Below are 55,748 nucleotides of genomic sequence, written 5' to 3'. Positions count from 1 at the left end.
TCCCCGCATTTCCTCAACACTAGATATTATCAATCTTTTTCATTTTTAACTGTTTCGACATCTTACCTATGTCTTAACCTAAGCTTTTAACCCTTTTAGTCTTTTCTACACAACAGCCAGAGTGACTTTTTAATTTTTAACTTACTGTTATATAGGTAACTCTTAAGTGTGATACATAATTCAAAAGATTAAAAAAAGGTATACAGGGGGCTTCCCTCGTGGCGCAGTGGTTGAGAGTCTGCCTGCCAATGCAGGGGACACAGGTTCGTGCCCCAGTCCGGGAAGATCCCACATGCCGTGGAGCGGCTAGGCCCGTGAGCCATGGCTGCTGAGCCTGCGCGTCCGGAGCCTGTGCTTCGCAACGGGAGAGGCCACAAGAGTGAGAGGCCCGTGTACCACCAAAAAAAAAAAAAAAAAAAGGTATACAGTAGAAAATTGTTCCTCCCACTGTCTCCTAGCCATCTAGTGCCCATCTCAGGAGACACTAGTGTTATCAGTGTCTTGTATTTTTTTCAGAGATACCTATATATGAACATTTATTCTCCCTCCCTTTTCCACATGATAGTGTATTGTATACACTTTTTAAAAATTAATTAATTTATTTTTGGCTGCATTGGGTCTTCGTTGCTGTGCATGGACTTTCTCTAGTTGTGGCGAGCAGGGACTACTCTTCATTGAAGTGCATGGGCTTTTTCATTGCAGTAGCTTCTCTTGTTGAGGAGCACGGGCTCTAGGTGTGCAGGCTTCAGTAGTTGTGGAACGTGGGCTCTAGAGAGCAGGCTCAGTAGTTGTGGCACATGGACTTAGTTGCACCGCGGCATGTGGGGTCTTCCCGGACCAGGGCTCGAACCCGTGTTCCCTGCATTGGCAGGCGGATTCTTACCCACTGCGCCACCAGGGAAGCCCTGTATATATGCTTCTGCACCTTTCTTTATTCACTTAATAAATCTTAGTATACAGTTGCATTAATTTTTAATAAACACTTACTAACATGTAGCCTGAAAATGCCTCAATAACTTCCCACTGGACTTAGCATAAAATCTCAAGTCCTTGACATGCTTTAGAGCCCTGGGTGCTTTCCTACCCATCTAGCCCTTCTCCCCCTCCCCCCTGTTAACAAGCTCCAGTCACCCTGGCTGAGCTTTCCCACCTCAGGGCCTTTGCATATGCCTTCTTAGTCTAGAAAGCTCCTACCACTCTCTACTTGGCTATTTGTATCAACTTGTCATTTTTTTCAGATAAGTCTTCCCTGACTGCCTCATTCCCACATCTAATTTAAGGATTGCCCAGTTATACTTGCATTATCCCTTATTTTTTTCTTTATGGTCCTTGAAACGATAGACATAGATAGTTATGTGATTATTTGATTAATGGCATTCTACCAGATTATAAATTCCACGAGGGTAGTGATTTTGTCTCGTTTGCGACTCTCACAGTACCTATGTATCAGATGCTTAATGAATAGTTGTTGAGTGAATGAGTAAGTTTTTATGAGGTAAATTTGCAAACTTTACAAAGGACCTAATGGCAAATAATGATGATAAAGTAGGAACAGAAGGGAAAGAGATGCATTGTGTACAAAATTGGAGCTTGGGTCTGGTTAGATCTGTTAGAATGAGGGAAATGCACTGCTACAGGAAGCAGTGTGGGTCATTTATTATTATTATTCAAGGCACAGTTGCTGTCCCTTCCACCTTGTCACTCCCAAAGTCAAGTGGGCCGTTGAGAGCTTCCTCTGGCAGTCTAGGTGGCTACTGCTGGTGATGGGAGCCTCAGTTCTCAGCTGTTTTGGGGAAAAGGCAAGTCAGCTTCCTTTCAGGAGCTGCTGTTGATGTTCCTGAACGTGCTTGTGGCAGTGATTGGAAAGGAAATCTTCAAGAGGGAAGCCGGTCTAGGTGCCAGATCTGCCCTTCTGCCCTTCTCCTGTCATGCACGCCCGCCTCATCCGCTTCTCTACCACTGGCAGCTGTTCCCATGTTTACAGTTGAATGCACCCTTACTTATCTTCTGCTCCTGGATGGGCTAGAATAAGGACAGGGTGTTCAAAAGAAAGAATAAGAATAAGATCTAAGTAAAAATAACTTGGAGTTTAAAACGTTTTAAGTTCTGGGAACAATGATCTAGTTGGCTATATACATTTTAAAATTTTGAAAAGTTTTAGACAGTTATTTCCATTTTTCTAACTTACCTTAAACTGAATACTGTGGACGTAAAAAGTATATAGCTTTTTTTTTTTTTTTACTCCATAAAAAAGAAAAACAAAATAAACAAATGTCGATGAGGATGTGGGGAAATTAAAACACTTGTGCACTGTTGGTAGGATTGTAAAATGGTGCAACCGCTATGAAAAACAATCTGGAGAGTCCTCAAAAAATTAAAAAGAGAATTCCCACATGACCCAGCAATCCCACTTTCAGGTATATATCCAAAAGAGTTGAAAGCAGATTCTCAAAGAGATATTTGTACACCCATGTTTATAGCAGTGTTGTTCACAATAGCCAAGAGATAGAAGCAACTCAGATGTCCATCGACGGATGAATGGATTATACAAAACGTATATATATATAATGGAATTTTTTCAGCCTTTTACAAGGAAGGAAATTCTGATGCACGCTGTAACCTGGATGAAGCTTGAAGAAGTTGTGCTAAGTGAAATAAGCCTGTCACAAAAAGAAAATCACCGTGTAATTCCACTTATATGAGGTATCTAAAGTAGTCAAATTCATAGAGAAAGAAGGTAAAGGAGAGGTTACCAGGAGCTGAAGGGAAGAGAGAAAGGGGAATTGTTTTATGGGTATAGTTTGAGATTTGCAGGATGAAAACGTTCTGGAGATCTATTTCACAACAATGTGATTGTACTGAACTGTACACTTAAAAATGGCTAAGATGGAAATTTTTATGTTGTGTATTTTCGACACAATAAAGTATATAAGTTTTGAATTTTATAGCTCACATTAAAAAATAATAAACAGAGGGCTTCCCTGGTGGCGCAGTGGTTGAAAGTCCGCTTGCCGATGCAGGGGACGCGCGGGTTCGTGCCCCGGTCCGGGAAGATCCCACATGCCGCAGAGCGGCTAGGCCTGTGAGCCATGGCCGCTGAGCCTGCGCGTCCGGAGCCTGTGCTCCACAACGGGAGAGACCACAACAGTGAGGGGCCCGCAACCCCAAAAAATAAAAATAAAAATAAATAATATAATAATAATAAACAGAGTCGTTACTGCTTGGGCCTAGGCACTATTTTCCTTTCAGATTTGTAACTGCTCTCAGAATCCTCATTTTCTCTCTGACAGAATTAGAATGTGTAAATTTACTCAGCTTTCTTCTTGTTAGATGACTGTTCTTAGATACTTTTCCTTTTGAGAAACAGTACTCTTCCACATCTTTGCTTTGTCAAGTTTTCATTTTATGTGACAGAACTTAGTTATTTAAGACATTAGGTGAGTTAAGATCTCAGCTAGTCATCAGCTTATTAGTGAGTTTCCTCTTACATTGCCTTAAGGTGATTTTAATCTACTGTCATTTTTTTAACCTAATGACATAAAAATATTAGACATGAAGAAATAAGGTAGGCCATCAACCTCAGCAACACTAGGAGAACAATGCCTGCAAAATGTAGCAGTAGCAGATAACAGTCTTCCTTAACCGCCGCGTATCCATTTATCCTATAAAGTCAGGAATATGGTATGTTCGCCCTTGGTGAATTTACTGCTGTTTATGCTAAGGGTGAAAAAACTTCCTGGTGACCCTGACTGAAAAAAGTTGAGGGTAGTAGTGGCTGAGAACAGACGTGGCCTCATCTGGAAAGATTGTTCAAGGTTGTAAATAGTGCCTGGTTACAAATTTTACCTGTATCTGTAAATCCCTTCAAAATATGGACTGGGTCAAAAATGGCACTTTATAGCCTATGATGTAAATGTGTGGGATTAGCAGTTATTAAAGAAGGTATTTTGGTATTTATGACTGGAAGCATGTAAAACTAGGTACTGTTAGTGGATTCTCCTGTCTTTATCAACAGAGATCATCTAACAATCCTGATAAACAGAAATTTGTGGTATTTGCCTCCCTATAAAGGTAACTCCTTTTTATGGGCTGAAAACTTTGGATCTGATGATTGCCAGATCTCTGTGTGGAACTAATGCCTACTCTGGAGAGGTGTAGCTGTGCAGACTATTTCTAAAGTGCATTTATCCAGTTGCTGGGCCAACAAAATGCACTGCTTTTCAGCTTGCTTAAAAACTCATTTAAATATGTATATATGCATACATGTGCATGCATATAGGTGAATATGTACATACATGTTCATTTGTGTATACACACATGTATTTTTCCACCCCAAGTATCTTCAAGATCTGACTTATGGTTTTGTATATTATTTCAGCTTTTTTTTTTCTTTTTGGTTTAAGGTGCAAAAACTCACATGTAATGTTCCTTTAAAATCTGATAAAAAAAAAATCTGATAAAAATATCAAACTTGTGAGCCAAAGTACATTTCCTGAGAATTTGGTCAGTGAACGTCTAAGAAGTAGTGATTCACAGAAGTTTCTATCTGGCTAAAATGTAGGCAAGAACGACATGATCTGCAGTCTCTGTATTTTGTCAGATGATTTTCTTATATGTTTACCACCATTTTTAACATTTTCTTCAACTACATGTGAAACAGCTATAAAATAGCTTTTAGGTGAAATTTGATGGCTGATTAAATGGTACTTGGAAATGGTAAATGGGAACATCTTGATAAATGATCTGTCTTTTGAAGATTGCTTTCTACCTTGGTTAGGTTTTATGATTTTTAAAAGCATTTAAAAGAGTTCTGGAGATTAGTTTATAAGTGTAGATGAATAACCAGATACTTTTAATTAAAATCGTTAAAACTTTCGTATTTTTCAATATCAATTAGGCTTGGGTTAAAAAATAATTTTTAAATTGTTCTTCATTGAATTCTGTCTTATGGAACTGACTAGTTCAAAAAATGTCCATTGTTTTTTACTAAGTACTAAGGAACATTTGTGGGTGTGTTATATGATGGCCGTAAACTTTAGTATTGTAACCTTTTGCTTTTATAAAATGAATTTCTTTTAATCATGCCAGATTTTATATGTCCAAAATGTGAAGTATATATTTGTCTTAAAAAGTAGTCACCTGGGCTTCCCTGGTGGCGCACTGGTTGAGAGTCTGCCTGCCGATGCAGCGGACGCGGGTTCGTGCCCCGGTCCGGGAAGATCCCACATGCCGTGGAGCGGCTGGGCCCGTGAGCCATGGCCGCTGAGCCTGCGCCTCTGGAGCCTGTGCTCCGCAACGGGAGAGGCCACAGCAGTGAGAGGCCCGCGTAGCGCAAAAAAAAAAAAAGTCACCTGTAATCCTCTTGGCAAATGCTGATTCTTTTGAAGTCGTTTTTGAGATTGGTTTATAAGCCACACCCGAAAATTGGCCCAGCTATTTTACAGCTGTGTATTCGCAGTCCCCCACCAGCATTTCACCACTGTATCACCCATGTCATTCTGCTGATTTCCATCAAATGGCTTTTAGCAGTTTCCCAAAACTGGTGACGGCTGCAAGATATTGCTCACCATTAGACGTACCCAGGGAGAAGTTTTTTTGTAAGGTCTGAGCAGTCGCAGCACCCCGTTGTCTCAGGAGTGCTGAGGAGTGTCTGCATGATCACACAGAATGGACCACATTTAGTGCGAGATGTGTGTTGCAATATGATTGTTCAAAAAAAAAATTATTATGTCATGGTCATTCCTTATTTGTGCATGAGTTTGTGTGCAAAAATGCACTTCTTCCTTTTTTTTTTTTTTTTTTTTGGCTTTTCAGAGAGCAGTTTTCATCTGGATTTTAAGGAAGGTCTGGTTAAGAAACTTGAAAATGCCAAACCCTTTTCTCCTTTAACATTTAAAAATAAGATGAGGAACATGGACAGAACACTCTATGACTTAACTCACAGGAAGATCCTTTTAGACCCACCTCCTAGAGAAATGGAAATAAAAACAAAAATAAACAATTGGGACCTAATGAAACTTCAAAGCTTTTGCACAGCAAAGGAAACCATAAACAAGAAGAAAAGACAACCCTCAGAATGGGAGAAAATATTTGCAAACGAAGCAACTGACAAAGGATTAATCTCCAAAATATACAAGCAGCACATGCAGCTCAATATCAAAAAAGCAAACAACCCAATCCAAAAATGGGCAGAAGACCTAAATAGACATTTCTCCAAAGGAGATATACAGATTGCCAATAAACACATGAAAGGATGCTCAACATCACTAATCATTAGAGAAATGCAAATGGAAACTACAATGAGGTATCATCACACCAGTCAGAATGGCCATCATCAAAAAGTCTACAATAAATGCTGGAGAGGGTGTGGAGAAAAGGGAACCGTCTTGCACTGTTGGTGGGAATGTAAATTGATACAGCCACTATGGAGAACAGTATGGAGGTTCCTTAAAAAACTACAAATAGAACTACCATATGACCCAGCAATCCCACTACTGGGCATATACCCTGAGAAAACCAGAATTCAAAAAGAGTCATGTACCACAATGTTCATTGCAGCTCTGATTACAATAACCAGGACATGGAAGCAACCTAAGTGTCCATCAACAGGTGAATGGATAAAGAAGATGTGGTACATTAATACAGTGAAATATTACTCAGCCATAAAAAGAAACGAAATTGAGTTATTTGTAGTGAGGTGGATGGACCTAGAGTCTGTCATACAGAGTGAAGTAAGTCAGAAGGAAAAAAACAAATACCATATGCTAACACATATATGGAATCTAAAAAACAAAAAGGTTCTGAAGAACCTAGGGGAAGGACAGGAGTAAAGACGCAGACATAGAGGATGGACTTGAGGACACGGGGAGAGGGAAGGGTAAGCTGGGGCGAAGTGACATAAATACACTACCAAATGTAAAATAGCTAGTGGGAAGCAGGTGCATAGCACAGGGAGATCAGCTCGGTGCTTTGAGACCACCTGGGGGGGGGGATAGGGAGGGTGGGAGGGAGTCGCAAGAGGAAGGGGATATGGGGATATATGTATTCGTATAGCTAATTCACTTTGTTATACAGCAGAAATTAACAATGTAAAGCAATTATACTCCAATAAAGATGTTTAAAAAATAAAAATATGAGGGAACAGTGTTACAAAGTAGACACCAGGAACAGCGATTTTTAAAAATCATTTTTTCATGGATGTGAGGCATGTGTATAAAGAGTACCAGGAGCCCAAAGACCTGAATTCCAGTCCTGTTTTTCAGTTGTACCTGTGACATTGAACCGTTCTCCAGACCTCTCTGAGACTCAGTTTTCTACATCTATATTCCCGTATCATGAGGTTTAGGGAAGATCAAATGAAAATGTGTGTGAATGTGCTTGTTTAATCCATGGAGACTCACAATTTTACTTGCAGCTGGATTAAGACCCCCTCAAGGGGTTGTTAAATGAGAACAGTATTTAAAACCGTACTTAGAACCGTGCCACACACATACAAACTGCTCAGTGAAATCTAGCTGTTACTGGTGATATCACCAAGTCTTCTTACCTCTTTTGTTATGTACTAGACACATGATGATTATTAGATTTTTTTTTTTTTTTTTTGGCAGAACGCGGGCCTCTCACTGTTGTGGCCTCTCCCGTTGCGGAGCACAAGCTCTGGACGCACAGGCTCAGCGGCCATGGCTCACGGGCCCAGCCGCTCTGCAGCATGTGGGATCCTCCCGGACCGGGGCACGAACCCATGTCCCCTGCATCGGCAGGCGGACTCTCAACCACTGCGCCACCAGGGAAGCCCTACTAGAAGTTTTTTAATTAATTTTTATTTTAAAATGATATATAATAGCTTAAAAAGTCAAACAGTACAAAAAGTCAAGTAAAAGCGCACTCCTCTTCACCATCCTCTCCCAGGCTTACTCCTCAGAGGCCATCGTTTAAAAATTTTAACTGTTTCTTCTGATATTTACCTCCACATAACAGGAACAATATACAATACTGCTGCTGCTGACTTCCCATTATGGTAGATGAGTATTTCGCTATCTTACTTTTCGTTCTCCTCAATCCCCCTCCCCCAAATGTATCCGTTTTCAGTTAAAAGCATTTATGACTCTGTCATTACTAATTACAAGTCGTATATTTTGGTTGTTTTCTTTCTTGTACTCTTTGGGGTTTTTCCTGGAGTTAATAATTGACTGATTTTTCTTTGCTTAGTTTTCTATAAACTTGTCACTAATTTTAACCAAATAGAGCCACAGATGTATCAAATGCTTTTCAATACAATGTCAAAACATTCAGACTCATCAGATGAGGCTCCTGGAGGCTTCACTGTCATGCTTCCCTCTGGACTGGCTGTCCTGACTTTACCACATGCCCACCGGCATCCCAACAGGGACTTTGCCTCTCTTTGATGTTGGGTTCCCTGTTCCTAGGAGCCTGAGTTTTACCCTCTTTTTGCCTTTTCTTATATTGCACCATATCCTCCAGTAGTTTTCCAAGAAGTCCAGTGACAGTTTGACTTCTGAACCTTTGTATGTGAGCTGGTTTTGATCTTTGCAATTAAAAAAATTTTTAACAGTTTTGCTGAGATGTAATTTATATACCATAGAGCAAGGGTCCCCAACCCCGGGCCGCGGACCGCTACTGGTCCGCAGCCTGTTAGGAACCGAACCGTACAGCAGGAGGTGAGTGGGGGGCGAGCGAGTGAAGCTTCATCTGCCGCTCCCCGTCGCTCGCATTACCGCCTGAACCACATCCCCCCCTTCCCCGCGGAGGAAAAATTGTCTTTCACGAAATCGGCCCCTGGTGCCAAAAATGTTGGGGACCGCTGACATAGTGTTCACCTATTTAAAGCATACAATTACATGATTTTAAGTATATTTACAGAACTGTGCAACTGTCACCATAACCTAATTTTAGGACTTTTTCATCATCCCCAAAAGAAAGCTTGTACCTATTAACAGTCACCCCCCATTCCTTCTTTGCCTCCAGGCTTAGGTAACCACTAACCTACTTTCTGTCTCTACAGATTTGCTTATTTCGAACTTTATCTAAACTGGATCATACAGCATGTGGTATTCTGTGATTGTTCTTTCACCTAGTGAAATATTTTTCAGGTTCATGCATGTAGCATACATCAGGGTTCACTCCTTTGTATGGATACACCACATCTGTTTATCCCTTCATCAGTTGATGGACATTTGGGTTTCCACTTTTTGGCTGTTATCAATAATGCTGCTTTGAACATTCATACACACAAGTTTTAGTGCAGACATTTGTTTTCATTTCTCTTGGGTAGATACACAGAAGTGGAATTTCAGAGTTATACGGTAATTTCATGTTTAACTTTTTGAGGAACTGCCCAACTACTTCCAAAGGGGCTACACCATTTTACATTCTCAACTCACAGGTGATTTTACAAACAGCTTTATTGACGTATACTTGATATACGATGAAGTGCACATACATAAAGTATGCGATTTAAGTTCTGACAAACGTATACACCTGTGAAGCCATCACCACAATCAAGATAGTGGACATATCCATCACCTCTAAACTTCCCTTGTGCCCCTTTGAAATCCATCCTTCCCACCTGACCCCCCCGACCCCATTCCACTCGCTATTATCCCTGAGCAACCACTGATCTACTTCCTGTCACTATAGTCTAGTTTGCATTTTTTAGAAGTTTACATAAATGGAATCATACAGTATGTACCCCTTTTGGCTTTTTTACTGAGCATAATAGTTTTGAGATTCATCCATGCTGTTGAATGTATCAATAATTCATTATTTTTTAATATTCTGTTGTATGTATATACCACAGAATGTCCATCTCTTCAGCTGTTGATGGACATTTGGGTTGTTTCCGGTTTGAGGATATTACAAATAAAGCTGCTGTGAACATTCATGTACAATCTATGTATAGACATATGCTTTTATTTTTCTTGGGTAAATACATAGAAGTGGAATGTCTGAATTATACACTCGGTATATGTTTGACTTTTAAAGAAACTTCCAAACTGCTTTCTGAAGTGGTTATACCACTTTATATTCCCACCAGCAGTATGCTTTTTTGTAAGTTTTTTGGAAATTGTCTGTTTTGAAATTTCATGCTGGTGTACTTTGTTGTAGGTGTGTCATTGTGCCCACTTTGTGGGCTCTTTCAGTTTGGAGATGAGTTTTCTCTAGTCTGGACAATCTTCTTGAATTGTATCTTTAATTTCCTCTCCACTATTTTCCTTGTAATGTGTTTCTAGAACTCCTATTACTTGGACTGATTCTCTACTAGTTTTCTTTCTCTCCTATTATACATTTTTCTTCATTTGTTCTACTTTTTAGGAGATTTCCTTGACTTTTTCTTCCAACCCCCTTTAAAAAATATTTTGTTTTTATATTTATATTCCAAGCTCTGTTTCTTGTTTTATGGATGCAATAACTTCACTCTCTCTCAGGTAAATACAGTTTTTAAAAAAGATTTATTCTACTCTCTCTCTTGTCTTTCCCTTGAGTTCTTATCTTGTTTGTTCTGGTCTCTCATGTCAGAGGCATTAAACGTCTGTGATCCTCGCATACCCCTCATATTGGAGAGGGAGGCATCAAAAGCTCTCAGAAGCTGTATGTGTGTGAAAGAGGCTTGTGGACGGTGTATTTCTTTATGATTAGTTAGATGTGATAACTTTGGGGAATCCCTAAACATTCATATCTATTATGATTTGTTTTATTTATCAGCAACTTGCTGCTGGCTTTCTGGATGCAGGGAGGGGAAGGGGCCTCCCAGTTCAGGATGCAGACCTTCACTTAACTCTCATACAGCCCAGAGTCTCATTTGCACCTCAGCCTGGCCAGTGGTCCGTAAGTCCACCGCCTCTGTGCCTCCACATTTCCCACAACAATTTCTGGTTTCCTGGGCTAGGGTGGGAGGGAGGCTGAGTGAGGCCTCCTTATACAGAGATTGATCCAAAACCCGTTTTCAGCCCTTGCCTGCCCTGTGGTCCGGAACTCATGTGCGTCTCTGCAGTGTACACTGGCCCCTCACCAGTGCCCAGCTGCTCGCCTCTGGTGGTGGCTCCTTTATCGTGTTAAAGCAGTTTCTGCTGCTCCATCTGCTTTCAGATTGGTTGACATTTTATAATATTGTAAATCAACTATACTTCAATTTAAAAAAGAAGAAATATCTCTCCCATTATTGCCTCCTTGCCAGTACCCTCGTCCAGGCAGGTTTGTACCTTATTATAAAAATATACTGTATTGGGCTTCCCTGGTGGCGCAGTGGTTGAGAGTCCGCCTGCCGATGCAGGGGACACAGGTTCGTGCCCCGGTCTGGGCAGATCACACATTCCGCAGAGCGGCTGGGCCCATGAGCCATGGCCGCTGAGCCTGCGCGTCCGGAGCCTGTGCTCTGCAACGGGAGAGGCCACAACAGTGAAAGGCCTGTGTACCGAAAAAAAAAAATTATATATATATATATATATATATATATATTACTGTATTTGTAAGGTCTTTTCTGTCATCTTAGTGGAGTTTTGGGAGACAGGGGATAAGTATTTCTTCTCGTCCTGATTCATCAGCACATTTTTGTTGAGTGCTCACTATGTGACAAATGTGACAAGCACTCTTCTAGGTGCTGGGACAGCAGGGCTTACATTCTAGGGAGAGTGGAGAGTAGAGCGAGTCTAGGTACTGTACAGAGAAACAGACAATACACATACATAAGAAGTAAGTTCCAGCACGTTAGAAGGTGGTGTGAGCTATAGAGAAACATGGCAGGAGTGGAGGAAAACAGGGCGTGGAAATACAGACGTGGGATTGCCATTTTAAACACTGATGGGGTGACATTTGGTTAAATACCTGAAGAAACTGAGAGCGCGCACCATGCATACCCTAGACAGAGGGAAGAGCCAATGCAAAGGTCATGAGGTGGGATTGTTGCGGGGGTGGGATTGAGGGATAGGGGGAGGTTTCGCTGGAACAGATGAGTGAGGCAGGAGAACAGGAAAGGAGGTCAGAGGGGAATAGAGGTCCCAGTCATGTGGGGTCTTGTCAGTCTTTATAAGGTCTTGGGCTTTCTCTTGGGGCCACATGGGGAGCCACTGCAGCTTTGAACAGAGGGTTGACATGGTGAGACGTCCCTTGTTTCTAAAGGCTCACTCTGGTTGGTCCGTTTAGAATAGACTATGGCAATTGGAAGCAGAGTGACCTGTTAGGAGGATGCTGTAGTAAACCAGGGCACTGGATGGTGACTTGGACGGGGCTGATGTGGAGATGGAGATGGTGCAAGCATGGGCTTCTGGATTTATTTTGAAGGTGGAACCTGCAGAGTTACTTGATAGACTAGATGTGAGGTGTGAGAAGAAGGATGATCAGAAGGGACTCCGAGATAATTGCTCTGAGCAACTGCAAGGGTGGAGCTGTCTTCAGGGGAGAGGAGAAGGCTGCGGGTAGTGTGGGTGTGGGCAGGAAGAGGCGGATCCGTTTTGGACACACTCAGTTTGAGACGTCTTAGTTAGCATCCAAGAGGAGATGTCAAACAGGCAAGTCCAGGCTGGAGATGGAAAGGTGGGAGTTCTGTGGTCTGAAAATGGTATTCCAGGGAATTCCCTGGCGGTCCAGTGGTTAGGACTCAGCACTTTCACTGCTGAGGACCTGGGTTCGATCCCTGGTCGGGGAACTTAGATCCCACAAGACAAGTGGTGCGGCCAAAAAAAAAAGTTAAAAATGGTATTTCACACGTACTTGGGTGAAAATGATGTGTCGATACAGATTCACCGCTTGTTGCAAATGTACCACCCTGGTGGGGTAGGCTGTACTGGGGGCGGGGAGTGAGGGGTGCATGGGAACTCTGTGTACTTTCTGTTTAATTCTGCTGTGGAACCAGAATTGTTCTAAAAAACAAAGTCTTTTTATTTTTTATATTTTTAGCAGCGTTGCGCGACTTGAGGGATCTTAGTTCCTCGATCAGGGATCGAACCTGAGTCCCCTGCAGTGGAAGCGCAGAGTCTTAACCACTGGACAGCCAGGGAAGTCCCCAAAGTCTATTTTTTTTTTAATGGTATTAGAAGCCATGAGACTTGATGAGATGGTCAAGGGAGTAAGTGTGCAAGACGAGAGATCCTAAAATTAAGCATGCAGTGTTCACCTTTAAGTGGAAGGAGAGGTGGCAGTGGGGACTGCAAACGTGGTGGAAAGAACACCAGGAGAGAGTGGTTCTTGGAAGTCAAAGGAAGAAAGTGGTTCAAGGGAGGAAGGCATCAACAGGGTCCGATGCTGACAGTGGCTCAAGTAAGACGGAGATGGAACTGACTTAAATTTCCCAAGGGGGATGCCACTGTGATTTTGCAAGAGCAGTTGAGTGGGGTGGTGGAGAAGCAAGCAGACCGAGAGGGCTTAGGAGAGTGGAGGAGAGGGATGGGAGACGATGAGTACAGACAACTCATTTGAGGCACTTTGCTGAGAAGTGCTGCAGTGAAATAGAGCAATAGAGAACTGCTTTGTTTTGTTTTTGTGTTTTTTTGTGTTTTTTTTTTGCTTTGAGATTGGAGAAATACAAGTATGATTGCATACTGAAATAATTAACCTGCCTTTGTTTAGCAGGAATCCCGGCTTGAATCCTAAACGTACATAAAGGTCTTCCTTTTTCAGGTGTATCTTCATGGATGCAGCATGGTACAAGATAGAGTGTGCTGTGCCAGGAAGACCACTTTCCTATGACTCAGGAAACCTAGCATCACTCCTAGCCAAAGCCATCTGGGCCTCAGTTTCCTGATCTGCAGCGGAATATGCTGATCTCCAAGGATCCATCCAGCTGTGATATTGCCATGAATATGTGACTTGAAAAGCAAGGGAGATCAAAGATGGGAAAGGCAGTCAATGTCTGCTTGCTTCTTCCACGGGAAATTAAAGAAAGCACAACTAACGTTGTAAAGATGTGGGCTTAAATATTTGTAGATTAAACCTAGTAGAGATTTTGATGTTTCCAACTACTGATCCCCTCCCCCCCCACCCCACTGAAAAGCATATTCACTGCAGAAATTTTGTAAAACACGAAAATACAATAATGGAAATTAAAATCACCCATTATCCCATCATCTAGAGATAAATGCTAGTAACATTTGGGAATCGTTTCCATAAAGCTTTCTATCCATAAATATACTATATTTCCTCTCCTCTCCTACTGAAAACTCTCTATATTTGTATCCTGCTTTTTTTCAATGACAGCTTCACAAGCACGTTCCCTACATCAGCAGTCCCCAACCCTTTTGGCACAAGGGACCGGTTTTGTGGAAGACAGTTTTTCCATGGATGGGGGAGGGAGGGCGGGGGCAGGAGGCTTTGGTTCAGGCGGTAATGCTAGTGATGGGGAGCAGCAGATGAAGCTTCACTTGCTCACCCGCCACTCACCTCCTGCTGTGTGGCCTGGCTCCTAACAGGCCTCGGACTGGTACCCATCCACCGCCCGGGGGTTGGGGACCCCTGCCCTACATCACCAAATACTCTTCATTCAGTTCTTACAACTGTTCAATATTCCATCATGGGAATATACTGTAACTTAGTCATTGTATTAATGGACATTTATAGCTACCATAAATAGCACTGATAAAAGAAGTGTTATGATGTTCAACTTTGCACACAAATCTTTGTATTTCTTTTCTTTCTTTGGCATAAATTACCAGTTGTAGAATTATTCACTGGTCCAAAGGGTATAAACATTCTGAAGGCTCTTATGCATGTTGCCAAACATCATCTTAACACATCTGCCTCTCTTGCCTTCCAGAGAGGTTGTTAACAATTTACTTTCCCGCCTTCACTGTGTGTGTCAATTGCATCATGCTGTTACTAACCCTGCCAACTTCCTATAATTCCTTTCTAAAATGCCACTTTTCACCACATATAAGCTAAAGTTTATTAAAACAGCATTGTAGGGGGAGTGAGTAAGTCAGATTCCAGTACATTTTTGTGTGCCTACATGTGCTGGGCACTATACCAGGTGTTTTCTTGTTTATTGCTAGTGAACACCACACCCTTAGAATGTGGGTGGCATCCTTTCCTTGTCCAATCCTAGGAGGCTGTGTTTAAAGACACACAGCTGGGGAATCCCTGGGAGTCCAGTGGTTAGGACTCTGTGCTTTCACTGCTGAGGGCGCAGGTTCGATCCCTGGTCAGGGAACTAAGACCCCACAAGCTGCGGGGTGGGGGTGGGGTGGGGGGATGGGGTGTGGGAAGACACACAGCTGGTCTGCTATATGGCCAGGATTGGTAACCAGGTCTCTTGGCTTCAAGCTGCGCACTTATGTATTTACTTAGTTTACTATATCTCATCCGCTTCAAATGGCTGAGCATATTCTTTATAAGAGACTAAAATATATTTTATTGTAAAAGACTATAATGTATTCACAGCTTACCAGTTTTTTTTTTTTTAAGTTTTTGAGAATTAAAAATGTCAAACTCGGGCTTCCCTGGTGGCGCAGTGGTTGAGAGTCCGCCTGCCGATGCAGGGGACACGGGTTCGTGCGCCGGTCCGGGAGGATCCCACATGCCGCGGAGCAGCTGGGCCCGTGAGCCATGGCCGCCGAGCCTGCGCGTCCGGAGCCTGTGCTCCACAACGGGAGAGGCCGCAACAATGAGAGGCCCGCATACCGCAAAAAAAAAAAAAAAAAAGTCAAACTCTAGAGTCAATGATCACTCTGAAATTCTGCTTTACCAGAAGACATGTGAAAGTTATTCAACCAAAGGTGAGACCAGCAGGGGTAGGAAGGGGCCAAACCACTTGTCCTCTTCTTACTCAGACTGGCTACCAGTGTTTGTAAAGGCTTGAGATGAGCTACAGAAAGTGAGCAATGCTATTTTTTCTTTTTTATATTCATTTATTTGGCTGGGCTGGGTCTTAGCTGTGGCACGCGGGATCCTCGTTTCGGCATGCGGGATCTAGTTCCCTGACCAGGGATCAAACCGGGGACCCCTGCATTGGGAGCAAGGAGTCTTAACCACTGGACCACAAGGGAAGGGGAAGCCCCTGAGCAATGCGGTTTGGATGGAGAGTACCTTCAGCCATTGCAAACCACAGGCAGAACTTGAATCACGTGGGAGGGGTGTGTGTGTGTGTTTTCTTTTGGCAAGCCTTAGGAACTGTGAGGCTCTATACTCCTATACATGGTCTTCTGCACAGCACATGTTGAAAACTGGCTTTTGGATCTTCAGACACTTGAAACAGGTATTTATAGCAATTTCATAAAGACAGTCTTTTCATGCCCCGAAACAGATTTTAAACTGTGAACATTAAATCATGGGTCTTTATTTTTGTACTCACTATCTGATGTGCTAACAGGACAGTAAAAGTGGTTTGAAGCTGTTCTATTTTCCTTTCGTTTCAGAAAGCTGACCCAGCTAAGTCTGGCCGCAGTCTTAGCTCAGGACAGATGCATAAGGACGTCCTAGGCCACAGCAGGTTTCTTTCCCGACACAGCAGGGGTGGACCTGGAAAGTGGCCTAACATTTAGCTGTGCCTAACTTTCACCCATTGTGCCAGTCTCCCTACTTCCTGCGTTAGAATTACTTGTAATTTGGTCTCTGGAGACGCTTTCTGGGGAGGTGCTGCACAAATTCCCTGGTTATTGTTACCTCATTTGTACGCAGGACTCTGTAGAGTTTGAAAGTCCTACTCTTAAAATGGCTGAACATGCTGCCTGGAGTTTAAGCATCACGGTTCAATCCCGTTATAACGGAGAGGAAGCTGGCAGGAGGCCGGCGACAGGAGACGCTTTAAAAACCGAGCTTTTCAGCTCGATTCTAACTCTGCTACTGGTCACAATAGCCTGCTTCCTCGAGTTGCAGCTGAAAACCCGCAGCAGAGGGGCAGGGTGCTTAGAAACACTCTGAGTAAAATACTTTGAGAGGGGAAGGAAAGGTAGGGAGAGAAATGAGAAACAACCACAGAAGGCCAGAGATGGGGGTGGAATTGGGGCTGAAGGGGTGGGTAGAGGGAGGGAGGAAAAATGAGCGGAATGGGAAGCTCAGAATAGAAGACACAAAAGAAAATGCCAACTAGTGAAAATACTGAGAAAGGATGGGTGGAGGGGGGACCGACGACTGGGGAACAGTTTAGAAAAATAGCAATTAGTACAGCTAAAAATAAAGACTAATTTAGAGACAAAGCCAGATACACAGGAGAAAAGTAGGACTCGCCAGAAAGACAATTACTTGTAAACCAAATCCTCAAGAAAATGGGGCTAACGATACCCCCTCTTGGGCTGTTTTGCAGAAGAAATGAGATAATAGATTCGAGTGGAGCTGGCGGCCCTAAGCAGGTGACTGGCGGCGGGAGAGGAGAAATCAGAAGTAGAGCGCAGTGCGGCCCGAGTGATTCCGATCGTTGAGCGCAAAGGCCCCGCCGAAAGGTGTGCCACGTGTCCCGAAAGTTAGTGTCTCCGGCCAGCCGGTGTGCGGGGCAGAGGCACAGCTCCGCACTGGAACCTGAGGGGTTCCTACGGAACTCCCCCGAGGTCCGCCCTTGGAGCCTCAAGACCGAGGGCAGAAGGCGCCCAAATTTCGGCGCCCGCGCAGCGCGGCCCGGGAGAGGGCGCCCACCTGCTCCGGCTCGGCTCGCTCAGCCCGCGGACACCGCGGCCCGGGTCCTGGCGATGCCCCGCTGGCTTTCGCGGCCGTGGGAAGGCCCAGCGCCCACGGAGTCGCGGGACGGGCAAGCCCGGGCGCGCAGGGATCCAGGAACCCGAGGGCAAGGAGGTGAAGGCCGTGGGCCGCACCTGAGTTTTTCAGAACCACGAGGCCTCAGCTTTCCGGTCTCTGAACCAGGAGGTGACCCTCGCCGGCCGCCAGGCAAAAGCGCGCTGAGCCACGAAGCGCAGTGCGCTGAAGGCGCCGCGTCAGTTTCCCAGGGCTGCAGGGAGAGGGCGGGAGGCAGGGATGGACGCTGGAGCTGGGGGCAGGGTAGGGCGGGGCTCGGGCAGCTTCTCTGGAGAACCCCGCCGGGCGGCGAAGGGTCCCCGGGACCCGCGAACCACCTGGGCAGGGTTCCTAAGTCCCTGGCGGCGCGGACTACTTCCGAGAGAGTGCGCTCCGTCCTGGGATCTGGGCCGGGTCCCGGCGTTTGGGTGTCACCCGGGTGCGCCCTGCCCGCCCAGGCACCCCGGGGCGGGACCGCAGGGCCCCCTCCTGGGCGGTCCGGTAGGGCGCACGGAGCGCGCCACGCGGCGTCTGGCCGGGAGGAGGGCGGCAGGGTGGGGGCCGCACGCTCCGGGGCGGTGCTGAGCGGGCTCCTCCTCCTCGCCTTCCTCCGGCTCAGCCGCCGCGCTGCCCAGCGGATCCTCCTTCCTCCCTGGGTTGCCCGCGGCTATGTTTAACCGCGCCGTGAGTCGGCTGAGCAGGAAGCGGCCGCCGTCAGGTAAGCTCCCTGGACCCCGCGTGCTGGGGATTGGGGCGCCCGTAGGGGCTGCGATGAACCGCCCGGGCAGGCGCTGCCCTCCCAGGGCATCCTTACTAGGCTCGGGCGCGGCTCTGCGATGCCGCACGGAGGGGAGCCCCGGCCGAACGCGCCACTTCTCCCTGCTCCGTCCAGCGCCCCTGCGGTCCCAGCCGCGGCGGGAGCGCAGAACCCCGAGAGGCGCGCTGGGGAGGAAGTTTGTCTGAAAGGAGGAACAACAGCAGTTTTCTTTTTAGTGATGGTCTGGGAGAAAAAGGAGATCCAAAACACCTCCAAACTTTGGAGGTAGTATGGGCTCTAGATTCCGAAAGCAGAACGTCGCGCGAGTTCCCTCCCTTCGGGAGTCCTCTGCCTCCGCTGCGGGCGTTGGTGCGAATGATGCCCACGCGGCGCCAGGAAAGGCACGCCTGGACCCCAGGCATCCGACAGCGCTGTCAAGGCCTGTTCTGCGCCGAGGAGCCGAACTATGGGGCAGAGAAGGAGGGTGAATAAATACCAGGTGAAGGGCGCATCTGCAGTTAGCGCCAGGGAAGAGCCGACAAAGGATACAGTTTGGCTGTCACTCTGGACCAGCCACAATTTGGAACGATTTGATAGGACAAAGAACCCGTGGTGAAGATGAAACCATGCCCTTGATTCCAACCATCTTACCCTTTTTGCTCCTAATAGCTAAGCCCCTTTTGAGCGCTAATTGTGGGCCTGGGTCTGTGTTCACTCTGTTTTGTGAATTCTCTTTTCACCTTTAGGGCAACCCATTGAGATAGGCATTGATCTCCCCACTTTACGGAGAAGGGAACTGAAGCCAGGAGCTATTAGGTAACGTGCTCCAAGTCACACTTAGGTGATGGAGAATCTTTCAAACCCAGCTCGGCCTGACTCTGGAGTTCAGAGGCTTTTCTGCCGCCTCCCACCCCGAGACGCTTCTGCTAGTACCAAGAGGCTGTACGTGTTGGCCCGTATCTTTTTTTCACCTGATGTATTTTATGAGGGACACTGTGGTGAAGAGGATGGACTGAAAGTAGGTTGGCTGGGTCCAAATCCCACCTCCACCACTACTAGCTGTGGAGCCTCTCCGTGTAGATAAGGATCCGCAAAATGAGAATAAGATACCCTTCTTTAAACGCTAAATCGAAGCTGGTTTCTCATCCATCGGATTTTGCAAATTATTGCATTTACCATTTAGGACAACTCTAATAAAGTAGGACTTCATAGAGTTATAAATTGCTTATATCAGAGTTAGTGTCAGTGGTCATGTAAGCCTGTCTGTGCTACCTGTGGGTCAAAGGATTCCCCCGTGGGCGTTCATTTTAGCCATTCCTTATTGTCAGATATTCACAGGCCTACGGAGTGGTGGTCAGAGCCTGGACTCTGAAGTTAAACTCCTGGTTCCCACCGTGACTCTATCATTCAGCTACCTTGGGCAAGTTACTTTACCTCCGAGCCAATTGCTAAATTATGGGGAAATTTGGAAGCTGGTTGCTAAACCGTAGGTAGCTTGAAATTGGCTACCGGTGGCCATTTACACCTTGGAAATCAGCAGATGCTAAAAATCAAGCTTTTTTGTTTCTGTTTTTCCCTGGGAGAGCTGGTTTACCAGCACACCTCTGCGTCCGTTTTCGCCTCAGTAAAGTGGGTTCAATAGAGCTGTGGAATCAAATACATGAAAGCATATATATGAAGTCCCTAGTACAGTGCATGGCGTTACTGAGTAATAATGGTTAGCTCTTATCTTTTCCGCCTTTTCCTATTATAAATAGAGCTGCTTTGAACATCCCTGCACAGTTCGCTTTTGGGTTGAAGTCTTCCAAACAGAACACATGAATTTTGGGACATACATGGTTTTGGGGTGCTGTTGCATGTGGGCAGGTTGTACCCCAGAAAGACTGGTGGCAGTTTTAGGGACACCAGTGGAGTGTACCTCTTTCAGGGTAACACATTTTAAGTCTGATGAAATGTGGTTAGGTCACTGATAGAAAGATCAGTAGCTAAAAATCATGGATTGGTATTAAATGCCAGACTTCCAAGAGCCCGATTTCTTTATGACTTTTAGGTTTAATGTCTACCCCCTGATGGGAAAGGACAAATGAGCCCCTGCCAGTTTGGTCATCACCACCCAGCAGTGAGAAAGGGGGAATGTGGGCCCCGAGGCAAAGGCACTGGGAAGCCAGCCAAGTGATCCATGGGACCCTGGACTGATTTTTGTGTGTGTTTTTTTGGTGATTTTGAATTATTTTTCTTAAAGTGGCTCTCCAGATTGTGTAAGTTTCTGGCCCCACAAAACCCGGATCCATCCCTGCTGGACCCTGATTTGAGCCTGGCTGCAGTCCTGCCTCCCAGCTCCTTTTACTCCAAACCTTTCTTGCTTTTCTGCAAAATCTTATTGGAGACAATGTCTTTAAACTGAAGTTTGGTGCTCCCAACGCTTAATTCCAAGTTTCAAAGTGCGATTCAAAGGGCAAATATTCTCCTTCCTGGGCTTTCTCAAAGTGTGTTCACGAACCACAAGGGGGTGGGAGTGGAGGTGGGCTCGACAAAATGCAGCTTTCCAGGCCCCCCCAGACCCCGCCCCGTCCCGGATTCAGTCCTGCGGACCCGAGGTGGGAGGGAGAGTTGGCTGCATTTTTGACAGTTGATTCTTACGCCACTTAAGTGTGAGGACCCCGCCAAGGATTCTGTGCACCCACCCTGCCCCCCACAGCGACTTGCACTGTTGATGGTACATGGGATGCTCTTCGCTTGAAAAGCAAAGCCAGAGCCACGGCCTTCCACCGCCCCCTGCGAGCAGAACACGGGCTGAACCGCCAGGGGAATTCCCCGCTCCCCCGCCCAGAGCCTGTTATACATTATCCCATTAAACCTCTGGGACCAGTTTCAGATTTATGGCAGGGCTTAAGTTTTTATTTAAAGATGACAGTTGACATACAATTTAATGGCCGGCTTGGCTGCTGGGGGAAATTTTCCCTGCCGAACATCACTGAGCCGGGCCTTCAGATTCAGGGAGAACGAAGCGGGCACAGAGAGGCGGGGCTGAGCGAGGGGCGTGGTTTATACACGTGTGGCGACCTGAACACCACCGCGGGCAGCTCGCGGACTGGTGGGTGCCGGGCGCTCGGGGTGCTTTACTTGCCTTCACAGACTGTATGATGTATGAACTGATGTCTCCTTTACTCACTGTTAGAAACTGTGGAAACCAGGCAGGTGCCTGGCTGGGCCATTTCCTAGGGCTTTCTGGGTGAACTGAGTCATTTCCCTCCCTGGGGTTGAGTAATCCCCTCGGCCCCCTGCCGCTGGGCTCTGGGAACTTGCTGTTTAAATTGTACTAAATTTACGCTCACCAGTTTCTTCTGCTTCCCCCAGATAGCTCTCCACGGCAGCAGCCCCGGGGGTGGCAGCGGGGGCCCAGGCAGGCGACAGAAGCAGCTCCTTGATAAGAGCTGTCAGGAGGCGCACACTGGAGCCAAACAGTCCCTTGCAGACTTCCGGGGACCAATTTCCCTTCCCAGTAGGTTCCCATCTCTCGAGGGCCCCGCCGAGTGCCTGTGGGTCGGCTCTGCTGTCCCCGCTCTGTGGTGGGCTCAGGGACCCCTCATCTGACTTGCCTTCTCGCCCAGTCCCCCCACTGCCCGCCCCGCCCTTGGGTGGCTGGACATTCCCACCTCTGTCCTGTGTCCTCTCCCAAAGCTCCAGGAGGCCCGCTCTTCCAGGCCTCCTGCCTCCCTCTCTGCACCTGAAACGCAGCCTGCCCATCTTGTCTCTCCCCGGACAGCTGCAGAGGCCGCCCATTTCAGAAGGGACAGACCAGGGGACTCAGATCTCTGACCGAGCCCAGAGCTGCCTGCGTGACCTCACACAGTATCCAGTGTGTCATCTTGCTTGTGTGTATTTAGAGAGTGAGTGTGGAGTGGTGGGCTTTTCTCTTTCCTTCCTCGCCTCCCTGCTTCTCTGCTCCACTTCCTTCCTTCTTTCTTTTCTTTCTTTCTTTCTCCAGTTGGGACATTAAAAAGCAACAATACCATCATCAACTGTCTTTATCATCCCACAAATGAAGGATGTTTCAACACCCCAAATAGTAGGAGAGATATAATCTCACGTAAAGAACTTGTCCTGATACACAAGAATCTTCCAGAGGCTGTTGCTTCTAGGGGAGAGGCTCTGGGTCGCTGAAGGACAGGGGCGATAGGAAGACCTGTCCCACTGTGCTCCCTTGTGTAGCTCTTGTCTTTTGTACCCTGTAAATAAATGTAATTACCTACTTAAAAAAGACAACCCAACACTGTCCCACTCGATCAGCACAGCTCACTTGGTAAATATTTCCTTCTGCTTATGCTCATTCTTTCATGGACCAGTGAAGAAAACTTCATGGCAGTGTGTGGCATTGCAGCCAGATGCCATCTGGGAATGCCTGGCTTCATCTTCTCAATTATTTTTAATTTCCCTGAGAAAATGGACCTGCCTTTTATTTCTTGCGTCTTTCCCTGCCCTTCCCTTAACAGCCTCTGCAGCCAGACAGCCTAGGGTTGAGTCCCAGCTCATCAACTTCCTGGCTTTCCCCTTTGGAGCAAGTGATTTAACCTTGTTGTGCCTCAGTTACCTCGTCTGTAAAATGGGCCACCGATGGACCCAACCTCCAAGGGCTGTGAGGTTGAGATGGGATGTAGTCAGTGTTCAGTAAATGCCATCTCTTTTTACAACCGTCATCCTCCTCTCTGTTTTGTCCCCCGCTCAACCTGACAATCTATCAGAAAACAGCTATCACTATAAATCTATACAAGAGTGCCCTGCACTGCAGACCCTGAGGAAGACACAGCTCTTACTCTCAAGAAATACACAGTCTACCCTACTGACACCGGAGAGAAAAAGTTACTTATTTTCCCTGAGGTGGGGGCCAGGGGAGAGCAAGGGCACATTTCCGCATAAGTCAGGTCCCAGAGGAAGCATGGGGGCTTCTGGAAAGTGAGAAGAAATACGGACAGGGTCTTCACTTTCACCTCCAGAATTGGGCTTCTGGGTAGTTTTTATTTTTTCTGGGCCTTTGCCTAGAAAGTGAGGATTCTAGGGAAGCTACAGATGACAGTCTGGCGTCCTTATTTCCTTCCCTCTGGTAGAAAGTGGAAACTGGGGCCATCTGTTGTTTAGTCCACTCAGAAGAGGATGTTGAGGTTTGCTTTTCCTCTGGATCCAAAAGGGTGCTCTGGAACCCCACAGCCCCCGTCTGTCTCGCACAAAGCGTCTCTGAGAAGACAGCGGAGTTTTGGGCTGCGGGGACCTCCCCAGGCAGACCCCAGAGCATGGCACGTAAGGAAGGCTCCCCACCCCTTTGGCTATCAGATATGCCCTCAGCTCACCCATCGCTGGGTGCTGGCGGGCAGGGTAGAGGTAGGGGTGTGTGTGGTGCAGATGCAGGTGCACAGGGGGCCTCTGGAGGGCTCGGCTGAGCAACTTGACTTTTTCTGAGGCCTCAGACCTCGTGGGAAAACTGCCATGAGACCGTTTCTGAGCCCAGCTGACCTCTCCAGCCTGTTGGCCTGCTCTGGTCTTTGATGCTTGCTATCAGTATGATTATTTCAAAACGATTTTATTTTTATTTTCTGCTAATGGCAGTTCATGCAAACCTCCCTACCAAGGGAATTGCATGCCTGAACGCTCATTATTCTCAGAAGCTAGATACTGGAGCTGATAAACACTTAAGTAATATTTAGATAGAGGGTTTCCATGACCCAGTTTCTCTGGAGCCTTACATGGATCACCAGTTGTGAAAACGGATTCTCTGCTTCTAAGTGGGATGACTTTTTAAAAAAATGTGATGTTTGATGTGATATAGGTGATATGAGGTTTCAAATCAGTTTTGTGAGGTATGTACTTTCCCTGATTATTTTAAAGGAGTATGGTGTGTGTGTGTGTGGTACCAAACCACATTAGAATTTAGGGTTAACATTTCTGCCTTTTCCTGGGCTTGAAGGTTTAGTTTGTTTTCTTTAATGTGCTGTGAGTTTGGGGGGTGCCTTTGACAAACCCTCTGAGGATGTAAGTTGACTCTGCTGTTGAGGAAGCTGGATATTGAAAGTTTACTAAAATCTTTGACTTGGGGAAATTGTCTAGGCAGGACCATTAGCCAGACCTTCCTGAAGACTAATAGCAGGAATTTGTTCTGATGAGTATTAGAGATGCCTTCTGAGTATGGATTTCCAAGGAATTACTGTCTGGAGAAGGTCTCTGTTAGATATGACATCATGGCATCTATAAATAATGCATCACACAATGTGCTGCAAGCAGTCAGCCTCAGCCCTCTGTACCTGGATGCTGTGCCGGCTTTGAAATAACAGCTTTTACCACACAGAACAATGTAAACGTACATGGAAAGCGTCTGCCCGTTGTGTTTATGTGCTGGATGATTCTGGCCCAGTCGTAGGTGGGTTTTTGTCTGCAAGGAATTGGACTCTTCGTTTTTGCAGTCTTCTCACACATAAGTGTTATCATTCTTGTCAAGGCCATCATGTTCTGGCTTCTGTGAATGTGAAGATCAGCAGATATCAAAACTAACAATGGCAGCCCATTGACCTGGGCTCTGGAGGCAGGACTACCTGGGCTTGGACCGTGACTCCCCGTTTCTAGCTGGGTGCCCCTTGCGAGTTACTGTGCCTCCGTTTCCTCATCTGTGAAGTGAGGATACTACTAAGCACATCTGAGGGTCGTTGTGAGAACAGAATGATTTAACCCATGGAAAAAGCTTGGAATAGTACCCAGCACATTGTGAATGATTCGTAAGTGTTAATGGTTATTATTAGCCAATGACAGATTCATCTGAAGATGAGTATATTGAAACGTAAGTATCGTGCCTGCAAAAATCTGAAGCTCTAAAATGCTTTGAAGGGCCCAGGAGGTAAAAAAAATTATTTTTTTCATTGCAGAAATATTTTACAGATGATCTAAACGACAACAACAAATGAGCAGGGCTGGACAAAATGGGAACAAACAAATGTCATCACCACCTGCTCCTTACTAGCTTGAGTGATCTTAAAGCTGCTAGAAAGATAGGTTTAACTCTTTTTCCAGCTGTGCATTCCCAACCTACCTTCTTGTGTAATCCATCTAAAATGGAAACTTTTATCAATGAAAAAGGAAAGAAGAGTGTTGGACCTTTGTGTTTCCAAGTGCCAGGAACTGGGAAGGAGTTGGGAAGCTGGGAACTCTTGTTTTTGCTTTATTCTTAAGCTCAGAAGTAAACTTGCTTGCTGTGAAGAAAGGTTATTTCTTTCTCCTATGCATCATTGGACTGATTGTAACATTTAAAGTGAACCAAGTTGTCTTAGGAAGCCCTTACTTACATGCATCGGAAAATAGGGCAAGTCTACTTGTACCGACGAGGATCCTGAGAAATGGAAATGCCTCAGGTTAGGGGGCAGTCTCTTAGGGCATTGCCAAATGGAGTGGACCTCTGCCAGTCTCATTGGAGGTTGGGGATAATGACTTGGAAAGGAGAGACATCATTAAGTGAATGGAGTTTGCAAATGTTGCTCTAACTAGAGATATCTATCTATATTGATACCAATCAAGAAGGATTAAAAAAAAAAGGCGTAGCCAAAGGCCTTAATCAAAATGAAAAGACAATCAGGAAGTCTTGGCAAAATTCAAGTCAGTATTTCTGGAAAAGTGAAAACACATGGCAGTAGAGTTTGAGTAGAAGATTCCTATAGTAAAAGGAATGCTAGGGCAGAAGGTGAGCAGAAGGGCAAGAAGAAATTTCTCTTTATCCATGGCACCAAAGCCGAAACTAATAACCATGGCTATGGAGATACCTTCTGTGTCTTGGTATATGCTTTCTGGGCCAGCTCTGAAAATTCTTTGCCTCTGTAACAGTGTCAGCCATAGACGTATTTCATGATATCGATGGAAGGGAAATGGTAGCCTAGGAGGGAACTGAAAGGAAGGGCCACCCATCTGCAAACTCCTGTGTTCTGAGGCACCCTGGGGTTCCATAGAGGTGGTCCTGGTGGGGACAATTGCCCGCATATTTAAGTCCCAGTACTGGTTCCATCCAGCAGTTCCTTAGCTGGGTCACCTTACCCTCTGGACCTTTATTTCTCAGTCTGTTAAATAAGGAGACTAGATCAGATGAGTGGGTTTTGAGTTGTAAAACTTTTTGTTCACACGAAAGCCAGCACAGAAACCTAATATGCAAAATGACTAGAGTATGAAATAAAAGAGGGGAGTGAGGGAGCAATTGTCTCACCGTGGGGATGGCTATCTTATCTCTCAGTTAACCAGAAGACCTAGTTAACCAGAGCACTCTATTGGCTAAATGGGAATCCACCAAGTGTATTTATTTGCAAGACAGTGAGGCTGTGAAAACCCAAATGTGGTTTGGTTTATTACTGAAAAGAACGTCAAGAGTTTTGGAATCACTACAGGCCAAGGCTGAAAAGTTATAGCCAAAGCAGTTGTTCTGCAATGGTGAGAGAAATTTCTGGCTACCTACGATTTTTCCGGAACAGCGAACTTGTGTCTCTAATTTATTTCCTTAAGAGAAGATCTGCTAGGGGAGTGGAGTAAACTGTCAAACTGTATTCTCTGGGTAGAGAACAGGGAGTAAATCTGTGAAATGCTTGGCAGAATGAACCCTGTTGCAGAAATTTCTTACGATAATGATCTTTTAATTTGATTTATACTTCATTGGGAAGAAATGCAGTGTTCAGAAGCTTGCCGTTTTAACATTTGCAAAGAGAGCAGAGAACTAATTTAATCTCCACGAACTGAAGATTCACTTTAGAGAAGTGTCAGGTCCATTTGTGATGTTTGAGTGAGTTTGCCTCTCAAGTAAAGGAATGGATTTGTCCCAAACAACTCTCTTATGTGCTCCATCACCAATGCATATTGCTTCTGCTTTATTTAGCCTAAATCAGCCAATCAATGTATAGAACCCAGGTAGTTTTCCCAGATGCTAGGAGACCGAGTCTCAGCTGCTTGAGAAATTAATGTTTGTTGACCTCCAATAGAATACAGTAGATCACAGAAGCTGCGTTACTTCCATGTTCAACATATTCTGATACAACTTTCCTCCAAAAACATTTGAAACCATATGACCACCTAGCTACTTGCAGCAATTAATATTCATAAGACTTTTAAAATTCATTCTTTTAAAATGATTGTTTTGCTGATTTCTTAATTTAAAGTTTATTTTCTCCCAGATTCAAACTTTTCTTTAGAGAAACATGTCTCTACTTTGAAAAAAAAAGAAAGCAGTGGAGAAAAGAAGTATTAGCTATAAAAATAGTTCACTTGATAAATCATTATTTTAAGGAAGCAGAGAGAAGAACTAATATTTTTTGAGGGTACACTGTGAGCATCTAGGTGCCTGATGTGTTTCCTCCTTTAATCCTTCTGATAACCCCAAGAGATAGGGGGATTATCTTCATCTTACACAGAGTTTTGCCCATGTTCACATAGTTCGAATTGACAAAACTGGCTTTGGAACCTGGGCCCATCCGAAGTGACATTCCATGGATTTTCCCTTGACTCCAGGAAGGGGCCAAATTCTGTAGATGAGGTGTGTTTGTGTTGTTACTTCCTCCTTCAGGCAAGTAGCCAGAGTGTGTTAGTTGGAGGTCCCCGTCCCCTTTCCTTTAGTCAAGAGGCTCTTTTTAGAGGTAAGAGTAAGAGAGTGCAGCAGATGTGCAGGTGCAAAGTCACTGATTCATTTAGCCTATGCCCTTCGTAACAGCGTCCCGCCGAGACATATTGGAGCCTGAGAGGCACAAGGAAAAATCAGTTATAATGATCCTGTCTTTATTTAAATTTTTGGTATTTTGCTCATTTTGGAATTTTTTGCATTAATTTTGATTTTTCAGAATATTGCATGAAAACCTCATTTACCTGATGCCTGAGTTTTTTGGGCACCCCCTTAAATTTTGCACCTCTGGCCAGTGCCTCCCTTTCCCCACCCTAGTCCCGGCCCTGGTACACACTTTAATCTATGTGCCAGGCAATGAGCTACCTGCTGGAGATAGAAGATCAAGATGCAGAGGAGCTTTCAGACTGGTGAGCGCCGGTCGTGCAGTCACAACACAGCAGGATAATTATAAGACTGTGCACAGAATGTAATGGGGGAAGAGTTGCTGTTGAGTCAAGGTCCCTGGCAGGAGGGCTTGAGGGAGACTTGAAGGCTGCCTGTGGGTCAGCCAGTGGACACGTGGGTGGGGGAAGGATATATGGGGAGTGTTGGGAAATGACAAGTCCCTTCTTAACTCGGAGCCACAGTTTTCCGCATCTGTAAAATGGAGGGAATAGCAGCATGCCCTTCATAAGGTTGTTGTCAGGACTAGAATGAATTCACTGTGTCAAGCACGGAGAGCAGATTCTGGCATATAACTTACTATTACATCTTAGCCATAATGGTGATGGTGATGATCATAATGCCCGTTATAAGATGACAGTATCTTTGGGCCACATACACAGTCTAAACTTTGCTTTGCAGACATCCACGACAGTGATGGGAGTTCCAGCAGCAGCCACCAGAACCCCAAGAGCGCAGACAAATGGGCGGCTTCTCTGGAGAATCTGCTTGAAGACCCGGAAGGCGTGAAAAGATTTAGGGTTTGACTTTTTTCGTTGTTCACCGGGCTCGACGCACATACAAAGAAGTTTAGAAGCCTGTGGGTGGAGCACAGGCCAGGTTTTAACACTGTCTGGCCCAACTTGAGAAGCAGAACTTCTCACCTGTCATGACCAAGATGGAAATGCTTTCCTGGGCAGTCGTGGACCAGCACGGAGGGGCGTGCACAGACTGTTTCTGTTTTTTTTTTTTTTAATTTATTTGATTGCACCGGGTCTTAGTTGCAGCAGGCGGGCTCCTTAGTTTTAACACATAGCCTCCCTAGTTGTGACATGCGAACTCTTAGTTGTGGCATACATGTGGGATCTATTTCCCTGACCAGGGATTGAACCTGAGCCCCCTGCATTGGGAGTGCAGAGTCCTATCCGCTGCGCCAGCAGGGAAGTCCCTCTTTCTGGTTTTTACATAGCTAGATGGGAGCGGGGTGGGGTGATGAGGAAGAGGTACTGTGCTCATTGGCAGAATCTACAAAGAATTTCCAGCTCTGTGACACCTGGGAGGGGGTGGTCTGGGCCTTTCTGGTGTGAAGGTTTGTTCACTTGTATGTTGGGGATTCTCAGGATACATATTAACAGAGTGAAAGAGGCTGGACATCAGCTGACAAAGTGAAGATGAACTCAGGGAGGAGAGCAGGTGGGTGGGGAAGTGTCAGGGCTGCCTAGAAATGGCCTGCAGAAACCCCAAGTGTCAAAAGAAGCACAGGTGAATTTCAAGAATGCCTTGTATCTGCCTGAGTCCCACTGACTTTTGTCTTTTAAGTCCTGGGTCAGGCCAGGATAAGCCCTGATGGCTAGTATGTGTGAAATGTTGGTCTCTGTAGCAGACTCCAAAGAGCGGGTAGCAGGCATTTCTGGACATAGGACCACCATCTAGAGCACCGTCTAGATCTCCGGGAGAAAACTCCGTGCACAGCAGGATAGCTGGCTGTGCCACTAAGCCCCCAACACCTGCCAAAAGAAAGCACACCTCCAGCTTGAAATAGTTTTCATTGTGGCATTTTTAGACATGCTTAGTATGTTTTCTTTTCTTTTGTTTAAAAAAATGAGCCTGATTTTGAAGGAATGTACTTTGTTTAAACACTGTCTGGAAGGAACTAATATATCTTCCACTTTAATTTACTTTTTGGTAACTTATTGTCAGTTGAGAATTGTGAGTAGATTCCTACTTCATGTTTACTCTTTTCCAGAGTGTCAAACCCATTAAGTTCAAATGCATATGAAATTCCAGCTTTAACATTAAACATACACTTTGTTTTCAGGGTAGAGCTTTTACAGGGTGAATGAACACCCTCGTTTGTTGAATTTTGACTTAGTTCTTGAAGGGAAATGCATTATTTGTTTTTTAAGTAGAATACTGATTGGATATTTTTTCTTCTTTTCATCCACAGGAATTTTTAAAAAAGGAATTCAGTGAAGAAAATGTTTTATTTTGGCTAGCATGTGAAGATTTTAAGAAAACACAAGATAAAAAGCAGGTACTTCTACTCTATAATCACATTCTTGGTAATTTTCTTCTCTCCTTATAAAGTTACCTTTATTTGCCTTTCCAATAAATTTTGAAATTGCCTAGGGAAATCTGATCTATATTGGATTTGGGGGAAGATTTAAACTTCAGAATAGCCTATGTGGTATTGATCAAATAGTAACAATTTTTTTAAAAAGTGTGTTAATCTATTTTTTAAAATTAATTAATTTTTGGCTGCGTTGGGTCTTCGTTGCTGTGCGCGGGCTTTCTCTAGTTGCGGCGAGCGGGGGCCACTCTTCGTTGCGGTACGCTGGCTTCTCATTGTGGTGGCTTCTCTTGTTGAGGAGCACGGGCTCTAGGAGCGCGGGCTTCAGTAGTTGTGGCACTTGGGCTCAGTAGTTGTGGCTTGCGTCCTCTAGAGTTCAGGCTCAGTAGTTGTGGCGCACGGGCTTAGTTGCTCCGTGGCATGTGGGACCTTCCTGGGCCAGGGCTCAAACCCGTGTCCCTTAACCACTGCACCACCAGGGAAGCCCTGTTAATCTATTTTTAAATGGAGCTGTTCAAATGTTTAAAGTAAAAATAATGATTTAAGTCATTGAGAGTTTCTCATCGAGTATGATTGCTTTTTCATGAATAAGTTGTGTGCATGCTTCCCCCAGAGTTTGACGTGTCTGTGTTTTTTACGGACACCGTAAAGCAGATGTGTGGTGATAAAAGCACAACGCATGTCAGATGGACTGTCAATTATTCAGTATATCTTTACAAAACACCTTGTAGTTGGCAGGCATCCCACATAGAAGGTTTCTCACTGTTCTCCTGGGTGGAGGTGGATGTGTGCTCTTTGCAGGAGGTAGCCTTTAGCTCCAATGCCAACCAGATTTTCTGCCACTGGAGGTTGGGTGTTGGGGTGGTGGAGGAGATTATGGGGAAGGAGGCTTGTGGATTGGGTGTGTTTATGAGGCTCATGCCTGTGTATTTCTAAGAGGCTAGTGGCTAGATGCCTACAGGAGCCAGTGATAATGTGCACGAGTGAGGTTTTCTGTATGAGGCTGCAGGGAGTGGTGGGGACTGGGGCCATTAGGGGGTGGCCTGCCCTGCCTCCAGAGGCTGTAGCTGGTTGTTTGGCTGACTTTGGCAGTGAACGCTTTGGGGTCTGTGGCCGTCTGCGCTTTCCCTGCTTTGGGTTCTACCCACCTAGGTCTTTGCTTGCCCACCCTTGCCCCAGAACCCTGAGGGACCTTGCTTCCTAAAGCATCTTCTCCCATCTTTAGTCTGATGCTGCCTGTTTTTCCAGAGAAGCTGGACATTTGGATTCTTATGTGAAACCATCCAGTTTTATAAATGATGGAACTAATTTTTTAAAAATGTAAAACCTTGTCTGCCAAAAAAAACATATCCATGGGCAGATGTGGCTTGTGGGCTGCCAGTTTTTAAGCCTCTGGTTCCAAAAGCTGGAATCCATGAGGCCAAAAGCCATTACGCGTTTGCAGAAAATGTCTCTCGTCGGTTTATTCAAAGGCTTTTCCACCTCAGACACCCTTTCCCCAAGATGGAGCAGTGTGACCTTCGCTCTGTCACCTTCCCCTCTGTCCGGGCAAGGATGGATTCCAAGATCCCTTGAGCTGAACTTCCTAGGTCAGCCCAGAAAGCCATCCCTGGCATGATGCTGGGCATTTGCTTCCTTCCTGCTTCTTGACCCTGGATGACTTTATCTGAGCCCTTTGGGCTGGTGAATGGTCTCAGGTGTTGGCTGTGCCCCTTCAGGCAGGCATGCCCATCGCAATCCTTTGCCCCCAGCACCCAGCACAGGGCCCAGGGACAACTGTCAATAAATGCTGGCCTGGGCGATGGGTTCATCCGGCCTCACCCTAAAACCCTAGCTCAGAGTCAAGCAGGCAGACAGATGTCCATTTCTCTGCCTTCATTTGCGTGTTGGAGCTTAGAGGGGCTGACAGGTCAGCCAGCCACCCCTGCAGTGTACAAACCAGGCAGCTGAGGTACCCGCGCGGCTGAGCTGGGACTTGAACCTGCCCCATGAGCTGCCCAGTCGTTTTCACTGCATGTGAGGCTGACGTGCCCTTCAATTCAGTTGAGTTTTGCCAGATCTTTGCAGCGCGCCTGCTCGGGGCCAGGCCTCGTGAAAAGCATGGGTGACACACAGGGACAAGACAGCTGAGACTCCTTAGGGAACAGGCCTCTAGAGGGGAAGCTGCTTGTTAAACAAGCCTTTGCAAGTGTGACGAGAACAGAAATGGGAAGTGCAGGATCCGTGGGAGCACAGGCAGTGGGTGTCAGGAAGGTCCCTGGGGAAGTGACTCTCAAGCTGACATCTAAGTGGAGTTTGGAGATGGGGGGAGTGTTTCTGTAAGAGGGGACAGCCTGTGGGGAGGAAGGCCTGGAGAGAAGAGCTGAAGGAAGACCAGAAGGCGGGAGGCTGGTGCTTGAGGGGTAGGCTGGGTCTGCTGTGTCTGAGACTGGGGCCACAGCTGGAGAACGGGGGTGTCAAGGTGAACACTGAAAAGCCACGGGGTTGGATTGCACCGTCCCGTCCACATCCTACAGCCAGAGCTTCCAGAATCTGGCAGCCCTCTCTGCTCCCCTAGCCCTGACACCTAGCATATGACTCCTTGAAGGTTTGTGTCCTGAGGCCTGGATGTTGCTTCTGGGCAATGACTGCTGCCTTGCCGTCAGCTGCTCAAGGATGCAGACAGAGCTGGGAAAGAGAGGAGCATGTGTGAGGCCTGCGGGGTCCACACCTTGGTCTGGGTCATCACACTCAGCATCGTGACAGTTCCCACCCTTCCAGATGCTGGTCTGTGGTCTGGGAGGTTAAGCTGTGGCTCGCCTACAGCCGTCCAGCTCGGTGCAGACAGAGGCAGGATGCAGCCCAGGTCTCCGCTCCAGACCACGTAGTGGGTCTGGCTGCAGGGGAAGTAGAACCAGAAGTAAGTTCTGTTTCACTGATTTTAAGAAGCAGAGAGGACATAGCACAGGGAGAAGTCAGCCCAACTGCATTTCGCAATCAGACTTATTACGTCTGATCCAGCATGAAGTTTGTGGACCATTTACCTCTACAGTGAACTAAGGCAGTTGTGGGATTGATGCAAATCTCACTTTTGCATCTATTTAAATAAGACCTGTGCTGGTTTTTTTTTTTTTTTTTCTTTTTCATTTTTTTACTATCATTATCCAGCCAGATCTCTGGTACCTTGTATAATTTATTTATCTTCTGTACAGTTTGGTTTTCCCTCTATCATGCAGGCTCTATAAGGTTTGTGATCTTTGTCTGTCTTCTCCCCCACTGGGACTGTGTGCCTAGGACAGTGCCGGGCTCGCTGTTTCCTTCCCAATTTCCACTTAGGTCAGCTGACACCTGAGGATCTGCCGTGGGTAGGGTCCCGCCCTCTTGCTCACCTTGAGCTGCAGTTGCAGCCTTAGGGGAGGACTTGAGGGAAGAGCGTGCCATCCTTTCTGTTGGGGCTTTGCATTCTCAGAAGCTCCAAACAGTGGACTGGTGCTGTGTCTTTGCTGCCTTCCTTGGTCTCTGCTTCGCCCCCTGGCAGACAGGAAAGCAGCCCTTCAGTTTGGGAGGGTCTCAACGCTCTGTGTTTATGGTGGGGATGCTGGGGCTATAGGATGTTGGGAGGGTGATGCCTCCCACCCTCCCTCCCTGGGGTTGTAATTGCCAGGTGTTCATATTCCACAATCAGCTTTCAAAGCAGTTCTCTCCCTTTGCTATTTCTTCGTGGTTTAACGTTTTTCTATGAAGAGCCTCTTCCCCATGAATTAGCATGTGAGATCCATCTATCTTTTAACATAAAGCAAACTTTATGTCTTACAAAACCTCAGAAAAAGCTCCAAGAAGGTGTTCATTCTTTGGCTATCCCTGAATTCATTCATTCATTCATTCATTCATCTGCACATGCATATTGGGCCTGTTTACTGTGTAACAAGGATTAAGATGGATACAGCGGCTCGTACAGATTTGTAAAAACCAAACCGAGTGGGGGTGGGGAAGTGGTGGGGTGGTACAAGATGTCTAATAATCATAACTCTGAGAGCAACTTGCACTGATATTTAAATATAATAGTACCATGCATTTTTATAGTGTTTTAGAGTTAACAGTTATGTGGGGAGGGGTCTATGGTATTTATTAATTTTATTGTATTTATTTAACACTAAAACTTGATCCAGGGTTTTAGAGTGTTTGATGTTCTTATTTAAAGTAATAGTAAAGGTTTTCCTGAAAGGCTAAAACACTATCTTCTTTATTTAAAAAAAAAAAAAAAACAAACTACTTAAAAATCCAAAAGTGATGAGTGTTCCTTATATGAAGGTCATTCAGTTCACAAGCAGATGCAGTAAGAAGGGTTCTTGCCCTCAGCACCCTCCAGGTTTCACTCTGTCTCTGGTTTGGGCTGTGTCTTTCTGACCTTTGACGTGGACTTGGCCAGGTCCAGGCGGGACCGGATAGGAGCTCAGCTGCTCACGGTGTGGGCTGGGGTCTGGCATGGGCCTGCCCGGCATCTCCACTCCTTCCTGCCTCACTGTGTAACTTTCCGGCGTCCTCTACTGTCTTCTTACTGTAACCAAGGTTTCACTTACTTTACATCCCTGTCTACCGCATTTTCCTTATTAAAACTTTACTGTTTACTGTTTGCTGCTGAGCCAAAGAGGATGCTATGATTACATTTTTTTCTTCTTGGACCATTTTTTGCTCTTCTTATTTTTATACTCTCAGATAGCCCTTTAAAATGCTTCTCAATACGGTGTTACACAGGTCTCTCAGATCATCTCTGCAGTCCGAGTTCCCCTGGGGACTCCTCCCGGGGCCCCCTGACTACCCCACCCACTGGGGCGCCCCCCTGTCTTCCTTTGCCACCAGTGGCCATTCCGTCTGTCCCTCCCCTGCCTCCTGGACCCAGATCCTCATCTGTCTGGAGTCACTCCCTCATTTTGGTGGAGCATGACCAGCAATAGCTTCTTGAGAAAGGGTACATGGCAGGTAGACCTTTAAAGAATCGTATTGAGTGAAAATGCTATTTTTTTCCTCTTCTCCTGCGTCATGGATAATCTGATGGAGCATAGAATTGAATTCTAGGTTAAAACTCACTCAGAATTTTGAAGACCTTGTCCCATTATCTTCCATTTTTGTTAAGAACCAGTATGTTACATGTAAGCTGTTTTGTTTTCTTTGCTTGTTCACCACCAATATTCTAAAACTGTACAGTCAGAGGCTTAGAGCGGGCTGAGGTTCGTTCATCGTGTGGGGCATTTGGTGGAGCCTTTTAATCTGGAAATTTGTAGTTCTGGGAGATGTTCTTATATTGTTATTTTTATTATCATTATTATTTTTTTTTTTTGCGGTACGCGGGCCTCTCACTGTTGTGGCCTCTCCCGTTGCGCAACACAGGCTCCGGACGCGCAGGCTCAGCGGCCATGGCTCACGGGCCCAGCCGCTCCGCGGCGTGTGGGATCTTCCCAGACCGGGGCACGAACCCATGTCCCCTGCATTGGCAGGTGGATTCTTAACCAGTGCGCCACCAGGCAAGTCCCCCGATGTGTTTATAAACTAAACATACCTCCAATCAGCTGGGTTGGGAGAAATTTGCTGGATGTCTGTGTGCGGAATTTCACTTAACCCTTGTGTTCGGTTTGGCATCTCTTCCTTGCCCTCCTTTGTGTCTCTGTCTGCAGCTTCCCTGAGTCAATTTCTTTAGAGAAGAAAACTCCAGGCTCTCGGGGGTGGGGCGTGGATAACTGCTCAGAGCTGGGGGTCGGGACCTGGGGGGTCTAACGGCTTCTTTCTGCTGCCTTCTTCATCCCTCCTGCCTAGGTTCCCAGATGCCCCTGAGTTCCTGCCATTTTGGGACATTTCTTTGCATCCCCAGCCCTGCCACCTCCCCTCACCAACCTTGCAGGCGCCTAGGTTTCTCCTTGCTGCTCTCTGCAGAGTCATTCGCTGTCCCTCCATCTGCTTTCCATTTCCTGAGTCTGTTCTCAGAAATATTCTCAAACCATTTACTTGACATTTTCTTTGCCTCATTCTCTTTCTGAAGTGGATATTAATGAAGGTAGTGGCTTGATCCTTTAATTTCCTTATGTGTCCTGTCCCGTTGTCCATCTCTGGCAGAGTGATGGGGACAGAGGGGAATGGGCTGGCAAGATAAGCAAGACTCAGTGACAGGCAGGGTGCGGGGTGAGAGAGGCATTGGGGGATCACTGTTCCCGGCTTCCTGGAGTAGAGACGGCAGGACCCCCCTGCCAGGAGGGGCCCACTTCTTTCCTTGGCGTTAGGTGTGGGGTGTCTGTGGGACATCCAAGCCCACATTACTGGAAATCAGTTGGCTACATGGTCAGTAGCTTCGGGGAGAGGGATGGGCTGAGATCTTGGGAGAGCATGTGGCTAGGAAAGCGTTCGGCCTAGGGCAGAACTTGGGAAACCCCAGAATTTATGGGGGTGGGGGGGACAGAGGGACAGGAGGTGGCGAAGGAGACAGAGGCAGGGAGGTGTTGGGGAATCCTGAGAGGGCAGCGGCACTGAGCAGGGCCAGGGGCCAGAGAGCAGTCCAGGAGAAGGACGGCAGTGGGCTGGCAGGGTGGGCAGAAGCCAGGGGCTGGGGAGCGGGTGGCAGGGAGAAAGTGGAGACACAAATACACATTTTTTTCTTTTGAGATGTTTCAGTAAGAAGTCATTAACTACAGGGGGATGTGGGTAAAAGGTTTTGTTTTATTTTCCCAATGGAAAAATGCAAAGCACGCTTATTGGATGAGGGAGAGGAGGCAGAACGTGGAGAGGAGCGCTCGTCGGAGCATGGGCTGCCGATGCCTTTGCCTTTGTTCTGGGTCGATTTTTGTTTCTGGGGCTGATACTAAAGGGAATTTGCTTCTCCTAAGCGTGCACTTCCTGGGAGCAGTGCTGGAGTGCTGACTTCTGCTGAGCACCGCTGTGGCTGACGCACTGCCAGGTGGGGAGGACGGTCCCGGGCTGGTGGGGTGTCTGGGAAGCAGACCTGGGTGCACACGCTCCCACGGGCATTCCTCAGGTTGATGCCGGGAGTCGCCACTCAGACCCAGGGGGGATCCTTTTCCGGCACCGTCTGGGGCAGGGTTGGGCGCTGGGCACGGCTGCTGTCCACAGCGGGGCAGCTGCTCTGGTAGAGTCCGTAGAGTCTGGTAGGAGAGCGGCTGACCATCTTTCCAGGTCACACCGAGGGTCCCAGACCCAGGCGGCCTCACCAGTGGGGGATGTTCTCACCCTGTCCCGACGGGAGCTGCAATAGGGTTAACCAAGCTCTGGAAAATATACCAAAATAACTCAAGAGACCTGGTTCTTCTTTTTTGCTAAGTGTTCTTGGCGTGGACACCAGGCCTTCCCATGACCGGCCTGCGGTTGGCAGTCTCAGGGTTCCCCTTCTCAGTCACGCTTCCTAGCCCAGCCAGATAAGCTCTGCCCACGAAGCCGTCACTCTGAGTGATCAGTCAGAAATGAGGGTGGCCCTGGCCTGGGCGCCTCGGGGGCCCTGCACTCTTCCCAGAGACTCGGGGTGTTGGGGACATTCGGGGGGTGCTGAGAGGCCCGAGGCTGATATACCTACAGGCCCCGCCTCCCCGGAACCTGCTTCCTGTCTTCCCTTCCGCCCCATGTCTAAGCCTCAAGCTACTCGTTATACTTCTTCTTTTCAGAACCACCCAAGACAGCCTGCATCCATCTGGAAAACTGTGTGTGTGTGTGTGTGTGTGTGTGTGTGTGTGTGTGTGTGTGTTCAGGGGGGAGGGAAGAAGGAGGGGAGGCCTAAAGTGATTTCTGCTTCCAGGGCCTCACATGGAGTTTGCTAATCTGACTGGCTGAAAGTCTACTTTCATGAAGTATTGTTAAAACAGGAAGTGGTTTTCCAAAAACGTTCCTTCCTGACAGATGGGGGTGGTGGGAGGGAAGCTCATGGCTTCCTGGAGGGAGTGGGTCTTCAAGAGGCGGGTGGCCTCAAAGTACTGCCCCATCCGGTCTCCACAGCTGTCTCCAGGCCTGTCCCCTGGAGTAGCCATGTTAAGGCCCCGACCTGGACGGTCTTCCTGCACGTCTTGCCAAGGCTTTCTTTCTGGGGGGATGGCAGGTGGTCAGGCCTCCATCTCGTGGGGTCGTTTGTCAACTAGTCCCGGTACCTAAAGAAGTTAAAGGACTGCTTTTTGCCTTCTTTCAAGCACCTGCTATTGAAGCCTTCTGGTGGTTTCCACGAGGCCAAAGGGTTCCTAAGCCAAGTTCTGCAGCACGTGGGAGGCCCCAGGTGGGCTCTCTGGAGAGAATGGCAGTCTCTAGGCAGACCCCGAAAAGCCTCCTTGCATCCCCCCGCAAATCATAGCTCCGTGGCTCCATGACAGAGGCATATGTTGTCTGGCTTCCTCTGTAGGGTGAGCTAACACTGAGGCTCTAATGTTTGGAGAAAAGCCCCATATTTGCCACCTGTGAGGTGCGAGCACAGGAAGTCAGAGAACATAGAATCCTCAGGGGACGCCCTGCAGGACCCCGGCACGGATGCCTGCTGTGTTTAAGAGCACCCGCCGTGAGAGCGTTCCTGTACCAGCCACTGCTGGGTTTTGGTGCAACCTAAATGCAGATGCGCACACCTTTTCGAACTCCACTGACAAGCCCTCCCAGGGCAGTGCTTCCGTAGGGTTGATGCCTTCCGGCCCGACGGCCCTTGGGCAGGCAGCAAGTGTTCTCTCTCTTGCTAATTCTCATACCTCCTTCCCTGGAAACAACCCCCAGCCCTGGAAGGCTGACAGTGCATCGCCTGCTGGGAGGATAATGTATTGCGCAGGCGTGGACCTGAGCAGAAATGCCAGGCTTTGGAGTCAGATGGTCCTCTGTCTCCCTGTAGGCTCCCTGGATAAGCCACGTCACTTCTCCTGGCCTCTGTGTCCTCGTCAGGGATGGGGCACTTCATGGGCGCCCAAGGGGTTAAGGAAATGGGACCATAGTTGTAAAACACCTAACGTGTCTGGCACATAGTAGGGGCTTGATCGCTGGTTGGGATATGTGTTCATGGTTTAACTTGATTTTTTTGTATTGTGGTAAGATAGACATGACACACACCTTACCACACTGACCATTTTTTAGGGCTCTCATGTTTACCATTTTAACCATTTTAAAGTGTACAGTTCAGTGGCATTAAATACATTCACAGTGTTATACATCTATCACCACTATCCAGTTCCAGAACTTTTTCATCACCCCAAACAGAGACCCCTTACCCATTAAGCAGCCACTCCCCGTTTCCCCCTCCCCCAGCCGACCACTCACGTCTCTATCTCTATGGAGTTGCCTCTTCTGAATATTTCACAGAAATAGAATCATGTCACGTGTGGCCTTCCGTGTCTGGCTTCCTTCACTGAGCGTCATGCTTTCGGGGTTCATCCGTGCTGTAGAATATGTTGGTGCTTTATTCCTTTTTATTGCTGAATAATGTTCCCATGAGGCCTTGATTTGGGGCAGTCACAGGATGGCTGTGGATGCTACCGAATGTCCCTCACTCCGGGCTGGGATTCCTTCCGACATCATTTCGGAATGGATAGTGGTTTTGAGACAGGAGGTGTGGCCTACAGATGTATGGAAGAGGAGGGGAAGGGGCCAGGCCGACCGTGAGCCCCCCCGCCCCCCGGCCTCCCATCCAGCTCAGCTCCGGAGCCGCAGCCAGATCCCCCAGGGCTCTCACAGCAGCGCTCCTTCTGGGCTCAGGCCGGGAAGGGCTGTGCTCGCCGATAACAGACAGGCTCTCCGTGTCTCCCCCAGATGCAGGAAAAGGCGAAGGAGATCTACATGACCTTTCTGTCCAGCAAGGCCTCTTCACAAGTCAACGTCGAGGGCCAGTCCCGGCTCAATGAGACGATACTGGAGGAACCGCACCCACTGATGTTCCAGAAGCTCCAGGACCAGGTAACCTGACTTCCCTACATGCACCTTGATTGGAAAACTGGCATTTTTTTCCCAGCCTGGAAGAATTCAGTTAAAACCAGATGTTCGACACCCTAGAAGCCGTCCCACCCGACCGGGCAGGCTGCGGCATGTGAAGGGGCCGTGGTTGGTCAAAGAGCAGGCTGGCCTGCCAGGCCCAGGATTTGACCCATTGGAGGCGCCCTCAGGCCTCGTTCCTCTTGGTCTACACGTAGTTTGACCGAGCAGGGTTATCTGTCTTCTCAACCAGATGAGAAGGGAGGCTGGAGCTATTTGAGGAACCCACACTGAGGAAGCAACGAGTGGTAACCGCTGAAGGTAGGAGCAGCCAGAAAAATCTAGAAAAGCAAAAGCACGTGGACTCGGAGTGGCGGGGAACCTGGGGCTTTTGTGCAAACATCACCTCCTACTTCAGTTGGCCCCATAGTCCACTTTGCCAACGTAGTCCACTTAAAGCAGGAAAAGGTAGGTTTAAAAAATGGACCTAGGGCTTCCCTGGTGGCGCGGTGTTTGAGGGTCCGCCTGCCGATGCAGGGGACGCGGGTTCGTGCCCCGGTCCGGGAAGATCCCACATGCTGCGGAGCGGCTGGGCCCGTGTGCCATGGCCACTGAGCCTGCGCGTCCGGAGCCTGTGCTCCGCAACGGGAGAGGCCACGGCGGTGAGAGGCCCGTGTACCACAAAAAAAAAAAAATGGACCTAGAAGGGGTAAACTTTAGTGTTCTGGCAAATTTTCGTATGAGGAATGCCAGCAGTAAAATAGGCAAGAGGGGTGAAGCTGCATTGCAGAGATTTTTTCAGGCATGAATTTGCAGATGTGACTATTCATAGCATGCTCTGTTCTTATGAAACGTTGTATGCACACATGTGGACCATGGAACACTGACAGATTTCAAACTTCTGCTGGCCCTGTTCTTGTTGGGGAAGCAAAGGCCTTACTTGGCACACAAGTGGAGACCAGCTCTTAGCTTGATTCAGCATTCCTCCAACATGAGCAAGCCTAGAGCCACCTGTTGTTACAACAGAAGGTGGGCCCCACCCCCAGAGTTAACCAGTGGACTTGATGGTTCCCAAGTGGGCTGAGACTTTGCCGTCCTAACAAGTCCCCAGGTGGTGCTCATGCTGCAGGTCCTGGGACTACACTTTGAAAACCACTGGCCCACGGCATCAGTTGGCATTTTTTTGATCACCTGGAGTATGCACAGAGCCCAGAGCCATGTCCCAGCATGCAGAAGGCCTCATTTGCTCAGCATCAGATAGAAAACAAATAGGTAGAAAATACAAATATTAGCTTGAGAAGGTTTTCCAGTTGGTACAGTGGCAAGTGCAAATTCCACATGAATTCTAAGTCAAATTTGAGTGTTGAACGGACTCCAGTTAGCATGGGAGACTTGCTGAGGGCTTCCTGGAGGTAGTGATGTTGAGCCAATGGGAGGGATGCCATGGACATAGATTTGTGGAGGGAAAGGGATGCATGGTTAAAGGCAGCTCTTGTGTCTGTAGCCACACGGGGGTATCTGCCCCACCCAGACCTCAGAATCTTTTACAAACTTCCTAGGTTACTCTGAAATGCAGCCAGGACTGAGAACCTGCACTGAAGCCCCTGTGTTCTCGGTATTCTCAATAAGAACAATATCTACCCTTCAGGGGTGCCCTTCTGTGCCCCCTTGGCATATATTATCTCATTTAATCTCCAGTGAGTAGTGGTATTCCCATTTTGGTGATGAGAAAAGCAAGGTTCCAGGAGACTAAGTGGTTTGTTAGCACAAAGTCCCATAGGTACAGGGCGTGCTGGAGGCCGATGCACCTACCTTCAGAGACTGTACGCCGCACACACTCACAGCTCGTGCAGCTGTCCCGCCCTCGTGGGCAGCCCCTCATGGCTCCTCAAAGCCGCATGAGACCGGTTGGAGCAGAGGGATTGCCACGCGAATACGATCCTTTTCTGGGATCGCCGAAGGCAAGGTAGCCGCAAGGAATGAGGTGGGCTGCTGTCTCTCCACGCGGTGGGACAGCTCTCCTGTCCCACCAGCTCTCCTTGTGTTAGGCCTGCGACACATCTCAAAATGGAGCTAGGCCTCTGTGACCAGGGCACCTCCGTTGGATTCAGACTGTGGGAGGTTTAGCTGGTGCAGAAAGGAGGAAATACAAGGGACCAAGGACAATTTTTTTAAGCGACAAAATATTTTTAAAATAACTTTTATTAAGAAAAACTTTTATTGACCTAACTAGAAAAATCATACATGCTCAACAAAAGAAACTTGGAAAACCAAAATATAAAGATAAAAACAATTCATAATTTTATGCCTGGAGATAGCATTTAACGTCTAGACTTTCCATCATTTTTTTTCTATAAATATGCATGTGCACACACGTCTAACAAATGTGGCACAATGCAGTTCAAACTACTTACTGTAAATAAAATACTTTTATACCCTGTTGTTAAAAGTCATTTATTTGAGGGGAAGACAGAGGTACTAACTATCTTCCTTGGGCATAATTGGGTGGAGAGAAGGTATTTGGAATCTGAACTGAGTCCACAGTGAGTCCCTGCAAAGGCCTCTGGGTTCTGTTTCACTTCAGAAACCTCTGCCTCTTGGGGCCCTTGCTGGCAACTGTCAAAATGTATGCTCAGCAGAGTCTATGGGTCTCTGCTCCCCAAAGGCCCTCACAAGAGCCCTGCTTTCCTAAGTGAAGGAGAGTGAAGCTGAGGGGAGCATGTTTGGAACCACAAGATTTCACGTAACTTAAAAGCCTCCTCAGCGGCTTTGGCTTCGTTGAGCACCGCCTGGCTTTATCGCCGAGCTGTCTGAGCTGGCTGCGTTCAGCACCGGCTCACCAGGAAATCTCCAGGGGCCTCAGCCCCTTCCCACGGCAGGCAGTGCCCGAGCCCTGGAGGCTGCTGAGAGGGCAGCGTGGACTTTGGGGCACAGCTGGAGCCTAGAAGGATGGGAAGATCTTCCCTGAGCATCAGATGAGATGACTTGACATCCACGAATCTCATTTAAAGGAGAGCTTCTCGGGTCTTCATTCAGATCCTGTTGATTCTTGGTTTACACACAGTTCTAACAGGTTCTGGTTTTTCAGTTCACAGCCCATTTGAAGTGCTGGTAGAGGCTGTGGAGTGAGAGGCAGCAAGAAGTGATGGCTGACAACCAGGGAGGAAGCAGAAAAATGATACTAAACACAAAACCACAGCACAGTGATTGGGAACCACTGAGCGTGGGGAATCTCACAGCCCCACACACCGCACTGGGGGCATCCCTGTGCTACAGGACGGTGATGCAGTTAGTGATCCTAATGACCCCAGATTATAAAGCAAAACTTAAATTGTGGTCAGTGTGTTCACTGAAGAATGTGTTAGGCGTTTTAATAAGAATTTCATCATAGGGCTTCCCTGATGGCGCAGTGGTTGAGGGTCCGCCTGCCGATGCAGGGGACATGGGTTCGTGCCCCGGTCCGGGAAGATCCCACATGCCGTGGAGCGGCTGGGCCCGTGAGCCATGGCTGCTGAGCCTACGCGTCCGGAGCCTGTACTCCACAACGGGAGAGGCCACAACAGTGAGAGGCCCGCGTACCGCAAAAAAAAAAAAAAAAAGAATTTCATTATACATGATATCTTTTTAAAAAAAATTATTCATTTGTTTGTTTGTTTATTTATTTATTTGGCTGCACCGGGTCTTAGTTGAAGCATGTGGCATCTGCATTGCAGCATGCGGGATCTTTAAGTGAGGCCTGAGGGATCTAGTTCCCTGACCAGGGATTGAACCCGGGCCCCCTGCATTGGGAGCGTGGAGTCTTAAAGCTGGACCACCAGGGAAGTCCCCATAAATTATATCTTAAGAGAAGATGGGGGGCTTAAAACTTTGTTACCTGGAAAATTCATAATTAGAGAGACTGTTCTCTGATTTAATTCTGTGCTGCCAACGTGGCCCAGGTGTGTGCCCGGCACGTGCCTGTAAAGCCAGGAGAGGTGAGGGTAGCACTGGGGGCATCTCCCTGGAACTTTAGCCTACAGTCAAAGGCTGCTGTTGGACAATTTTAAGTTGTGGGAAGCAGGAAGGAGGAGGTGATCTTACAAAGAGCTGTTTTCTTCAATGGATTGCACTTCACTGCAGTGGCTTTTTAGTCTTAAAAACTCCCCTGGGAGGTCTAGTTCAGTTCTGGTTGGTTTGCTGGTGTGTGAACTTGTTTTTTCTTTCATTCCTTTATGCTATAAATATTGATGCAGGGCCTCCTATGTACCGGGGACTGTGCTAGGAACTGTGTGTGCAGTGAGGAAATCAGCACCTGTCCACCCAAGAGGACAGACAGAGATAAATGCTAAGAAGGAGATGAAACAGATGACGGGTTAAGAGTGACTGAGAGGGGCCTATTTTGGGTCTAGTGGTCAGGGAGGACTCCTTGAAGAGATGCCTGAGATCTGAGTGGCAAGGGGGAGCTGCGTGAGAAGACTTGGGGGCAGGACCTTCCAGGGAGAGCCAATGGCAGTTGCAAAGGCCCTGGGGCAGGAATCCACTGGGTCTGTGCCTGCAGTGGAGTGAGCGAGGGAGATGAAGAAGCTAAGCTGGAAGGGACTGGCCGGGGTTAGGCCCTGAGGCCATGGCAACCAGTTTAATTTCAACAGTGACTGTAGAATGTGCCGGCTGGGCTCATAAGGTTTGGTTCTCTTGAAAGCCGGGCACCTTGGCTCTGATCCCCAGCTCCGGCTGTGCCCGTCCCTCCTCAGCCAGTCAGGAGAATGCAGATGACTCGGTGCAGATCCATCTCTGTTCTAGAAACTCAGCTGCGAACCCGCAGTCTCCTGACCATGGCTCATTGTTTGTATCCTGACGACCTAACCCCCTACCCCCTCCCTTACTCCTCCCTGCCCATCACTTCCTGGACGCTGAGCTCAGATTTACTGTCACTGTCACTGCATGTTAAGTAAGGCTGGAGGGGGAAGTGGGAGCTCATGTTCCAAGACTGCCTCCATCTGACCCCAGGTGGGTCCTGTTTCCTGGTGTGGCTTCTGTGGCCTCATCGGTAACGTGGGGCTTTCGGCAAACACGGCTACCTCTCCAAGCAGCAAAGCAGTCCACAAGCCTTCAACGCCCCATTTTATTAATTAATTAATTTTTGGCTGCGTTGGGTCTTCATTGCTGTGCACAGGCTTTCTCTAGTTGCGGTGAGCGGGGGCTACTCTTCGTTGTGGTACGTGGGCTTCTCATTGCGGTGGCTTCTCTTGTTGGGGAGCATGGGCTTTGGTAGTTGTGGCTCGCAGGTTGTAGAGCGCAGGCTCAGTAGTTGTGGCGCACGGGCTTAGTTGCTTCGCGGCATGTTGGATCTTCCTGGACCAGGGCTCGAACCCATGTCCCCTGCACTGGCAGGCGGATTCTTAACCACTGCACCACCAGGGAAATCCCAATGCCCCATTTTAAAAAATTGCTCCCTGATGGCCACAACCTTGTTTCCGTAGAGCCGACTTTTCTTTGACTTTAGAATTTAGCAGCTTTGAAACTTTGGCTAAGATGCCATCCCTCCCTGAGCCTCAGTTTCCTCATTTGTGAAACGCAGGTTATGATAAGGCAGTTGTGAGGATGAAATGCACTCATGTCTGTGAAACACTGACTTGGTGCAGCACCTGGCGTGCAGCCAGCCCTCCACAGGTGTTAGCTGTGCATGTCCTTTAAATTGTCTTAATGCAGTAGTTCTTAACTGTCGTGGGACATGGGGCAATGTCTGCAGACATTCTCGGTTGTCATGATCGGAGTGGGGGGGGTGCTTCTGGCACCTAATGGGCAGAGGCCAGGTTGCTGTCAAAACACCCTGCAATGCACAGGACAGCCCTGAGCCCCCCCACCGCCCCACGACCCCCTACACACACACATATCTGGTCCAAAATGTCAGTGGTGCCCAGGTGGAGAAACCCTGGCTTAACGTAACTTTCAGAAATGTAGCAGAATCCACGTGCCTTACCCTCGCTAGGTTCCCACCTTTCAAAAAAGCACCAGATAATGTCTGTCAGTTTTCTACACTTCAGTGAATTCTGGGGAAACATTAAGGCGGAACCTCTTCACAGTTTACACTGCTTTTGTGTGTGCATCTTATCTGACTATCAAGTAGGCTCGGGGAAGGTGGAACCTGGCACCTCACTTTACGAGAGAAAGTTCCCTTGAGGGGAAGGTGACCTGAGTGGCCTGAGGTCCCAGAGCTGGAAGAGGGGAAACGGGGCATGAACCCGGCGCTTCTGGTTCAGCCGGACTCCTCCTGCCACACTGAGGCCCATGGTCCACGGGAAGCAGTGGTGTTTGTTCTTACTGTTCTCCCTCTGGTCTGTGCCGCCTTCTTCCTTTCCTGGGCGCTGGTACAGCGGCATGGTCTTTGGCGATTAAAGACCAGCCAACACTCTTACCTTCTTCTCCTTTCCCACCTTCGCCTCCCTTGCTCAGTAGTGCTCTCCTGTACCTCCAGCCCTGGCTGATTCTAGAATATTCCCATCAGTCACTAAGGCACTGAGAGTCACCCACGACATGAAGGGATCAAATTAGTCACAGCAGCCTAACATGTACAAGAAATGACAGTGCCGGTCTGTTCTGGCCCTGTCAGCTTGGTGGCCTGGACACATGTGTCCTTCTCAGCTACGTGGCTAGAACTCCAGGGAGGAAGGCCAACACAGCCAGCACTAGCCACGAGCACATCCTGTTACTGCCTTGCCCAGGATTCTGGACAAGTTAATTTTAAAAATTATTTTTAGGGCTTCCCTGGTGGCGCAGTGGTTGAGAGTCTGCCTGCTGATGCAGGGGACGCGGGTTCGTGCCCCAGTCCGGGAAGATCCCACATGCGGCGGAGCGGCTGGGCCCGTGAGCCATGGCCGCTGAGCCTGCGCGTCCGGAGCCTGTGCTCCGCAACGGGAGAGGCCACGGCAGTGAGAGGCCCGCGTACCACAAAAAAAAAAAAAAAAAAATATTATTTTTAATTGTTAAATTACTATATGCATTGTTAAGATGAAGAGAAGAAAATTCACATAATCCAAGAGGAGATGAAAAGCTCAAATCCCCCAGTTCCTGCCTCTTCCCTCTCACTTTCCGCCTTATGTTGTGTATCCTTCCAGACCCTCCCCCGAATGTTTGAAAACGGAACACTTTGAAATCTGCTCAGTGACTTGAGCTTGTGCCATATGAAAGATTTAAAACAGAATTCTGCTCCTGCAAGTTTCTGGGCACCAATTTACACAACTTTCTTGCTCTGAAGCCTCTGGTTTGAATTCCACAGCGTAGAATGATGGGTTCTCTGGAATAGCAAGGAGATTGGAGAAGAGGGAAGGGTCAAGGTCATTGCTCTCTCGGGCCATGAAAGAGAAGCCTGCAGGTTTGAGGGGGGCAGGGGGGCTCATTCTTCTTCCATAAATCTTAGGGACCCCAGTGCCTACACTTACTGCAGATTTTGCGTGTTGCCAGGATGCCCTCACCCAGGCTTCGGGGTTGGTGCTAAGTCTGGTCTGGGGAGGGCAGAGTGGAGGTGGTTTTCTCCACTGAAAAGGAAGTCCTCAACCTCTGATGTTTAAAAAAATATCAAAAGACTTCAGTGAGATGTCAGCACTCCCAGCCACATCCTTGACAGCGAAAGGAACCATGCACCAGGCCCCTTTTTAGCAGTGTCGTTTCTTTGAATTTCCCCAGAACCCAAGAAATGAGAAGTGCTTCCTTTGTAGACCTCAGTAAGAAGGGTTGGGCCAGCTGGTGAGGACCCAGGGGTGGGGGGAGGGGCTGCCACGCCTACCAGGGTCGTCTAGGAGTCCACTCCCTCTCCTAGCCCCTCGCTTCTCCAAGTCTGCCTGTGGTGGGAACTGGAGCTGGACTTACTGGGCACCTCAGTCTTGGTGCCAGCTGCCTTTTGCTCTCAACGGTCAAGCCCAGTCCGGAGAATGACATGTTCCAACGGGCAAAGCCAGAAAGAGCGGTTCATGGGTTTTCATTCAAGTGGAAGGAGCATTGGATCCTGGCGTTTGCCATGGCCCTATGGCTTCTGAGGGTGGGGAGGCAAGGACAGCATTTGAAATACTTTGAGTTTCGGGGTTTTTTTTACAACTTTAAAATGGAGTTTAGGGGAAGAAGAGGGGGTAGGGGACGGGTGCCAGAGAGCACTGAACTTTCTCCCTGACGGCCAAAGGCGAAAATAAAACGCCTTCACCCCACGTCGAAAGCATGTCATTTCAGCTTTGGATTTGAGTATTAAGGACTCCAGGATCAAGTGGACAAATCACCCCCCTCCACCCCTGGCAGTGAGACAGCACCAAACCCATGGGTGTGCGAGCGGATTGCTCGCCGGGCAGGGGTCTCTGTCTCTGTCCGTGTTCGGCCTCTTTCTGGATTTCTGCTCTCACCTTGGCACGGCGTCCACCTCAGTGGGGGGCCTGTCCAGGAAGCAGCACTGTCCAGGCGACAGAACCTTCTGTGTGGCCTTCCCTGGTGCTTTGGGACAAGGGCTGGCCTGAGCTTTATCTTCTTACTTGCTCTCTGCCAGCTGCCCTCAGGCCTTCTCCCCCATCCCCCCATCCCCAGAGCGGGAGGTGATCTTCCATCAGGGGTGGGGACGTCCCCATCTGTGCCTGGCCCCAGCAGCCTCTGCGGCGCCCCGCTGATCCTTGCCTGAGGGCTGGAGGTGGAGGCTGGTTTTCTTCACACTTTGTGTCTGTCCGTGTGGTGTGAAAGCATGTCTGAGGTCTAGGTGTGCAGTTGCATTCTAGAACTGCAATTCATGGACAGTTATGTGTTCTTTCAGTCCTTTTCATGTAAAAACTAAACCAGATTCTTGAAGCAAATATGAAATCCCATTAATAAAATTTTCTGTTGCAGTAAAGGATTCATGTTTTTTCCTCCTGGTATCCAGTTGAAATAACATGGTGGAGGGCTTTGAAGAGGAGGTAGGATACGTGTTTAGTTTAGGTCTTTAATGGCCTTGTCCCCTAAGACGGGTTAAAAGATTTATTAGACTTGAAATGCACTTGAGACAGGGATGAAACCTTCACGGAGAGGCCCTCAAGGCTGGTTAAGCTTCTCATTGTCTATATGGCTGAATATGCGTCTGTGAGGGAGTCCTTTTCGGGAGCAGCAGACCCGGAAGAGTCTCAAATTGAAGCACCACGTGGATATTTTCCTTTGCAGAAAGGGGAATGCTAATCGGTCGCGCGGTCTGGGATCTGGGGAGGGCGGGGCGTCTTGTATAACAACTTTGAGTGGGGAGACCTCCTGGCAGGAAGACCCCCTTCTCTGTTTTCACTTCGAGTCCCACCGCCAGCAGCCTGAGGGTTGGCTCCCAAGGTCACGACATTAAGCAATTCACAGTCCTGGCGTCCAGCCCCCAGATGTGGGGCTGCTGAAACCTGAAACCTACTGGGCCACAGCTGTGATGGCCAAAAAAAAAAAAAAAAAAAGGTAGGGAATGCAACTTAGCTGCCAACTTGAGTTTTTTGCTCCACAGGCTGCCTGTCTCCCCGAAGGGGTGTTGGTCAAGGGGTGTTGGTCGGCAGCCTGCAGGCCCGGCCCCTGCCCACCTGGGTCTCCACCTTCTTCTTTCGCTTCCCTGCAAACAACTAGAGGCGCATGGTCAGGGGACGATCACAGCCCAGCCCCAGTGAGGCCAGTCCTCCCTATCAGAGAGTCCTGGTTTTGTGGAACCTTCTGGAACCCCTAGGGCCATCTCATTTTCTGTGCACAAGCAGGAGTGAGGTGAAATCAATAATTTGACTGTGTTCATTTCCAAGGGCTGTCGTAATAGATTATTGTAAACTGAGTGGCTTAAAACCACAGACATTTTTTTCTCTCACAGCTCAGGAGGCCAGAAGCCTGAAACTGAGGTGTCGGCAGGGCTGTGCTCCTTCTAAAGGCTGGAGGGAAGACTCTTTCCTGGCCTCTTCCAGCTGCTGGTGGCCGCTGGCAGCCCTTGGTGTTCCTTGGCTTGTGGCTGCATCACTCCAACTCCAAAATCTCTGCCTCTGCCTTCACATGGCCTTCCTCTCTCTGTGTGTGTCTCTCTGTGTGTTCTCTCCTTTTCTTATGACAACACTCCTTGGATTTAGGCCCATCCTAAGTCCAGGATGATGTCATCTTGAGATCCTCAACTACCCCTATTCCCAAATAAAGTCACATTCTGAAGTTCCAGGTGGACCTAAACTTGGGGGTGGGGCACACCATTCAACCTACTATACTGACCTTTGGGGATGTTTATTTCCCACTTATACACACAAGCACTCGCTAAAGAACGTAGTTGGGATCATTGTTTTTAGTTTACGTGCATTTTAAAAATTCTGTGTTCAGTCACTTAACACGCACATACATTTTTCCATGTTAAACTCCTATGCAGTCTTCATTTTTAATGACTGCCTCTTGCTCTGCCATGAGTGGCAGGATAGCCTGGAGGTTAGGAGTGTGGGCTCGAGAGCTGGACGGCCAGAGTTTGCATCCTGCATCCTTTTTGCACCCTCTTTTACTCACTGTTATGGGCTGAATTGTGTCTCCCTCAAATTCATATGTCAGACTCCTAAGCCCCAGTACCTCAGAATGTGACTGTGTTGGGAGATGGGGGTCTTTAAAGAGGTGACTAACGTTAAATGAGGTCCTTGGGGTGGGCCCTACTCCAGCCTGACCAGTGTCTTTATAAGGAGTGGAGATTAGGACATAGACACACACACAGCAGAGACCAGATGACCCTGGGGAAGATGGCCACCTACAAGCCAGGAGAAGCCAACGCTGCCATCACCTTGATCTTGGACTTCCAGCCTCCAGGACTCTGAGGAAAGAAATTTTTGATTTTCAAGCCACCCAGTCCTTAGTACTTGTCATGGCAGCTGAGCTGACAACATACCAGCCACTGGGGCAAAACACCAAATCTCCAAGTCTTCCGTCCTTCCCATGTGTGATTGGGGTCCTCGGGTTCGGTGAGGATTAGAGAGGATGCTCCATGCATTGCCTGGCGTGTGGTTTGAAGGTGCTCTTAGTGGGGCTGGTACCACCCTGAATTGTTTTGCCAACCCTCTGTCATTGCTCGGTGGGTAGAGTCTATTCATTCACTGGGTGAATGTTTGTTCGGCCGCCGTCATGGCCATTTGCCCCGTGATAAAGAAGGCTGTGGTCAGCAGCTGGGTACCTGGTGTTTGGCCACTTTCTTTCTTTTCTTTTCTTTTTTTTAAATTTATCAATCACTTTGTTTTTTAAACTTTTATTTATTTTTATTTTATTTTTGGCTGTGTTGGGTCTTCTTTGAAGCGTGGGCTTTCTCTAGTTGTGGCGAGCAGGGGCTGCTCTTTGTTGCGGTGCATGGGCTTCTCATTGCGGTGGTTTCTCTTGTTGCGGAGCACGGGCTCTAGGCGCGCGGGCTTCAGTCGTTGTGGCACGCGATCTCAGTAGTTGTGGCTCGCAGGCTCAGTAGTTGTGGCGCACGGGCTTAGTTGCTCCGCGGCATGTGGGATCTTCCCAGACCAGGGCTCGAACCCATGTCCCTTGCATTGGCAGGCGGATTCTTAACCACTGCGCCACCAGGGAAGTCCTGGCCACTTTCTTGAAAGAGATTTTTAGGACATTCTCTATCCTCTAAGCCATCTTCACTGAGCACCAACCATGAGGAGCCCTGGGATGGGAGCTGCCTATTGCCATGAGCTCCTAGGCCAGTGCCCAGGAGACCCTTTGCCGGTGGCAGTGAAGACCCCGTGCAGAGATACCAGGCAGCTCACAGCCCCAGAAAATGAGACTCTTGGAATCAGCATCCCTTTTCTTCTTCAAATCTGTCCCAGTCTGATGGCTGCAGCTGCCACCCCCTGACTCGGCGGCACCAGGAGCTGCACCTGCAAGCAGGTGAGGGCTCGTGGAGAGGGCAGCCCCAGCCTGAAGGCCTTCACGGGCATCTCACACCCGCCCATGGCAGGGAGCAGCCCGTCTGCTCTTGTTAAATAGCTCGCAGCCCCCTCCCCTCACGCTTGCTGACGCCAGGAGTGCCAAAGGGGCAGCCAAGCCTGTGGTGTCCTGGCATCTCCTGGAGGCCGAGTGAGTCCTGCCAGGTACTCGGCTGAAGCCACCTCCCCTCCTCCCTCCCCCACTGCCTCCGGCCTGGCCCAGGTGCCTCCAGCCCCAGCCTTTTTGCTTCTCTTCTTTGAAGAGCCACAGCAGGCAAACAGGATGTTCCACTCCCACACGTGGAGACTCAGACGAGACACTTGGGTCGAACCGCATCCTGCTGGCAGAGCTGGGTCCCATCCGCTGCGGACCTGGTCGGGATGGGGTGCGGGGCTGGGGGCCGGGAGGGCACTCGCGAAGCTGCTTTCATTAGTCACTTTTCGAGCATCGTTCCAAACTGTGAACTTGGTGGGCATCTCAAAGTTCCCTTTGGGGGCTCTTGTGCCAGGAAGGGCCGAATAATGCAGGTGGTGAGGGATGGCAACACCTGCACGAAATGATAATGGCATTCCTCATCCCCCGTCTCACCCCTGGCTATGATTCTAGTATTTTCTGGGAGGTGTTTTTTTTTTTTTTAATGAATAATTTCTCCAAACCGTAGCACATCAGTCTAGGATTACAAGATGGCTACAAAATAGATGGCTGCCATGGAGAGGCACAAGGTGGGAGCTTACAGAGGCGTGGTCTTTCTGAGCAGTGAGATAAGACTGGAAGGACGCCCAGGGAAGGGCAGGCAGTAGCTGAAGAGTTTAAAGAAAACCCAAACTCTGCTGAAAGCAAAATGATTTAAGCGGTTCTCCCATGGTTGAAGCCGTCTTGGGAAAATGAAGGTGTCAAGGCTGAGGTCCAGTTCTCCCAGCCCCCAGGTAGATGTTCTGAGTCCCTGGACACCATCAGACATTTCATTTACGAAGTGGTTTGTGTGCCTGTTGAGAGAGGACAGATTGAAAAGACGTTTTACCACCCACTTGATAACCCTGCCTGGCAGTGAGCAGCATTCTAGACACCCCTGGAACTTTCCACTCGTTGAGCCCATTGGTGGTGCAATAAGGGAAGGCACCAGCGTGCGCAGGGCGGATTTTCGGTCTGCAGAATGCCCTGAAAGCTCGGTTGAAAGGTCTGAGAGAGGTGGAGAGAGATTTCTCAAAAGAGACTGTATCCCTCGACCACCAGAAAGCGCTTCCCTTTTGCTTCTCCTCTTCCCACCCCTTTGCAGGGCAAGGGAGGAGGGTGGTGGCAAAGGATGGGGTGGGAGGAGAGGGGATGCTGGGAAGAGAGGGGGCAGCTCTCGGAGGACTTGGGGTGAGGCAGGCGGCAGCCCTCTAATCTGTCAGGGTTTCTCCCCTTGCACCTGATGAGCACGTACCTTGGAATGATTTCTCTCCCAGAGATGCACTCCTGGAACTGTGTGAGCAAGCAGGTGTTTGCATTCCGCAGCTGACCGCTATTTTCTTTCATTAAGGCCTGTTCCCGAAGCCTCTGCTCGCCAGGACTACCGTTTCACTTCCCTGACCTGCATTGAATAAGCCCCATTTTGTTTCTGGGCATAATGATAGGTTTGTTTGAGATCTGGGATGCCAGACTTCCGGGGGTCTTAACAATATTGACATCGTCTGATATGACAGTGACAGTGGCCTAGTACACTGTCGTCTCTACAGAAATGGTTTCTCTTCTGCTATCTCAAGTTCCTGGAGCCATACATCCCTGTATTATCTACCCAAATAAAGTGGAAATTCTTAAAGGACCTCTTGATACAAAGGTATAAATCAGTGCTGTGCGAACCTATACTTCCGTGGAAGATATAGATAGGTTTGTTTCGTGTGACTCTCTAAGCTCTTATATTCCATTGAGAAAATTTCAAAATGACCCAAAACACCCAGGAAATCCAGCTTGTCTAGCACACGACGTACTTAACTTCCTTTGTGTGTTTGGCACGTATTTTCCTCAGCACACGATCGGTATTTAATAAATATTCGATGAGATGATTAGCCTCACCCTTCAGATTTTGTTTCCTTTTCCCCTTAGATCTTCAACCTTATGAAGTATGACAGCTACAGCCGCTTCTTAAAGTCTGACTTGTTCTTAAAACACAAGCGAACGGAGGAAGAGGACGAAGGTCCACCCGATGCCCAGACTGCAGCTAAAAGAGCTTCGAGAATTTATAATACATGAGCCCCCAAGACACTGGCAGGACTGGCAGCTTTCAGAAGCGAAGGAACTCGCTCTCAGGACCATGCAGGGTTTATAACCTCTTTGTTTTCTGCAAGGACTGAAATGTGCAAAACCCTTCCATGGAATATGTGTATTTTATTACCTGCTTGACCAGTAAGTTTTGCATGATGGCTAATCTTACATAAAAAGACAAACAGCTTTGAAGTTTTAGTTCTCACACACACCCAAAGGGGGGACAGTCCTTAAAACACTGGACAGTTTGAGTATTTCACAGCTTGATTAAGCGTCATGTGAGGCCACCAGGTGAACATACAGCCACCTCTTACCTCTAAAGTCTTTGCCCTGCCTCTGTGTGTGGGTCACATGTGTCCACAGATTCACTTGGTGAACCAGCTCAAGAATGAATTGATCTGACAAGCTCAGGTCACTGGGGTTTTGTCTGTCAGGTGCCTCTTGGGTTAAATACTTCTAGAGAGTAAGTTCAGTGCTGGGAAAAGAAAATTCAGCACAGCCTCTAAAGATCTGGGGAGCTGCGTGTGGGTATCGTCAGAGGGCTCTTATTTCTTGCGCGTGGGTTTGTTCTGGTTTTGCCCGTAATCCGTGACATTTCATGCAACAAAGATAAATAGTTCATTTTGACAGAAACAAGATCTCAACCAGGAAGAAAGACAAATGGGAGACTGTTCAGGGTCCCCATGGTGATGCAAGGTGGTGCTGAATGGGATGGTGGCACTGGCCCGTGCCGATGATGGAGCTGGGGGGATGTTCCCTTCTCTTGCAGCCCTTTTGGTGAAACTCTTTCTTCTTGATGCCTACCCCTTGCTAGACTTGTTAACTCTGGGCTTGAGACTTCAACCAGAGGAAGGAAATGCTGTCTTTGGAAGCCCCCTCTTGGGTGAAGAGGCTGTGAGTGAAGTCCTGCTGGGCCCAGGCGCCCCCAGCAGAGCCCAAGGTCAGGCACGGTTCCCTTCTGCTCATTGTTCCTGCCGTCTGCTGCTGCCAGACCTTCTCCAGCATGTTTGCCAAATCTTAATCTCCTGTTTGCACAAACAGAGCAACCAGACTCTTACTTGAGAGCCTTCCAAGTCAGACGTTCCCATTTGCAAAATTCCCTGCTGATGAGCCTGACTGTATGATTTATCAATCAAGCCGGGACACTTGAGAGAGAAGGGGAGTGAGCTTAATCATCACGCTGG

At 47.9% G+C, this 55,748-nt stretch overlaps 1 protein-coding gene across 1 annotated transcript; it reads left to right on the top strand.

The window, feature by feature from the left end:
* The first annotated feature begins 18,292 nt into the window (after window positions 1-18,292).
* On the top strand, window positions 18,293-54,744 carry RGS10 (regulator of G protein signaling 10). The gene is made up of 5 exons (XM_082674155.1): window positions 18,293-18,388; window positions 28,899-29,017; window positions 30,424-30,510; window positions 40,291-40,434; window positions 54,406-54,744. Exons 1-5 carry the CDS (start codon window positions 18,340-18,342, stop codon window positions 54,550-54,552), a joined length of 546 nt encoding a protein of 181 aa, XP_082530281.1. The 5' UTR covers window positions 18,293-18,339; the 3' UTR covers window positions 54,553-54,744.
* Window positions 54,745-55,748: the final 1,004 nt, after the last annotated feature.

The sequence above is a fragment of the Grampus griseus genome (genome assembly GCF_964374135.1).
Source record: "Grampus griseus genome assembly, chromosome: 16".
In the NCBI taxonomy this organism is placed as follows: Eukaryota; Metazoa; Chordata; class Mammalia; order Artiodactyla; family Delphinidae; genus Grampus; species Grampus griseus.
Note: the sequence above shows the minus strand (reverse complement) of the source record. Positions and strands in the feature narration are given on the sequence as shown.

Bases quoted from the DNA above. Each gene is read 5' to 3' on its own strand.
- RGS10 (XM_082674155.1), top strand. From the start codon at position 18,340: ATGTTTAACCGCGCCGTGAGTCGGCTGAGCAGGAAGCGGCCGCCGTCA. The intron at 18,389-28,898 runs GTAAGCTCCCTG...TTTGCTTTGCAG, and splicing joins CAGGAAGCGGCCGCCGTCAG to ACATCCACGACAGTGATGGG. The intron at 30,511-40,290 runs GTACTTCTACTC...TGTCTCCCCCAG, and splicing joins AAACACAAGATAAAAAGCAG to ATGCAGGAAAAGGCGAAGGA.